This window comes from Aotus nancymaae, unplaced genomic scaffold (assembly GCF_030222135.1).
Source record: "Aotus nancymaae isolate 86718 unplaced genomic scaffold, 86718_ANA_hifiasm-v0.15.2.pri h1tg000076l, whole genome shotgun sequence".
NCBI lineage: Eukaryota > Metazoa > Chordata > Mammalia > Primates > Aotidae > Aotus > Aotus nancymaae.
This window is the reverse complement of record NW_026988491.1, coordinates 17,412,244-17,475,050: the sequence shown is the minus strand read 5'-3', so window position 1 is coordinate 17,475,050 and position 62,807 is coordinate 17,412,244. Positions and strand designations below refer to the sequence as shown.

The 62,807-nt window shown below is 53.3% G+C and overlaps 3 protein-coding genes, 1 non-coding gene and 1 pseudogene across 9 annotated transcripts; 3 read left to right on the top strand and 2 right to left on the bottom strand.

The window, feature by feature from the left end:
- Nucleotides 1-13,258: 13,258 nt before the first annotated feature.
- LOC135271270 (malonyl-CoA-acyl carrier protein transacylase, mitochondrial) lies at nucleotides 13,259-42,768 on the bottom strand. Of its 4 annotated transcripts, XR_010339392.1 has the most exons (7): nucleotides 42,346-42,768; nucleotides 38,500-38,587; nucleotides 35,952-36,169; nucleotides 32,263-32,855; nucleotides 20,355-20,729; nucleotides 17,327-17,427; nucleotides 13,259-13,672 (listed from the first exon to the last, which is right to left on the bottom strand). XR_010339392.1 is itself a non-coding variant. In XM_064368157.1 (4 exons), the coding sequence occupies exons 1-4, from the start codon at nucleotides 42,766-42,768 to the stop codon at nucleotides 32,412-32,414; spliced, it is 1,173 nt and encodes a 390-aa protein (XP_064224227.1). In that variant the 3' UTR covers nucleotides 22,982-32,411. The 4 variants fall into 4 exon arrangements, 1 of the variants encoding a protein (XP_064224227.1); XR_010339393.1 differs by lacking the exon at nucleotides 17,327-17,427 and having other exon boundaries at nucleotides 13,261-13,672; XR_010339394.1 differs by lacking the exon at nucleotides 20,355-20,729 and having other exon boundaries at nucleotides 13,267-13,672.
- LOC105734192 (bcl-2-interacting killer) lies at nucleotides 14,096-29,066 on the top strand. Of its 2 annotated transcripts, none has more exons than XM_064368159.1 (5): nucleotides 14,096-14,141; nucleotides 25,427-25,588; nucleotides 27,093-27,191; nucleotides 27,884-28,010; nucleotides 28,592-28,960. In XM_064368159.1, exons 2-5 carry the CDS (start codon nucleotides 25,434-25,436, stop codon nucleotides 28,676-28,678), a joined length of 468 nt encoding a protein of 155 aa, XP_064224229.1. In that variant the 5' UTR covers nucleotides 14,096-14,141; nucleotides 25,427-25,433; the 3' UTR covers nucleotides 28,679-28,960. The 2 variants fall into 2 exon arrangements, with proteins under 2 accessions (XP_064224229.1, XP_064224228.1); XM_064368158.1 differs by lacking the exon at nucleotides 14,096-14,141 and having other exon boundaries at nucleotides 25,387-25,588; nucleotides 28,592-28,674; nucleotides 28,868-29,066.
- On the top strand, nucleotides 41,083-41,515 carry LOC110567847 (small ribosomal subunit protein eS24-like; annotated as a pseudogene).
- A 7,540-nt stretch (nucleotides 42,769-50,308) lies between the features above and the next one.
- On the bottom strand, nucleotides 50,309-50,449 carry LOC135271345 (U4 spliceosomal RNA). Its single transcript, XR_010339448.1, has one exon. It is a non-coding gene; the product is annotated as a U4 spliceosomal RNA (small nuclear RNA).
- Nucleotides 50,450-51,908: 1,459 nt separating this feature from the next.
- TSPO (translocator protein) lies at nucleotides 51,909-61,898 on the top strand. Of its 2 annotated transcripts, XM_064368349.1 has the most exons (5): nucleotides 51,934-51,967; nucleotides 55,973-56,040; nucleotides 57,580-57,790; nucleotides 59,412-59,550; nucleotides 61,465-61,898. In XM_064368349.1, the coding sequence occupies exons 3-5, from the start codon at nucleotides 57,609-57,611 to the stop codon at nucleotides 61,651-61,653; spliced, it is 510 nt and encodes a 169-aa protein (XP_064224419.1). In that variant the 5' UTR covers nucleotides 51,934-51,967; nucleotides 55,973-56,040; nucleotides 57,580-57,608; the 3' UTR covers nucleotides 61,654-61,898. The 2 variants fall into 2 exon arrangements, with proteins under 2 accessions (XP_021524386.1, XP_064224419.1); XM_021668711.2 differs by lacking the exon at nucleotides 55,973-56,040 and having other exon boundaries at nucleotides 51,909-51,967.
- Nucleotides 61,899-62,807: the final 909 nt, after the last annotated feature.

Sequence of the window (62,807 nt, the reverse complement as noted above, 5' to 3'; positions counted from 1 at the left end):
TCCCCCTTGCAGCATGGAGGTGGGAAGGCTGCATTCTCTCCAGTAAGAGAAGCAGATGCTCTCGGGATCTCTCCTCAGTGGCCTTGCCCGTTTGCCTGACCACCTAGAACAATTAGGGAGGGGCTAGCTGAGCATCGTCACACGCGCGCTTGTAGTCCCAGTTACTCGGGAGGCTGAGGGAGGAGAATTGCTTGAATTCAGGAGGTGGAGGTTGCAGTGAGCAGAGATCACAGTACTGCACTCCAGCCTGGAGACAGAGTGAGACTTCATCTCAAAAAAAGAAAAGAGAGTGTGTGTGGTTTGTGTGGGGTGTGTGTATATGTGTGTGTGTGTGTGTATGTGTGTTCACCTCACGGCAGGACCCGAGGATGGTGGGGAGGGTTGGGACCAGGGGCTTGAAGCTGGAAGGGACTAGAGCTTCTCCCCTACCCCCTGTTAAGTGAACCCAGCACAGACAGCAGAGGCCCGGCTGAGGAAGATGGAGCTGCTCTTCCCAGGGGCTGGGGTCCTGCACACTCCCCCACGGCCCAGTGAGATTCAGGAACCAATCTTTTCTCCATCTTCCTCCATATGCCTGAGGTTGGAACCAGTGGCTTCCAGAGGGGATCTGAGCCCGGCTCTGGAGGCGTCTGTGTTTGGTGCTCTTTCTTCTGTATCAGCTAGATGGTGGAGGGAAAGGCAGGGGTGTGTGAATGGGGAGTTGTGGATAGGGGAGCCTAGGAGGTGGGGTGCAGGTAAGGGAGGCTCAGGGAGCCCAGGCGCCACGGATCCCGTCTTACAAGACTAACCAGTCACCGGTCTGCTGCCCTCACCTGCCTGGACTGGCTCTACCCTACCCCAGAGAGCTAGATGGGCCTTGGGAGCCGCAGTGGCCCAGGCCTGTTGTCCTGGTGCATAAGAAGGCGAGGCTAAGCGTTCGAGACCAGCCTGGGCAACATAGAGACCTCTCATCCATATAACCGAGACCTACATGGGCCTGGCCTTGAAAGGTGACCAGCAAGCCTGTGAAAGATGGAGGGAAGAACTGTGCCCTATAACAAGCAGGCAGCTAGGATGCCCAGACCTCTCAGCCCTGGGTCCTCCTGTGATGCAGCAAGACTGCCTCAGAAGAAGAGATGGGAATCCCTGATCTTCACTGGACCTGACCTCGGCCCTCCGGGTCCCTGGGCCTTGGCTTCTCCATCGAGAAGGAGCCGTGCACCCGGCCCTGCAATGCTGTTGAGGAGGCAGAACTGAAGAAAACAAACTGTGCCGGGAATGTGGGTCTTGACTTCAGTGAGCCTTCATCACTCCCTCATCCGGGTGCACTGCACTTCACCCCCAGATAGCGCCATAGGCAGCGCTCACAGCTGAGGGAGCCAGGGAAGGGCAGTGGGGCAACAGGAAGGCAGGGTGGTACTGGTGAGAGATGCTGGAAGAGTTCCTGCTGGGCTCATGCCTGGAGTCCCAACATTTTTAGAGGCTGGGGCAGGAGGATTGCTTAAGCCCAGTAGTTGGAGGCTGCAATGAGCTATGATGGCACCACTGCTCTCCAGCCTAAGTCACAGAGCGAGACTCTGTCTCTAAAAAAAAAAAAGGCCGGGCACGGTGGCTCACATCTGTAATCCCAGCACTTTGGGTGGCTGAGGTGGGCAGATCACAAGGTCAGGAGATCGAGACCATCCTGGCCAACATGGTGAAACCCTGTCTCTAATAAAAATACAAAAAATTAGCTGGGCATGGTGGCATGTGCCTGTAGTCCCAGCTACTCAGGAGGCTGAGGCAGGAGAAACGCTTGAACCCAGGAGGCAGAGGTTGCAGTGAGCGGAGATCACGCCACTGCACTTGGGCCTGGGCGACAGAGCGAGACTCCATCTCAACAACAACAAAAAAAGTTCCTGTCAATCAGTTAAGCTCCCAGCCCCAACAGGAAAGGCAGGAAAACGAGAACTAAGGTCTGGCTTACATCAGGACTTCCACTTGACCCCGCAACAGTCCTTTTTATGTTTTCCCTATTTAGCACAGAAGGAACTGGAGGCTCACAGGCAAGTAGAGGCTGGCCCGGGCCCATAGATTGTCTGGGGCCAACACAGCCCTGGTCCAGACCCCATAGAATATCTGCCTGGTCCAGCACTGACCAAGGCGCACGTCTGGTCCTGAATGAGCTACATCTGGGTTCGAGTCTTCCTTGGCCCCCAGTCCCACCCCACTAAAGAAAACCCTGGTCAGGGCGCATCGGTGGCTCATGCCTATAATCCCAGCACTTTGGGAAGCCACGGCAGGTGGATCACGAGGTCAAGAGATCGAGACCAGCCTGACCAACATAGTGAAACCCCATCTCTACTAAAAATACAAAAATTAGCTGGGCGTGGTGGCATGGGCCTGTAGTCCCAGCTATTTGGGAGGCTGAGGCTGAGGTAGGAGAATTGCTTGAACCCGGGAGGTGGAGGTCACAGTGAGCCAAGATCGTGCCATTGCACTCCAGCCTGGCGACAGAGCAAGACTCCATCTCAAAAACAAAAACAAAAATTAGCCAGGCATGGTGGCAGGTGCCTGTAATTCTAGCTGCTCCAGAGGCTGAGGCAGAGAATTGCTTGAACCCGGGAGGTGGAGGTTGCAGTGAGCCAAGATCATGCCACTGTACTCCAGCCTGGGCAACAGAGCGAGACTCTGTCTCAAAAAAATGAAAAGAAAAGAAAAAGAAGAAGACCCTGGCATAAAGGGAGAACTCAACCCTCTATACCATTTGCTAGAAACCGTTTTCACAATTCCAACCATCCCCTATATGGTGAGTTCCCTGATGGCAGGACTTCAGAAACTGTGTGCGTCCCCAGAGTCGGACACTCGGGAGGTTCCTGGGAAAGGTTTGGGAATAAAGGAATGAGTGATCTTGACTTTGGGACTAGGACACACCTGAGTTCAAATTGGGGTTCTGTAGGAGGCCTGACCCTGGCTGAAGTCAGCTTCCTTGGCTATGAAATGGGCTCATGATACATGCTTCACCAGATTAGAAGCAGAAATAATACTAACCCTGCAAATGCTTTGCAGGCAGCTGAGATGGGGCTTCCACCTGCCTCCAGGTTCCCACTGGGGCCTCCTGTCTGGAATTCTCTATCTTCTATCTCCTGCAGTTGCCGGCCTTACCCCCTGCAGCCACCTTGGCCGGTAGCTCCCTTCCTTCCTAGGCAAAGAGCCAGGCTAGCTTCTGCTGCCACGTTTCAACACTCAGACTCTCTCTTCCTCACCTTTCCTAGCTCACAGGAGTCCTTCTATCTAGAATGTCCTTAAATGAAATACATATCTGGGTCTTTTTTTTTTTTTTTTTTCAGACAGGGTCTCACTCTGTTGCCCAGGTTGGGCTGCAGTGGTGCAATCTCGGCTCACTGCAGCCTCCACCTCCTGGGTTCAAGGGATTCTCCTGCCTCAGCCTCCACCTCCTGGGTTCAAGGGGTTCTCCTGCCTCAGCCTCCACCTCCTGGGTTCAAGGGATTCTCCAGCCTCAGCCTCCCAAGTAGCTGGGAATACAGGTACCTGCCACCATGCCCAGCTAATTTTTGTATTTTTAGTGGAGATGAGGTTTTGCCATGTTGGTCAGGCTGGTGTTTTTTTTGAGACAGAGTTTCACCCTGTTGCCCAGGCTGGAGTGCAGTGGTGCAATCTCAGCTTACTGCAACCTCCACCTCCTGGGTTCAAATGATTCTTGTGTCTCAGCCTCCTGAGAAGCAGGGATTACAAGTGTGTGCCACCATGCCTGGCTAATTTTTGTATTTTTAGGGAAGACAGGGTTTCACCATGTTGGCCAGGCTGTTCTAGAACTCCTGACCTCAAGTGATGCACCTGCTTTGGCCTCCCAAAGTGCTGGGATTACAGGTGTGAGCTACTGCTCCCGGCCCAACCACGCACATTTTAAATGTTGTGAGATATTCACCTGACTACCCTCCTGACAGGGTTCATCTGTGTGTATTCCAGCACAGGCTGACAAGATGGTCCCTTCCTGCCTGCCTGGCATGCTATCAAAGGATGAAATGCTGAGGGCCCTGTTGCTGCTTTTTTTTGAATGGAGTTTCACTCGTTGCCCAGGCTGGAGTGCAAAGGTGTGATCTCGGCTCACCGCAACCTCCACCTCCTGGGTTCAAGAGATTCTCCTGCCTCAGCCTCCTGAGTAGCTGAGATTACAGGCATGTGCCACCATGCCTGGCTAATTTTGTATTTTTAGTAGAGATAGGGTTTCACCATGTTGGTCAGGCTGGTCTCCAACTCCCAACCTCAGGTGATCTACCCGCCTCAGCCTCCCAAAGTGTTGGGATTTCAGGTGTGAGCCACCGCGCCTGGCCCTCTTGCCGCTTTTCTTTGCATCTCTTTCATGATTCGTGAGGACACAGTAACATAAACCTTCCAGGGCAAAAAGGACCAGACTACTACAGAACTTTCAGAGAAATGATTTCCCATGAGAAGGGAAAACCTCACAATGCTGTAGTCCCCTGAGTCTCAGCCCACAAGACCGTCGGGCACCATTTTGCCTGTCTGGCCTCAGTTTCCTGTCTCTTAAGGTTGTTATGAAGATGAAAAGGGATGGAAAAATCCACTCATGCTGGGCGCGGTGGCTCACGCCTATAATCGCAGCACTGTGGGAGGCCAAGGCAGGCAGATCTCCTGAGGTCAGGAGTTGGAGACCAGCCTGACCAACATGGAGAAACCCTGTCTCTACTAAAAATACAAAATTAGCCGAGTGTGGTGGGGCATGCCTGTAGTCCCAGCTACTCGAGAGGCTGAGGCAGAAGAATCGTTTGAATCTGGGAGGCGGAGGTTTCGGTGAGCTGAGATCGTACCATTGCACTCCAGCCAGGGCAACAAGTGTGAAACTCTATCTAAAAACAAAAACTCCACTTATTTGTGAAATAGACATCTCTTGAGGGTCTGCTATTTGGTGTGCAGAGGAGCAAAAATGTACACAAGCCTGTGTCCATGGGCCCTGCTCTCTTGGGGCGGGCTGATAGACCAGGGGCGGCTTGGTTAGAAGACATCCTTCCCAGCCGGGAACAGTGGCTCATGCCTGTCATCCTAGCACTTTGGGAGGCCAAGTTGGGTGGGTCACCTGAGGTCAGGAATTCAAACCAGACTGGCCAACCTGGTAAAACCCCATTTCTACTAAAAATACAAAAAAATTAGCCGAATGTGGTGTCGGGCACCTATAATCCCAGCTACTCAGGAGCCTGAGGCAGGAGAATCGCTTGAACCCCGGAGGCGGAGGTTGCCCTGAGCTGAGATCGTGCCACTACACTCCAGCCTGTTCAACGAGAATGAAACTCCATCTCAAAAAAAAAAAAGAGGTTCTTCCCAGGGTGTCCTGAGAGCAGAGGTGTAGGTGGCAGCCACTGCCAAGTCCAAGGCCACCCCATCCTCGTTGATGGTGCAGGAGCAGCTAGGGCTGCTATTGTTTTGAAAATATCTGCCATCACTCTGATAAGCTCAGCTGTCAGAAAGGATGTTATTTCTGGGCAAAAGGAGAATTCGCAGGACTGGGGCTCCTTCCTGCTTATACCACGTGGGCCTAATCCCTCCCATCAGACCCGGCTTGAGTGATAACTTGGGGCCTTGAGCCTGCTCCTGGCAGGGACAGCAGTGGCCATCGCCACAGGACGTCCCTAGCCTGCTTGCTGTTCAAGGCCCCCGCGATGCTGCAGGAGCCGAGATCACCTCTTTTCTGAACCCGGATTCCTGGAATTGTCTTACAGAATGGAGGCCTGTTCTCCATCTCCCTGACAGGCCACGTGAGATTAGGTGATTTCGGTCACACTAGCCATTTGGGTTTCTGGCCCAAACGCATGTCTGTTACATGACTGTGGCACTGAGGTGAGAGGCCTGGTGGGCTGAGCCTATATAATCTGCTCTGAAGTGCACTGGTCCTATTTTCAGTGACATTATTCTTGTCACCAGCAAAACTGGCCTCTAACGTCTCACCATGGCCTTGGCTTACCAAGCACCCTGGCAGCCGTGAATCCAGATCTGGATTAAAATCCTTGATCTTGACTGGGCAAGGTGGCTCACGCCTATAGTCCCAGCACTTTGGGAGGCCGAGGCAGGTGAATCACCCGAGGTCAGGAGTTCGAGACCAGCCTGGCCAACATGGTGAAATCCTGTCTCTACTAAAAATACAAAAATTAGCCGGGTATGGTGGTGCATGCCTGTAATTTCAGCTACTCGGGAGGCTCAGGTAGGAGAATTGCTTGAACTCAGGAGGTGGAGGTTGCAGTCAGCTGAGATTGCACCACTGTACTCCAGCCTGGGTGACAGAGTGAGACTCTGTCTCAAAAAAAAAAAAAAAATTCTTGATCTTATTCTGATGCATTGTGATTTGCTTTGATTTTATTTTTTAGTATTGAGTTTTAATTGACAACCCCCAAAGCGCACAGATCCTAACCCTTCAGTTCAATTGTGTTTGCATACATACGCACCCCTGCAACCACCATCTGTGCCACCCCAGAAGTTCTGTCACGTCCCTTCCCAGCCAATACCCATCCCCACCCTGGAGAAGGAGCCACCAATCTCACCTCTAACACGATAGATTAGTTGTGTCTCATTATGAACATCACAGAAATGGAATTACTTAGAAATTACATAGAAATGGAATTATCTTGTGTCCAGCTTCTTTCTTTATTTTTCTGAGATGGAGTTTCACTCTTGCTGTCCAGGCTGGAGTACAATGGCACGATCTTGGCTCACTGCAACCTCTGCCTCCTGGGTTCCATCAATTCTCCTGCCTCAGCCTCCTGAGTAACGGGAGTTATAGGTGCACGTCGGCATACCCGGCTAATTTTTGTATTTTTAGTAGAGACGGGTTGGCCAGGCTGGTCTCAAACTCCTGGCCTCAGGTGATCTACCCACCTCAGCCTCCCAAAATGCTGGGATTACAAGCATGAGCCACCGTGCCTGGCCTAGTCTGCCAATTTTTATTGAACACCTACTCTCTGCCAGGTACTGCCCCAGGGCCAGGGATACAGCCACAGTCGGTCCATGTCCTTGTGGGGAAGTGGAGTACACTCCCAAGGAGGGAGGCCCAAGGTCACTTCCCATCTGCCTGCCCTCAGCTACCACGAGCCTTTGACATGTTTCCCATTGGATGAAAACGAACAGCTCATCAACATTTTTAATTACATTTCTGTAATTAAGCCTCAAGGTGAAGATGCTGTTATTCATTTTCCAAACCATTTGTACTTTATTACTGTCTTTAACGGCCTACTAGATGTCAGGCATTGTTCCAGGCTCTCGATATATAACAGTACAAAGAAAAAAGCAGACGAAAATCCCTGTGTTTGTGAAGCTGACATGCCAGTTGGCAGAGACAGAGTGTAAGCAAAATAAGCAGATGTACCGTGGAGTGTGTGAGCAGGGGATACGTGCAGAGGAGGCAGGGATTGCAGTGTCACGTGGGGATTGTAATATTATTATTAGTGGTAGTATTGTTTTATGTTCTTTTTTTGTTGTGTTTATTTTATTTTATTTTTTTATTTTTATAAAGATAGGGTTTCACCATGTTGGTCAGGCTGGTCTTGAACTCACGATCTCAGGTGATCCACCCACCTTGGCCATCAAAGTGCTTGGATTACAGGCGTGAGCCACCACGCCCGGCCTTGTTGTGTTTTTTTTTGAGATGGAGTCTGGTTCTGTTGCCCAGGCTGGAGTGCAGTGGCGCCATCTTGGCTCACTGCAACCTCTACCTCCCGGGTTCAAGTGATTCTCCTGCCTCAGCCTCCTGAGTAGCTGGCATTGCACGTGCACATCACCAAGCCCGGCTAATTTTGTATTTTTAGTAGAGACAGGGTTTCTCCATGTTGGTCAGACTGGTCTCAAACTCCTGACCTCAAGTGATCCACCCACTTCGGACTCCCAAAGTGATGGGATTATGGCAACAGCCACCTGGCCCGACCTTTAATTATTATTATTATTATTATTATTGAGACGAAGTTTCGCTGTTGTTACCCAGGCTGGAGTGCAATGGCGCCATCTCGGCTCACCGCAACCTCCGCCTCCTGGGTTCAGGCAACTCTCCTGCCTCAGCCTCCTGAGTAGCTGGGATTACAGGCACACGCCACCATGCCCAGCTAATTTTTGTATTTTTAGTAGAGATGGGGTTTCACCATGTTGACCAGGATGGTCTCAATCTCTTGACCTCGTGATCCACCCGCCTCGGCCTCCCGAAGTGCTGGGATTACAGGCTTGAGCCACCGCGCCCGGCCTATTATTATTTTTTTAAGAGACGGGGTTTCACCATGTTGGCCAGGCAGGTCTCCAACTCCTCACCTCAGGTGATCCATCTGCCTAGGCCTCCCAAAGTGCTGGGATTCCAGGCGTGAGCCACCACGCCCAGTCCCTTTAATTATTTTTTAAAGAGACAGGTCTTCCTCTGTTGCCCCGACTGGGGTGCAAGTGGCACAATCACGGCTTACTGCAGCCTCTACCTCCTGGGCTCAAGCGATTCTCCTGCCTCAGCCTCCTGAGCAGCTGGGACTACAGGTGTGCACCACCACACCCAGCTCATCTTTAAATTTATTTTTATTTTTTGTAGAGATGGGGTCTCGCTATGCTAGCCAGGTTGGTAACTCCTGGCCTCAAGTGATCCTCCTGCCTTGGCCTCCCAAAGTGCTGGAATTTAGCTCAAACCACCACTCTGGCTTGGTTTGCAGCAGCTGAAGGAGTCTCAGAGGCCAAAGGGCAGGAGGCCTGCACATCCATATCCACAGCTGCGAGGGGTTCTGGCCAGCAGTCTTGGGAGAGACTTGAGGGAAACAGAAGCCTGGGTGAGGAGCCCAGACTCTCTGGGTTTTGAAGATATTAAGGCCGGTGGGGTGGCTCAAACCTGTAATTCCAGCACTTTGGGAGGCCGAGGCAGGCGGCTCACTTGAGATCAGGAGTCCAGCCTGGCCCAACATGGTGAAACCCTGTCTCAACTAAAAATACAAAAACTAGCCAGGTGTGGTGGCAGGCACCTGTAATCCCAGCTACTTGGGAGGCTGAGGCAGGAGAGGCGCTTGAATCTGGGAGGCAGAGGTTGCAGTGAGCTGAGATTGCACCACTGCACTCTAGCCTGCGTGACAGAGCAAGACTCTGTCTCAAAAAAAAAAAAAAAAAATTAAAGAGAGAGAGAAGCGGCCGGGCGCGTCACGCCTGTAATCCCAGCACTTTGGGAGGCCGAGGCGGGTGGATCACGAGGTCAAGAGATCGAGACCATCCTGGTCAACATGGTGAAACCCCGTCTCTACTAAAAATACAAAAAATTAGCTGGGCGTGGTGGCGCGTGCCTGTAATCCCAGCTACTCGGGAGGCTGAGGCAGAAGAATTGCCTGAACCCAGTAGGCGGAGGTTGCGGTGAGCCGAGATCGCGCCATTGCACTCCAGCCTGGGTAACAAGAGCGAAACTCCGTTTCAAAAAAAAAAAAGAGAGAGAGAGAAGCTGTGAAGCCTCGGTGAAAGCTGTTCTTAAATATTGTTCAAGGGAAGTTTATCTGGGCGGAAGAACGAAGAGAGGGACAGAGGGAGGAAATCACCCAAAAATACATGTGTCTCTTTGGCTCTAATGCACAACATGCAGGCATTTATTTCTTCAACAGCTATTTGGCCGGGCACGGTGGCTCACGCCTGGTAATCTCAGCACTTTGGGAGGTCGAGGTGGACGGATCACCTGAAGACAGGAGTTCAAGACCAGTTTGGCCAACATGGCAAAACCCCGTTTCTTTTTTTATTTTTATTTATTTTTTTTTAAAGACGGGGTTTTACCATATTGGTCAGGCTGGTCTCGAACTTCTAACCTCAGGTGATCCACCCGCCTCAGCCTCCCAAAGTGCTGGGATTACAGGCGTGAGCCACCGCGCCCGGCTTCAAATCCCCGTTTCTACTAAAAGTACAACAATTAGCCAGGTGTGGTGGCAGCCTGGGCAACAGGAGCGAAACTCTGTTTCAAACAAACAAAGAAACAAACCAGCTATTTATTGAGCATCTACTACATGATGAGCAGTACAAGATGAGTCTCGTTTAGACTCTAGTGGGGGATGGGCACCAGATAATAAATAGACAAGTGAATAAATACGTAAGAGCAGAAGGTGCCGTGGAAGGAAGTAAACCAAGTGGGAGAAGAAGGGAAGCAGCCCCACCACCTGCCTCAGAAAATAGTGATCACGCGGCATTGGGTCTGACATCTCGTCAACATTCTTCTGAGTTGGGTATCCGCCTCAAAAAAAAAAAAGTTTCCAGAGGTTGCACAACAGTTGTGTCCACGGAGGGCCTCACAGATTCGCAGCTGAGTCCAGGCTGGATACGCAGGATGCCAGGTGATGGACATACTGCTGGCCAGCTGTGGGTCAGGGGGCAGCCCGGGCACTCCAATCAGTTGGACAGAGGCTGCACCACCTCTATTTAGGAGCCCTGGGCACTCTCAGAGACAATGGGCATAATTTTCCCTGCAGTACTCCTCCATATGGCTGCTAGATTCCAATTCCTTAACCTCTAGTCCCTTTCCAGCTCAGTGTCCTTCCACAGCTCCCCAGTACCCACAGGATAATTAGGCCACATTCACCTTTCTAATCTGGTTGAAATTCAGTCCCTTCTATGAATTCCCCTCAAATATCTCCTCCTCCGTGAAGCTTTCCCTGATATGTGTGTATCCTTTCTGGGAGCCTGGTGGTTAGTTTTCCCTCACTTGAGGTCACAGTCACTTTCTGTCTGTCTCTGCATTGCCACTGACTTGAAGGTAGGCATCTGCCATTGTCTGTGGCTCAGCTCTCGTGCGAGACAAGACCAAATATAGTTTTCTTCCCTTCTAAAGAAAAAAATGTTTTTTTCATGTCTATCTAGAAAATCCGGAAAATACACGAAAACACAAGGCAGAAAACTAAACCACAGCTGGGTGTGGTGGCTCACGCCTGTAATCCCAGCACTTTGCAGGCCCAGGTGGGCGGATTCCTGGAGCCCAGGAGTTCCAGACCAGCCTGGCCAACGTGGTGAAACCCTGTCTCTACTAAAAACACAAAAATTAGCTGGGCGTGGTGGTGCATGCCTATAATCCGAGCTACTCAGGAGGCTGAGGCATGAGAATCACTTGAGCCCAGGAGGCAAAGGTTGCTGTGAGCCAAGATCTAGGCACTGCACTGCACTCCAACTTGGATGACAGAGTGAGAAGCTGTCTCCAAAAAAAAAAAAAAAAACTAACAGGACTGCTCGTGGTGGCTCACGCCTGTAATCCCAGCACTTTGGGAAGCCAAGGTCAGGAGTTCAAGACCAGCCTGGCCAACACAGTGAAATCCTGTCTCTACTAAAAATACAAAAAATTATTCGGGTGAGGTGGCACATGCCTGTAGTCCAAGCTACTGGGGAAGATGGAGCAGGAGGAGAATCTTTTGAACACAGAGGGCAGAGATTGCAGTGAGCCGAGATCACACCACTGCACTGGAGCCTGGGTGACAAGAGTGAGACTCCATCTCAAAAACAAAACAAAACATAAACAAAGAACAACTCAATATACCTGTATTAAGTCTGACATACCGGAAAGTGCACTGATCTTGAGCATTCAGCTGTCTGCATACATATGCACCCCTGCAACCACCATCTGCATCACCCCAGAAAGATCCATTATGCCCCTTCCCAGTCAATACCCATCTCCACCCTGGAGAAGGAGCCGCCGATCTCACCTCTAGCGTCATCGGTTAGTTGTGCCGGGTTATGAACTTCATGATGCCCAAAGATGACTACTATTTCCATTTTACTGTGCGATATTTCCTTCCAGACTTTCAGACATAGATTCTTAAAGAATATAAGATTTTTTTTTTTTTTTTCTGAGATGAGAGTTTCGCTGTTGTTGCCCAGGCTGGAATGCAATGGTGCGATCTTTGCTCGCCGCAACCTCCGCTTCCCAGGTTAAAGCAATTCTCTGCCTCAGCCTCTCAAACAGCTGGGATTACAGGTCAGTGCCATCACATTGGCTTTTTTTTTTTATTTTTAGCAGAGACAGGGTTTTGCCTTGTTGGCCAGGCTGGTCTCAAACACCTGACTTCAGGTGATCCACCCGCCTTGGCCTCCCAAAGTGCTGGGGTTACAGCCACCACGCCCAGCCATCTCTTCCTTCTTTTGATCAGCATATTATCTTGTGATTTTGCAAAGTAAATAAGTACTGTATTTTCACCCACTTCGCCCTTGAATCATTCAAAGTGTCCCCAAACTGTCCTTCATTGTCCATCTGTTCTCCTAATGTTTACTGAATGTCTGCTACATGCCTGGCCCTGTGCCTCCAGCCTCAAGACCCCTCCGCAAATGTCTCACACATGCAAGGTCTTTTGGACCCAAGAGACGCAGTGTCATTGCTTTACCTCCCTGAGGCTCAATTTCTTCATGTGCAAAATGCACTCTGAGGGAAGCCCCATAATGAAGGGTTTCCCACTCCTGACTGTAAGGCACCCTGTGGCTGTTAGCCACAGTCAGGGTGAGCTGCTTTGTAGGGCTTGGAGTCGATGTAGTTTGGAAACCCTAGAAGAAGAGACTACAGAAGCAGAGAAGGTCCAAGGCCCAGCAGGAGGGAGAGACCCTGAAGACCTTATCATGCTTTACCTCCTCTGTTCCTCCCAACAGCCCAGCTCTTGGTAGGTGCTGTTGTCCATTTCACAGATGAGAACACTGAGGAGGAAGTAATGACCCTAGAGGTAGGAAGAACAGTGAGAGTGCCCAACAGGTAGCAACGACAGAGCTGGGGGAAGGGATGGCCGGGGGAGGAGATGGTCCGGTGAGGGGAGCCCCCCCTCCCCGCCCCCGGCCCCTGCCCCTCCCCTGATCTCTAAGAGGATCAGAACACACGTAAACAAGCTTTGTTGTGATCAGGACAATGGTTACTTTGTTATTCCAGGAGTGCTCTTCTTCTCCCACCCCCAATATGCCGCAGGGCGCAGTTAGGCACTACCCATCCCCGCAGGGCAGGCTACCGCCCCCCACCCCGCCCGGAACCTTTCTGATTTCTCTCTCCTGGGGTGGATCTCTGGGGTCCGTCTCAGCAGGTCTGCCCGTGGGCCCCCTGCCCCCAATTCTCTCCCGGTCCCGCCCCGCTCTTGCTGTCCAGGACCCCGCGACCGACCGAAGGGGGAAGGCAGTGGGTGTGTGGTGGGTGCAGCTGGAAGACTGCGGGGGGCAGGGAGTGGAGGGGCAGCCCCCCGGGGCGGGGAGTGGAGGGGCAGCCCCCTGGCTTCGAGTCTGGAGCACTGGCTGCTGCTGCTAACCCAAGTGTGAACGTCGGTTTTCGTATTCGTGAAAGAGGCTTAAAAACACCTAAATCCCTTGGCCCCGCGCGGTGGCTCACGCCTGTAATCCCAGCATTTGGGAGGCTGAGGCAGGCTGATCACCAGGTCAGGAGATTGAGACTATCCTGGCTAACGTGGTGAAACCCCATCGCTACTAAAACACAAAAAATTAGCCAGGTGTGGTGGCGCGCGCCTGCAGTCCCAGCTACTCCGGAGGTTGAGGCAAGGGAATCGCTTGAACCCGGGAGGCAGAGGTCGCGCCATTGCTCTCCAGAGTGGGTGACTGAGTGAGAGTCCGTCTCAAAGCAAAACAAAACCAAACACCAAAGTCCCAGAGCTGCCTAAGGAGCACACGTTTTCAAGCGTTGGGTTCACGCGGTCATTCAGCAAGTCATTTCGTCCTCTTGGAGCCTCGGTTCCTATGGGGATAAAATGATCGTGAAAAACAGCACCGAGCCCTTAGGAGTACTTTGAGCTCGAAGGGAAGCCATCCGTGTAAAGGGCTTGGATTATGTACCCAGATTCTGGCAATGGATAGATCCCGAGTATTCATGGAAACCCCTGAGTGCGCGCCCGTTTCGGGCGCAGGGAAAACAGCTACGCACGAGACAAAACAAGTTTGCAGAACAGCAGGGGGCAGAGAGGCCGTAAACAAGCCAACGGGCCGGACTTGTAGCGGTTCTGTTGCCAATGCCATTCAGACCCCAGTCCAGGATTCCGCGCTCGGGGTGCGAGAGGCAGCTCCCGGGGCGGGGCGGCACGGGGCGGGGCGGGACCCGGGCGGGGCGGGGTGCCCGGGCCTATTAGGTCCCGCGCGGGTCCCCGGGCCGCAGACACGACGCCTCCCGGCTGGGTCGCAGACGGTGCCACCATCACCGCCGCCGCCAGGTGAGTGCCCCCGACCCTGCTGCCGCCCCTCATCCCCGGCTCTAGCCCCGCGATTAGCGCCTAGGCCGCGGCCCCGGGTGCCGAGCGGCTGAAACTTCGGGGACCCATGCCAGGTCTTTCCGCTCCTGCAAGTCGTGGGCGAGTCCCTTGCGGGGCGACGTCCCGGGACTCCGGCTCCGACGCCTCCCGGCGATGGTGCCAGGCGCGGCCCTCAGTCTCCGCGTCTGTGCAATGGGTGGTCCTTCTGCGTCTCGCCCCGAAGGCCGGACGCCCCATCGGCCCCCTCACCGTCCTCGATCGCGGCGTTCGGGGACCGGGCTCCGACCTCTGTAGTCGTGCGGACCCGGCCAGAGCGCAGAGCGGCACCGCCAGCCCACGGTCGCGGTCGCACAGCCCTAGTGCCCTTAAAAGAGGGAAGATGGCGTCGGGCACCTGTCCCCGCCGGGACCGGGCTCCCCGGGGCACTGTGCACCTGAGGACGGGCCGAGGAAAGGCTTCGTAACGGGAGGCCCAGAAAGTCCGGAACAGGAACGTGCAGGCGGAGCGGCGCGCAGCCGCTCGCCCGCACCTGCGCCACGCGCCCTGCGCAGGTGCGCCCCGGGCGGGGCGGAGCCCGGCTGGGGCGTGGGACCTTGTTGGTAAACTGGAGGTGCGCCCCTGCGGGTGACCCGAGAGGGGTTCCTCCGCCTGCGGGGCGCGGTCATGACAAGGATTAGGGGTTCGGAGCTGGTTGTTGTCTGGGCTCTGGCCTAAATGCCATCACTTTCAAGCCGTTAACTGTTCTCAGTTTTGCTACAACGAGCCACTCAAGGGGCAGGACGTTGTTGCTGCTGCCTCTGCTCTTAATGTTGTAACATTTTTGTTGCTGTTTTTTTTTTTTTTTTTTTTTTTTTTTTTGAGGCGGAGTTTCGCTCTTGTTACCCAGGCTGGAGTGCAATGGCGCGATCTCAGCTCACCGCAACCTCCGCCTCCTGGGTTCAGGCAATTCTCCTGCCTCAGCCTCCTGAGTAGCTGGGATTACAGGCACGCACCACCATGCCCAGCTAATTTTTTGTATTAGCAGAGACGGGGTTTCACCATGTTGACCAGGATGGTCTCGATCTCTTGACCTTGTGATCCACCCGCCTCGGCCTCCCAAAGTGCTGGGATTACAGGCTTGAGCCACCGTGCCCGGCTTTGTTGCTGTTTTAATGCGGTGTTTACTATGGCCAGGGAGGGTTGGTGTCAGCCTCATCTTCCCACATTAGGGTGGGCAATGGCTTCAGGAAGGTCTTAACTTCTGTCTTCCCCTGGGAGCAGGAGGCCTCATTTTCCAGGTGGAGAAACACTTCAGTCCCAAGAGGCACAGAAATGCCAGAGTTCCAGCTAGAAGCCAAGGGCCCTTTATGGGAAGCCAAGCCAAAACCTTTTTCCACTGTCCGACAACCCTGTGGCCTCGGAAGGGTTACTCCATCTCTCCAAAACTCAGTTTGTTCTGTCCATTCTGCAGAAAGGTCTCCCTGAGGTTTCTGGCTAGGGGTGAAGAAAGCCCCAATCAAGTTAGTGGCCTCCCTGGGGTTACCTCGATTTCTACTTAGGGGATACCATTGGAATAAATTCTCAGGAAGTGGCACTGTTTGGGTGTTTAAATACTCCTGCTGGGTGGGCGCGGTGGCTCACGCCTGTAATCTCATCACTTTGGGAGGCCGAGGCAAGTGGATCACCTGAGGTTAGGAGTTCTAGACCAGCCTGGCTAACATGGTGAGACCCCGTTTCTATTAAAAATACAAAAAACTATCGGGTGTTGTGTCCAGCCTTCACACCTGGACATTTTTTGTTATCTTAAGGACATTAAGACAGATTCTGACACATTTGACTCAAGCCTGTAATCCTAGCACTTTGGGAGGCTGAGGCTGGAGGATTGCTTGAGCTCAGGAGTTTGAGACCAGACTGGTGAAGCCATGTGTCTACTAGAAATACAAAAAATTAGCTGGGCACGGTGGCATGTACCTCTGGTCCCAGCTACCCAGGAGGCTGAGTTTGGAGGATTATCTGAGCTTCGGGTTGAGGCTGCAGTGAGCCATGATCACGCCAGTTTAAGACCCTGTCTCAAAAAATGGAGCATCAGATTGGGTGCGGTGGCTCAGGTCTGTAATCCTAGCACTTTGGGAGGCCAAGGGAGATGGATCACCTGAGGTCAGGAGTTCCTAGCCTGGCCAACATGGCAAAACCCAATCTCTATAAAAATTACAAAATTTAGCCAGGTGTGGTGGTGGTGTGTGCCTGTAATCCCAGCTACTTGGGAGGCTGAGGCAGGAGAACTGCTTGAACCTGGGAGGTTGCAACTTAGATCACATCACTGCATTCAAGCCTGGGCAACAGAGCAAGATTTCATCTCAAAATAAAAGAGCATCAAATGGTAGATCCCTGGTGTCTGTTACAGCTTGGGTACTCTATGGCTAGATAGAGGGGCTGCATAAATTAAAATTAAAATGACATCTGGGGCTGGGTGGGGTGGCTTACGCCTATAGTCCCAGCACTTTGGGAGGATCACTTGAGGTCAGGAGTTTGAGATTAGCCTGGCCAACATGGTGAAACCCTGTCTCTATCAAAAAAAAAAGATTAGTTGAGCCTGGTGGCGTGCATGCCTGCAGTCCCGGTTCCTGGGATTATAGGCCTGAGTCTCCACACCCTGCCCTTTAAAATTGTGTTAAGATGTTAAGATAGTTTGAGATTCTTGCACATTTGATTCACGCCTATGATCCCAGCACTTTGTGAGGATTACTTGAACCCAAGAGGTGGAGATTACAGTGAGCAGAGATGGTGCCACTGCATTCCAGCCTGGGCTAACATGAGACTCCATCTAAAAAAAAAAGTGACAGCTGGAGTCATAGCTGCAAAGAAACCAGAGACTACTAATAACGGTGTACTTTTTTCCCCACTTCTGATCCCATCTCAAATAGACGGAAGGAGGTAATTGAGGAAGGGCTTGATTTGCCAGTGAGGCTTGAAACTGACACCGCTGCTGGTGGTATTTTCCCCTCTCCCTGGAAAGCATCCCGTTTTTAGTGAATCTATTAAATGTGTAGATAACGAATGGCTTTTTGCTTCCCTTGCTGCAGACTTAGTGGATCCCATGGGAGTTTGACTACGCTGTGCTCAGAACAGTTTCAGCAGTGTGGAGGAAGTCTTGGCATGAGTCTTACCGTTGGCGGTCACCAGGAAGCCAGCAGTGTATCTGAACAGGACATAGGTGGCCGCTGCCTTGCCTCTCTCTGTCCTGCCACTGGTTGGTTGAGGCCAGGCCCTGGGAGAAACATAGAATTTCAGCAAATCAGTCTGAGGCCCCAAGTTCCTTGTTGGCCCCGAGGCAGCCCGGAGAGGGGCGGGCACAGAGGGCAGCTGATTTTCCTAGTGTCAATATTAGGATATGACAATACAAAACACCGCTGGGCCTTGCCAGGCACTGCATAGTAAACCTGTTTTTCTGGGGGTGGGATAGAACTTGGCACCCAGTTACACAGACCGAGAAGCTGTGCAGCAAAGGGAGAAGCTTACTTGTTTGAGTGAGGGTCCCTGTCATTTTGGAAATTTAAGATCAAGCATTCTTCCCCCTCCCCACCCCGCACAGACAGTCTTGCTCTGTCGCCCAGGCTAGGGTACAGTGTCGTGATCTCGGCTCACTGCAACGTCCGCCACCTGGGTTCAGGTGATTCTCCTGCTTCAGCCTCTGAGTAGCAGGTGTGCGTCATCATGCCAGGCTAATTGTTTTTTTTTTTTTGAGATGGAGTCTCACTCTGTCAACCAGGCTGGAGTGTAGTGATCTCCACTCGCTGCAACCTCCACCTCCCGGGTTCAAGCGATTCTCCTGCCTCAGCCTTCTGAGTAGCTGGGACTACAGTCATGCGCCACCACGCCCGGCTAATTTTTGTATTTTTAGTAGAGATGATGTTTCTCCATGTTGGTCAGGCTGGTCTTGACTCCCAGCCTCAGGTGTTCCACCCGCTTCGGCCTCCCAAAGTGCCGGGATAACAGGTGTGAGCCTCTGTGCCCAGCTGAATTTTTGTATGTTTAATAGAGACAGGGTTTCGCCATGTAGGCAAGGCTGGTCTCTGCCTGCCTCAGCCTCTCAAAGTGCTGAGATTACAGGTGCGGCCAAGAGATGACATTGTGTCAGTAGCTTGTAGATTAGAGGCTCCCTCAATGTGAGGGCAAAGAGAGCTGCCTGATTCCAGGAAAAGCTGAAATTCCCTGGCGCATCATGAAGATAGATCTTGAGTTCGGAACAGGAGGTGGTTAGCATGGGTGTGCACCTTTGTAGAGCTCCAGACTCAGAATGAGAGCTGCCTCTACTGTATGCCCTGCATGCAGCACTTCACCTCCTTTTCAGGGCTACATCAGCCCCCATGGGGCTCTCCCTCCTGCCCTTTAACAAAAGGTGACACTGTCCAGTCCAGGGTCTCCCGGCCAGGAACAGCTTGCCATCCTGAGCCCAGCACCTGATTAACCCCTTCCCTCATCATCAGGATTTTACAGTGAACTCTCAGGACTTCCTCTGGCTGTCTGCCTCTCACCTGCTTTCACTGGGTCCCTGCTCTGTGCTGGGGCCACGCAGGTTCCCGGCTGGCTGGGGCCTACAGACAGGTAAACATTTAATGAGACCTTGATGGGCTGAGTGCCCAATCCAGGTATGTTTACCCAAGGTGCTGGACCAACACAAATGAGGAGCAGCTAATTCTGTCCCGGGGAGGGCAGGGAGGAAGTGACTAAGCCCCAAGGAAGAAGGAGTGAGTCCCCTGTGCCTGCCTGGGGGATGTTGGCAGCACAGCGGGGATGAAGGGGAGAGCTGGGGTGTGAAAGGGCTGGAGTGCAAGTTCATAGGGGAGACCCAAACACTGAAGCGGAGCCCAGGGGCAGTGCCTGCCTCTCAAGCCTCCGGGTTGGGGCTGGGGTGAGCAGTCTTCATATTCCTCAGCCTCAGCATTTCAGAACTTGTTTTATCTTTATTTATTTATTCGTTTATTTATTTATGAGATGGAGTCTCACTCTGTGTCCAGGCTGGAAAGCAGTGGCAGAATCTCTGCTCACTGCAACCTCCGCCTCCAGGGTTCAAGCAATTCTTCTGCCTCAGCCTCCCAAGTAGCTGGGATTACAGGTACACACCACCACACCCAGCTAATTTTTGTTTTAGTAGAGACAGGGTTTCACTATGTTGGCCAGGCTGGTCTGGAACTCCTGACCTCGTGAGCTGCCTACCTCGGCCTCTCCAAGTGCTGGGATTACAGGTGTGAGCCACTGTGCCCTGCCCATTTTTTATTTTTTAGTCAGTCTTGCTCTGTCACCCAGGTTGGAGTACAGTGGCGCGATCTGGCTCACTGCAACTTCTGCCTCTCGAGGTTCAAGTGACTCTCCTGCCTCAGCCCCCCAAGTAGCTGGGACTACAGGTGCCCATCATCACGCCCACCTAATTTTTGTATTTTTAGTAGAAACATTGTTTCACCATATTGGCCAGGCTGGTCTTGAACTCCTGACTTTAGGTAATCCATTTGCCTTGGCCTCCCAGAGTGCTGGGATTACAGGAGGGAGCCACTATGCCCAGCCCAGAACCTGTTTTAAACATGTACTTTTCAACAACTGTAGACGCAGGTGGTTGCTTGGCATTCTCTGCTTCCCTCATGGTGATAAAAAGGCACAGGCTTCCCCTTTTTGAGGTCATTTCAAAATCAGTCAAGAGAATTATTAGTCTGTTACACTTCCTCTACGGTTAGGATTATTTTTATAGGTGTTTAAACAGGAAAGGGCATAGAATAGAATCTCTCTCCCCTAATCTTTTGATACAGGGTCTTACTCTCATTGCTCAGGCTGGAGTGCAGTGGTGCAATCTTGGCTCACTGCAACCTTTGCCTCCTGGGTTCAACAAGTTCTCCTGCCTCAGCCTACCGAGTAGCTGGGATTACAGGCATGTACCACCTTGCCCAGCTAGTTTTTGTATTTTTAGTAGAGACGGGGTTTCACTGTGCTAGCCAGGATGGTCTCGATCTCCTGACCTCATGATCTGCCCGCCTCAGTCTCCCAAAGTGCTGGGATTACAGGCGTGAGTCACTGCGTCAGGGTTCTTACAACCTTACTGTATGGATGTCCCCCAACTTAGATTTGATTTGATTGAGGATTTTTCATTGTATGGTAGAGCAAAAGTGCAACACAATCAGTCGAAACCATACTTTGAATACCTACCTGCATGTCCATTCTGCTCTTCACTTTCAGAGGTGGAGATTGCAGTTTATTTTTAGGTAGGGGGTATCACCATATTGCTCGGGCTGGTCTTGAACTAGGCTTGTGCCGCCTGCCTGTCTCCTAAAGGGCTGTGATGACGGCGCAGCAGCACCTGCAGATCCGTGGCTTCATGTTTTGAGGGCTGCCAGGTCCCTGCAGGGGTGTATGGGATGCATCCTGAGAATCAAAGGTCATGTGCATATGTGACTTATGGATGCTGAATCTCCTCCAGAAAGGCAGCAGCTTGTGCATCCACTGTGGCATCCTGAGCTGTGAGCGGCCTCTGATGTCCTCTTCTGAGACTGTTGATTGAGTTAACCAGCTTTTATGGAGCCCCTGCGAGGTGGTGGAAAATGGACAATAGTGTATCGTTTCATCCTCTCAGCAGCCCTGGAGGCCTGGCTGTTTCTGTAAGGCTCAGAGGTTAGCAGATAGATCTGCCTCACACAGCAGGGGCCAAGCAGGGAGTGGAACTGAGGTCCAGCCTGGCTGCAAGGTCAGGGCATTTCCTGCTGGGTTGCACCTGAGTTGAGCCTGCTCCAAGGGCTTTGTGTCACCCCACCCTCATGGTCCAGGACCAGGCTGTGCCAATACAGAAGACTGGACCAGGTTTTTTTTTTTTTTTTTTGAGGCAGAGTTTTGTTCTCGTTGCCCAGGCTGGAGTGCAATGGCGTCATCTTGGCTCACTGTGCCCAGCCTCCACCTCCCCAGTTCAAGTGATTCTCCTGCCTCAGTCTGTCATGTAGCTGGGATTACAGGCATGCACCACCATGCCCAGCTAATTTTTTGTATTTTTAGTCGAGACAGAGTTTCTCCATGTTGGTCAGGCTGGTCTCAAACTCCTGACCAAAGGTGATCTACCTGCCTCCACCTCCCAAAGTGCTGGGATTACAGGCGGGAGCCACCGTCCCCAGCCTGGACTAGGGATTTCTAGCTGGGCCGACTCAGCTGACCGTCCCTGTGACCCCAGAGTGGCCCCTGGCCCTCTTGGTTTGCCTGCCTGTGAAACAGGAAGTGTCAGATCCCACTTGCTTAGACTGGACTGAGTGAGATCCTGAGAGTCTGAGGGTCCCTACCAGGAGCTCGACCCCACCCCCACGATCCTGCAGCCTCAGCCCTTGAACACCTGCTGAGGGCTGTGCAGGATGCATCTCTACCTGCTTGGGCTTTTGAATGACCTGGGAGGGGCCTGGGAGGTAGCTGGCATTTCCTCATCTCTCAGATGAGCCCTAGGCATGCTGTTGAGTGCAGAGCTGTTCACCAAATGCAGGCTGCTCTGTTCAGAACCTGCCCTCCTGCCCACTGTGAGCCCTGCAGGTGCCCTCAAGGCTGCGGGTGTGGCGCTTCTTCTGCACACGTTAGATTTGCATCCTAACCTCTTAGGGTAAAACAGGGCTTCCGACTGGCCGCTGGTGTTTCCACTGGTGAGTGTGTAGGAGGCCAAGTGTGGGCTGCAGCCTGGGTGGGGACACATGGTTAGGTGTGTCTTCCTTCACCAAAGAAGGGTTTTACCTACTCATTTGCAAGTTTGTTGGAAAAAAAAAAGATAATAAAACCAGTCCAGTTTCCTGGATCTGCAGCTGCAGTGACCTCATGGTGGGTCCACTGGGAATAGATTGCCTTCATGTCTTCAGTCAACAAACGTATGTCTGCTCTGTCAGGCCTTGGGCTGAGAAGCAGAAACTGTTAAGAGCAGCAGCTCCTCTCTCAGCGGTTTACTCTTGTGCTGGGTCATTTCATCCTCACAACGGTCTTGTGCAATAGGTGTTACTAGTAGAGCCATTTTTTTTTTTGAGACGGAGTTTCGCTCTTGTTACCCAGGCTGGAGTGCAATGGCGCGATCTCGGCTCACCGCAACCTCTGCCTCCTGGGTTCAGGCAATTCTCCTGCCTCAGCCTCCTGAGTAGCTGGGATTACAGGCACGTACTACCATGCCCAGCTAATTTTTTGTATTTTTAGTAGAGACGGGGTTTCACCTTGTTGACCAGGATGGTCTCGATCTCTCGACCTCGTGATCCACCCGCTTCGGCCTCCCAAAGTGCTGGGATTACAGGCATGAGCCACCACGCCCGGCTTAGTAGAGCCATTCTAATTTTTTTTCTCTGAGGCAGAGTTTTGCCCTATAGCACAGGCTGGAGTGCAGTGGTGCGATCTGGGCTCACTGCAGCCTCCACCTCCCAGGTTCAAGCAATTATCCTGCTTCAGTCTCCCAAGTAGCTGGGATTACAGGTGAGTGCCACCATGCCTGGCTGATTTTGTATTTTCAGTGGAGACGGGGTTTCACCATGTTGGCCAGGCTGGTCTCAAACTCCTGACCTCAGGTGATCCACCCGCCTCCACCTTCCAAAGTGCTTTGGGGGATGCTGGGACAGGGGATCAAGGCGAGGCTCAGTGCAGCTCACAGCTCAGCTCACAGTGAGCTGAGTTTCCACTGCGGCTCTCGCTTTGCGGGGTATGGAGGTAGTCTGGTTTCCACAGGAGCACAGAGCAGGAGAGAAGGGGTAGGGAATGCGGGACAAGCAAACGAGGGCTGGAGCTGCTTTCTTAGGGAAATGGCTATTTGCATAGACACCCACGGCAGCCAGCAGTTCTGGATGAAGTTCTTTTTAATGCCACCTTCACACACACACTGCTGGCAATCTATACAATGTAAAAACATCTCACCTGTGAAATTTTATTTTTTTTCCTTTTGAGTCAGAATCTAGCTGTGTCACCCCGGCTGGAATGTAGTTACACGATCAGAGCTCACTGTAGCCTCCGCCTCCCAGGTTCAAGCGATTCTCTTGCCTCAGCCTCCCAAGTAGCTGGGACTATGGGCGCGTACCACGACAGCTGGCTTTTAATTTTATTTTGAGACGGAGTTTTGCTCTTGTGCCCAGACTGGAGTGCAACGGCATGAGCTCACCACAACCTCCGCCTCCTGGGTTTAAGCGATTTTCCTGCCTCAGCCTTCTGAGTAGCTGGGATTAGAGGCAAGTACCATCACACCCGGCTAATTTTGTATTTTTTTTTCTCAACAGTCTTGCTCTGTCACCGAGACTGGAGTGCAGTGGCACTATCTCCGCTCACTGCAACCTCCTCCTCCTGCGTTCAAGTGATTCTCCTGCCCCAGCCTCCAGAGCAGCTGGGGTTACAGGCACGTGCCAACATGCCCAGCTAATTTTTTGTATTTTTAGTAGAGATGGGGTTTCACCATGTTGGCCAGGCTAATCTCGAACTCCTGACCTTGTGATCTGCCCACCTTGGCCTCCCAGGGTGCTGGGATTACAGGTATGAGCTACCGAGCCCGTCTTAATTTTCTATTTTTAGTAGAGACAGAGTTTCTCCATGTTGGTCAGGCTGGTCTTGAACTCCCGACCTCAGGTGATCCACCCGCCTCAGTCTCCCAAAGTGCTGGGATTACAGGCGTGACCATGCCCAGCCCATCCATTCCTTTTAATGCTGAAAGCAAGTTATGAGAACCCACTCGTGCCTAGGCCTGTGAGAGGGCTGCCCTGTGGGTCCTGCCTGCCATCAGTCCTCCCTGGCTTGGGGAATAGGGAGATTTGGAGCTCTGTCCCTTCTTGGCTCAATCATGAACTTCTCCAAGCCTCAGTGTCTTGTTTGAACAAACAAACAGTTCAGTGAGACAGTGGGAGAGCGGAGCGTTCTATCAGTAGGCATGGGGAATTAAAAATTCATAACACCCAGGGCATTATAGTAAGAAAATAATGAGTTGAAGCACAAAGGTGGTAATGGTTAGTGCCAGCTTCCTCCCAGTATGCCAGGCTCTGTTTAGACTAAGGAGTTCCTTGTTTCGTCTTCCCAATAGCCCAGGGAAGGGTACTCAGACCATCAAACCCATTTCACAGATGAAGAAACAGACACACTGCTGCTAACTGCCAGAGCTGGGCTTTCAACTAGGCCGTTAAGATTCTCATCCCACAGTCAGCATCATCATCATTTCCGAGATCTAAGGCTGTTTGGTACTCTGTGGGGTACATTATGGTGAATCAGGTCCCTTCTGCCATCATGATGAAACATTTATTGATCTGAGAATCTGCAGTGATCATACTTAGGAAGGCCTTTGGTGTCAAAGAACAGAAAACTCAGTGAATGGTGATGAGGACAGATTTGGGTTCATTTTTCTTAAACACAGCTGGAGGAGGTAGCTCAGGACACCCTCAGGCCTGGGCGCTCTCTGCCTCCCATCTCTGCTATTCCTGGCCACCTGCTGCAGCTCCATCTTTGGAGGAAGGAGAGCTGAGCTGCCCCAGCTATCTGTCTGCTCCCTGGCATCCAACCCCTGCCTCCAGCCTCTGAGCCCTCATTGACCAGAACTGGGTGACTTGGCTGTCACCAGCTGCAAGAGATGCTGGGAACCTGGGGGAGAGGAGAGCCATGGCTGCCTTAGATGGATGAGGATGCAGGGCCACCCTGAAGAAAAGGGGGGTTTGGGAGTTGAAGACGGATGTGTGATGCCCACACGAGTTTAGGAAAAACACTAGAAGAATTAGCGATGGTCTCTGGGAATAGGGATTGTGGTAACATCTTTCTCATTTTGCCAGACACCAAAGAACAGGTGTGGTCTTCTGCTAAGTGGTGCAGACCAGCCTGGCCAACATGGTGAAACTCCTTATCTACTAAAAATACAAAACATTAGCTGGGCATGGTGGCGCGCGTCTGTAGTCCGAGCTGCTTGGGAGGCTGAGGCAGAATAATTGCTTGAACCCAGGAGGCAGAGACTGCAGTGAGCCGAGATGGTGCCACTGCACTCCAGCCTGGCGACAGAGCAAGAATCCGTCTCAAAAAAGGAAGAAAGCAAGCAAGGGCCCTTCTGAATCAAGTCCCCAGATGCTGTGTGTCTTGCCTGGAGGCACACAGCCAGCATGTAGCAGGATTCATGCCTGTGGGAGCTGGGTTTGGGGGATGTTGATGGTGTTAGCGGATCAAGAGAGAGGGCAAGTAGGGCTATGCAATCCTGGGGGTCATCTTCTGAGTGAGCCCCAGATTGCTCAGTTCTGAGGGGTCCAGTTGTACTCTTTTTGCCCCAGAGGAGAAATGTCTGAAGTAAGACCCCTCTCCAGCGACATCTTGATGGAGACCCTCCTGTGTGAGCAGTTCGTGGATCCCCTGACCATGGAGGTTGTCGGTGGGAGTGACCCTGAAGAGGACCTGGACCCTGTGGAGGACCCTTTGGAATGCATGGAGAACAGGTAGGTCCCTGTGGCCTGCCTTGGGCCCCAGCTCTGCCCCATGCCTGGTATTGACTTCAGGGGTGGGCTGGATGAGCAGACCTTCTGAGAGGGAGGGAGTGTCTGCAGATGCCTCCCAGGCATGGCCCCCGAGGAACATGCCCCAGATGTGGGCATGGAGGCTTCTGCCCTGGGAGCAGCTTCACTTTGCTGCCCCCACCCCCACCCCGCACCCCTGACACCAGCTCAGATCCATGGACAGCCAGCATGTTCACAGTCCCAAGACGGACCTGCGGTCACTTCCCCACACCCCACCGCCCCAACACCAGCTCACAGACCCCTGGAGAGCCAGCATGTTCACAGTCCCAAGACGGACCTAGGGCCACTGGCTGTCCAAATGGCACAGTGCTGGGGCCTTGCTTGACAGGCCTTTAGCAACCTGCTGAGCACATCAAGGCCTCTCGAAGGTGGCTCTGTTGGCAGAAAGGGGACCAGATCCAGATCAAGAGAGGGTTCTTAGATCAAGCAAGAAAGAATTTGGGCCAGGCTCAGTGGCTCATACCTGTAATCCCAGCACTTTGGGAGGCCGAGGCAGACAGATCACCTGAGGTTGGGTTCAAGCAATTCTCCTGCCTCAGCCTCCTGAGTAGCTGGGATTACAGGCACACACCACACTCAGCTAATTTTTGTATTTTTAGTAGAGATGGGGTTTTATCATGTTTGCCAGGCTGGTCTCAATCCGCCTGCCTCAGCCTCCTGTGGGATGACAGGCGTGAGCCACTGCGACCGGCCATGTTTCAGTCTTTGTGTGGCAGCGGATGTGGTGAGGCGTAGGTGTGTGTGCCCCCGTTCTGAGAGGGGTGGTGCCAGCAGGGCTGGTTTCAGGATTGGGAACCAGGACACAGGTCTTATATAGCCTCACCTCCCACAAAGGAAGGTAAGCTGCAACCCATGTGGGAAGCCATCACAGCCATTGTAGGGGGGGCACAGCGCTCCCCAGACCTGCCCCAGGATTCTCCAGGGAAGCTCAGAGACCCCTGAGTTCTGCATGATTTGTCATCCCTGGGTGCTCAGGCGGGCTGCTTTGGGAGACTCACCTGTTCACTCGGTTGCCCCAGGCGCCAGTGCCCTCTCCCCCTCCCCGCCCAAGGTGGGGCTCAGCCTGTACCACAAGCCCTCTGCTCGCTATGCTAGTGGGTAGACGTGGGGCACAAGAGGGCCTAGGACAGGCACCCACTCACGCTGCTCCCTGCTGTCTCTGGCCAGCCCAGCAGGGATCATTTGAAATGGTTTGCATCTCTGGTGTCTGGGTCCCATGGATGGGACCTTGAGGGTGTCTCTGAGGCCAAGTGGGAACTGGAGGAGGGATGCAGGGAGCCCACTCGCCACCTGCCCCGAATCTGACACCATCTCTCACCCTCTGGGCCACTCTCAGCCGCACACAATCCATTGGCTGGGTGGGTCCAGGTGCGTTTGGCCTCCATGGCACAGCCACACCCCTGACTCCTGTGTGTGCTCCCCGCAGTGACGCACTGGTCCTGCAGCTGGCCTGCATCGCGGACCAGATGGATGTGAGCCTTAGGGCCCGGAGGCTGGCCCAGCTCTATGAGGTGGCCATGTACAGGTAACCGGCCTGTGCCCTGTTGGGGCCTCTACACCTGGGGAGAGACTCCGGGTGGTGGGTGGATGCCCTGAACGAAGCACAGGGCCCCAACGAAGTCCTGGCGGGGACGTGCCCCTGACACTCTGGGGCTGTACTGAAATCCTTTGCTGCTGCCTGCACTTTCCTTGGGAGCCCCCAGCTCCTGGCCCTGGCCCCTGCCACCTGGCCCTGGCATTCCTGGGCAATAGATAAAGCAGAGCCCAGGGCCCTTTTCCCTCTCACCTTCTTATCAAGCCCAGATGATCCATTTCCGCCACGGTCTTAAAAGGAGCTGCTACATGAGCTCGCATCCTAGACCCTGGGGGCCGGGGCTCTCAGCTAGTCTCGGGGGGTAGAACGCTGGGTAGTGACTTGCCAGGGCCCTGTAGAATGGGGGTTTATTTTCCATGTGGCCAGCTCCAGAAGACAGGGCCAGTGGGCTGGCGGGCAGCTGGGGGAGGAAGCAGGAAATCGGAATGAATTTGACCACAAACAGCCCATGCAGAGCGGCCTCTGTGGGTGGAGGCGCCCGGGGAAAGGGCCTAGGTGGCTGTGGGGTGGGAGGGCGCAGGCCCCCTGCTCCCTACATCTGTGATGATGTCATCTAAGTACAGGCTGTCGTTACCTGTTCCTGTGGTAACGGCTTTGCCCCCAATCCCCTTGATTGTCTGTAGCCCGGGTCTCGCTTTCATCCTCGACCGGACCGACATCGGGGATGTTCTTAGCGGTATCGTGGAAGTTTTCGCTAACTTCCAGGAGGACATAGTGAGGCTCTGGAGATCCCTGAGCTCCGGGTCCTGGGTAAGAGCCTTGAGATTTCTGTACCTGACTTGCGCTATGGCCAGAGAGGGCTGTCAGAGCCGCTCCTCAGGGCGCCGCAGTCCCCTCTGCTCCCTGTCATCTTCTGTGTCCCATTTCCACATCTGCCTGGCCCCACTGGCTTTTGGGTTTGAGATTCCTGGTTGTGAGTGCACAAACCAGTACAGGGTCCTGTTTCTCCCTCTGCCCCGAGAGCCTTCACCAACAGAGAGGACTCATCTCCTGGCCTGAGCAGGTGCCTCCCCGAGCAGCCTTCCTAGCCGCCTGGTCCCATGCTGCCCACTCCCCACCGCCCACCACCAGGGCAGCTGACCGCCCTCACCTGTGTCTACCAGGTGTCTTTGCCTGTGTCCCGCAGACTGGCAGCCCCAGGCCCCGCTGGCCTTTAGGGCGATATCCTCAGAGCCACTTTCCCCGTCTCCTGAACTCCTTCTCTGGACCCCCCCAGCTCCTTCCCAGTCCCCACCTCCCTGGGCTTCCCTTTGGCACTCCGCTGTCACCCCTGTTGGGCCTCATTGCTGGGGCCTGCTCCGAGCCCTGACTCTTCGGCTTTGCTCCCGCAGGTGTCCCGCAAACAGGCAGTGCTGCTGGCACTCCTGGCGCTGCTGCTGGCGATGTTCAGCGGGGGTCTGCACCTGCTGCTCAAGTGAGGCCCCCATGGCTCAGGGTGGGGCTGGCTCCACCCCTGCGACCACTGCCCTGGCACTGCCCTGGAGGTGGCGGCCTACTGGTGTTGTTGTTTTAACTGTTTTCTTATGATCCCTTTTTATATTTAAACTCTGACATAGTGCTGGAACACTGCTGAGGTTTTATACTCAGGTTTTTTTTTTTTCCTCCAGTTTTTTAAGAGATGAATTCCTATGGCTCGGAGCTTGTTACCGGTTAACTATGGCCTGTGCCCAGGAAGAGCCATTCACTCCTGTCCCTGCCCACAGGCAGGCAGCAGGGGGAGTGCTGGTCACACCCCTGTGTGATGCAATGCCCAGAATCCACTGGAATAGATTCTGAGGAGCCGGAGTGCGCAATAAAATGTTGGTTTCCAGCAGTCTCTGGTCCCCTCTAGGGGTTGGCAGCACCAGTGCGGGCTTCCTCTTGCCCCAGAGAGGGCGCACTGTGTTGGTGGGGAGGGCGGGGCCTGGTACTTCTAATCAGGCTCTTCTCAGCACCTGGGGACCACAAATGGTATCTTGGTTTGACCCGATGGTTTGCCTTCTCTCCTGTCCTGGTCTGTGGCCTGAAATCCACTGTTGGGGATTTTAGTTCCTCGTTAGGTGATGCCTGTCTCTCCCTGCACGTACTTCCTGCCAGAGGGATGCAGGCCTGGCTCCCTTACAGGGAGGGCATGGTGGGAAGGCTGGTGCAAGACAACGGGCACCAGGTGCAGGAGGGCAGCCCTGTACTTCGTGGGCTTGGTACCTGCCCTGGGCCTTGGCCTTGTGCCATTTCTGGACCCCACTAGGCCTCCCTCCCGGGACGTGGGCTCTGTCCGCCCTCCACCCTAAATGTCAAAGCTGGGCCGGGCCAGCCACCATCCTGCAGCCTCTAACCCTCCTGGACCCTCTGCAGCCTCATCTTCCCAGCCAGGCCCTTTCTGTTCCCTGCCTGTCCCCAGAGCTAGTCCAGGAGATGCAGCTGTTCCACACCCCCAGGCAGGCTGGGCAGACCCTGCATCCTGCTCCAGTGTCCTCCGGCCCTCCAGACCAAAGGGCAGCCTCGCTAGGCCTCCTTAGTTTTCTCTTTCTCTCCCCAAGGTCTGGCCCTTGGCAGCCTTTTTTTTTTGTTTTTTAAGACCACACTGCAGGTGGTCTTGGACATTCCACCCAGCCATGGACCCTTTTCCACCCCTGATTAGCCCACTGACCAAAGGCCACCAGAAACACATGCAGTGAAAACGGTGGGCTTAGGAGCTTCTGCAGACGAGCCGTGGGGCCGAGGTGTGGCCTAAGGGTGGCCTTGTTATATGCTGCCTGCACTCTGAGTGTGGGGTGTTCTCTCCCCACCTCTACATCTGCTGTTTCACCCAGGTCCCCTAGACCCACACTCAGGCTGTCCACCTCCCACCTGCCCCTGAGCCCACCCCACCATCTGGCAGTGCCTACTGGGTGAGCAGAGGTGCGAGAGGGTCTGCTCACCTCTACACCACCCTTTCCTCGCATCTGGGGTTCTCCTGACAAACTGAGGAGAGGCTGATCACTGGCCCATTTTATATTTTTGTAGAGATGGGATCTCACTATCCTGGTGAGGAAGGGCCCCACTGCCACGCAGGCCTAGAGAAACAGGCAAGGTTCTCCTAGGACGTGAGGCCCAGACATGTGGTGGCAGAGTCAGTTTTCACCAAGGGCTGGGCCAGTGTGCTGGGACCAAAGCCACCCATTGGCACTTCCTTAAAGGGCCAGGAACCTGCCAAGTTCCCACCAAGGAACAAGACGTAGGACTCTGCGTGGCTCACCCCAGGACTCTGGGCTCTGACTCCGACTCCCCTTGTCTGCCCATCCCTGCCCCTCTGTAGGGATTGTCCAAAGGAGCAGGGGTAGAGGAGCGGGGACTGCTGCCTGCCCTCACCTTTGGGTTACCTATGGGGCAGCCCCCGCACTACAGGTGATACTGACAGCTTTCCAGAGTCTTTGTTAAGGCAGCACCATACGCTCTTTACTGTCTCTTCCCCCTTCCTGGTCTTAGATCTGCTAGTGCCACCCCAGGACACGAGGACAAGGGCAGTGCCCAGAGAGCAAGCGGTAAGGCCTGCTGTTCCCGACTCCTCGGAAAGCAGACCCCCTCCCTCAGAGCTGAACATGACCCTACAATGCCATCCTGCCCGCAGCATTGCCAGAGAACCTGGACGTGGAGAGTCTGGGTCTCCTCAGGCTGCCACTGCTTGAAGCTCTCAGGGAAAGGGCTTCAAACAGGCTTAGTACTTAAAAGAAGCATTTCTTTGTGCAATAAAGATTTGAGACATAGTTCTTTCCAAAGAACTATCACGCTTCAAGGGACATGCATGCAGGCTACAGTGGGAATCAGTGTGTCTGCTTTTGTTGGTGTTTTAACCCAGGGCTTCATGGAGACGTGCAGGGTGTTTGGGGGTCAGAGGGTCACAATGCCTGGAAATGCTGCTGGCGTGTAATGGCCCAGCACCAGGACAGCTGGCCAACAATGGATAGTCCCATAGAACGAAACAGGGTTCTGCCCAAAGGCCGGCAGGGCGCTTCGGAGAAATGCCACAGAACTAACAGTGAGAAACCCTACAACTTTTGAGACAAGAGTCTTGCTCTGTTGCCCAGGCTAGAGTGCAGAGGCATGATCTTGGCTCACTGCAACCTCTGCTTCCTGGGTTCATGCAATTCCCCTGCCTCAGCCTCCCGAGTAGCTGGGACTACAGGTGCCTGCCACCGTGCCTGATTGATTTCTGTATATTTAGAAGAAACGGGGTTTCATCATATTGGCCAGGCTGGTCTCAAACTCCTGACCTTGTGATCCACCTGCCTTGTCCTCCCAAAGCGCTGGGATTACAGGCGTGAGCCACCGTGCCCGGCCACAAATGGTAACATTTAAGAGTTGATTCGCAATGTTTTCCCACTATCTGAATAATGAACCACCACCCAAGCAGCTTGGAATGTCTCATATTTGATATTCATGCAGGAGCTGCTCCGTCCAAGGACGGGACATGGAGCCGGGGGTCAGGTCCGAGGCAGCTATGTGCTGTGCTCCCTCCGGCACCCTGCAGACCTGCAGTAACCACAGTCCTATGGTCCCACCCCTAGGACCAGAGCCTCAGCTGCCCTTCCTTCCTGGCACTCCCCACACCCTGCACCTCACTCAAGTACGCTTCTACCACAACAGCCCACTCACTGGCACACAGCAGGCACTCAATATGTATGTCTTGGGTATGTCAACAAATGTAGGACTCTGTCTTCCAGCTGTCAAGTGAGGGGGTGAACAAAACTGCCAAGGCCAATTGGGTTCTAAAACCTTTTAGATTTGTGACAAAGGAGCCCTGGGGGGTGGTGAAGGGGCTCCCCTGGCACTGGCCAGACATGAGTCCCCACCAGCATGTTCCCAGTACCTGCAAGGCAGGGCAGGGGCTGGCATGAGGCTGCAGCACCCTACCCTCCCCATCCCGCTGAGTTGGCACACCCACCTATGGTGCAGAGCTGGCAGCCCTGTGGCGTCCTTCCTAATATCCAAAGATTTTTTCCAAGGGGGAGAAATGGACTGGGTCATGTAAAGAAATACTCACTTAGGGCTTTTTATGTGGCCTTCAAAGCACGTTGCAAACAATCCCTTTCACTCAGAAGAGGAGCTGTCAGGAAGGGAGGGTGTGGTGGGTGCGGCTCATAGCCTCTTCTCAGGAGGGCACAGGGGTTCATCCATTTGAGCCCCCCATGGTCATCTTGGGGACTCCTCGGGGTCCGGGTCCACGTGTTCGAGGGTCTGCAGCACGTCCACGGGGCTGTAGGACTTCCAGGCCTGCAAGTTACAGCTCTTCAGGATGGCTCCCAGCTGCTGCCCGGGGCCTACTTCGAAAGTTTTGGGGAACTCGCTGCCCTTTTTCCTTTCGTATATGGCATGCATCGTCTGCTCCCACTTCACTGGAGAGACCACCTGCTGGGCCAGCAGCTTCTGGATGTGCGTGGGATGCGTGTATCTGTGCCCGTGGACGTTGGAGTAGACGGAAACCAGAGGCTTCTTAACGTCGATTGCCTTTAAAACTTGCGTCAGGGGCTCCACGGCTCGCTCCATCAGGCGGGTGTGGAAGGCACCACTCACCGGCAGCATCCTGGTGCGTCTGAAATGATACTTAGAGGAATTCTTCCGGAGAAACTGCAGCGCCTGGGGAAAGAAGGAGGTTTCAGCTGCACAAATCTTAGGGAAGAAACACAGTGGCAGAAGTCACCACTGGCACTCTCCTGGCTCTGTGTATCTAACACACTTATCCCTCACAGCTGTACTTGGATTTAATCCTGCAAACCCTGAGCAGGGACCTTAACCCACTTTTAGTTCCCGTTAAAATTACTTGTACAGCCAGTGTCCCAGAAATCCGCCTTTGGGGATCTGACCATTCACATGGCCAAACTGGGAAGGTGACCACAGAGAGACCCACAGCTGTTAAACATGGAAATGTGACCTGTCTGTCCCAGCACTGTCCCCAGGCACTTCACTTAACACCCTTGAATCTCTTCTGTCCCATCCCTAAAATAAAGCACAGTTCCATCTACTTCACAACGTTGCCGGGAAGAGCAAACACCATAAGGCATGTGACAGTGTCTGATAAAGGAAGAGCACTAAGAAGTGTTAGCACTCAGTGAGAGTTCTACCACACCTTTCAGAATTTTTGACAAGACTGTTTGCTTTTTATTCCTTAATCTTCAAAATAAAAATTCAGAAGGTAAATTCAAGCCCCCATTTCATAATGCAGGGTCTGGCTTGTCACCTTCATCTGGGGTTTCTCTACAGAAGGAAAGAGCTCTCTTGTTGACGTCAAAAACCTTCTGATGGGCATCTGAGCTCAGAAGGGGCCTCGGGCTAGCCAGTAGCTGCAAACCCTTGCAGCAGTTAGCAAACAACTGAATTTGCAAAGGTCTTTAAAACAGAAGATGCTCTTTTAATTTCTACATTTTTCTTTTCTTTTTTTTTTTTTGAGAGCGAGCTCTGTCACCCAGGCTGGAGTGCAAAGGTGTGATCTTGGCTCACTGCAACCTCTGCCTCCCAGGTTCAAGCAATTCTCCTGTCTCAGTCTCCCCAGTAGCTGGGACTATAAGTGTGCAGCACCACTCCCGGCTAAGTTTTAGTAGAGATGGGGTTTCACCATGTTGACAGGCTGATCTTGAACTCCTGGCCTCAAGTGATCCACCCACTTTAGTCTGTCTGTTCCCTAGAAGCTGCCCCCATAGCTTGAGTCCTGGGCTAAAAACGCTCAGCAGAACCCTGCCTGGTGAGCACAGACTAGGAATGGGACCTGCACTTCTGTGCTGTGACCTCTGAGGTGTGGGCTGCTTGTCACTGCAGCAAAACAAAACCTGGCTCCTGTTGACTGGCCCGTGCTTCCCTTCCACCATCACCCTCAATGCAGCTCCATCCCACTGAGGGCTGCACCACAGGAGCTGGGAGCCTTTGGTCTGGGCCTTCTGGACTCTGCAGACCAAGCCCTTCCCTCCACACCCAGACTGTCTGAGTGACTGGCAGGTATGCAGATGGCTACTCCGTGGCACTTCTTGGGGCTCTCCATATAAGGTCTCTGGACTCTGGCTCAATAGTGAGCCCTCTCAAGTCCCAGGTTAGGGCCACAGGGGTCAAGGTCACCACTGCAGGGGCCAGCAGTCTCCAGTGCAGTGGCTGGTCCTTGGCCCAGGCACAGTGGGTCACGACTACAATCCCACGGTAAAACCCCATCTCTACTAAAAATACAAAAAATTAGCTGGGCGTGGTGGTGCACGTCTGTAGTTCCAGCTACTTGAGAGGCTGAGGCAGGAGAATCACTTGAACCCAGGAGGTGAAGGTTAGTGAGCCGAAATCGTGCCGCTGCACTCCAGCCTGGAAGACAACGTAAGACCGTCTCAAAAAAAAAAAAAAAAGGACCAAAAGGACAAGCTTAGCAGTTGTCACCCAGACTGAGTGCACCTGTGCGGGAACCTGTTGGGGAGACTCCTGCCCTGACTGCGAGGTCCTTCCTGAGCTTCCTTCCAAGGGCTTCCTTCCAAGACTGCTAAAGGGAATGCGTAACCAGCTCCAAGACTGAGCTGGTGCCACCGTACCTGACCTGCCCACCATCTCAGAACAGTCCCAAGAGGCTCCTGCCGGCTCTCACTGCTTCAGAGGAGGCAGATGAGGATGCCTGGCATTCGGCGAGTCCTCAAAGGGGAAGAGGAGCCAGGCATGGTCAAGCAGCAGAAACAGACTCTGGAGTGAGAGACTCAGGATCCAGTTCTGCCTCTACCATCTCCAAGCACTCTCCACTCTCCGCCTCAGCACCCTTGTGAGGAAAATGTGAGAAGAATGCCTTCCTTGGCCAGGTGTGGTGGCTCATGCCTGTAATCCCAGCTACTCAGGAGGCTGAGGCAGAGAACTGATGGAACCCAGGAGGCGGAGGTTGCAGTGACACTGTACTCCAGCAGCCTAGGTGACAGAGCAAGACTCTGTCTCAAAAAAAAAAAAAAAAAAAAAAGAAATATCTGACCCGGGCAGCAGCCCCTCATACAGGTTCCAATCTGCACGCACTCAGCACTCCCCAAGCCAGGCACTCAGTACCCACTGCTCTTTCCCTAGGGGCTCCTGCTGCTCTGCTCAGGATGCCCCCTGCTGGCGAATGCAAGCTCATCCTCCAGCTGCTGCCTCCTGGGTTGCTCCTAGGCCCATCATTGGTCAGCCAGACCCTCCCCTGCACCCCTCGGCCTGGACTCATACATTCATAGGGGCTCTTCCTTTGATGGCAGGAACCCTGACTAATCAGTCTGTGCGTCCCCAGTTCTTGATAAATGTTTGGGGAAGTAGCAAATGGAAGGAAAGACAGTGGAAAGGAAATGAACACCAGTGTAAAAACAGACACCTAAAAAAAGCAGGGCAGGCAGAGCGAGCCGGCAGAAAACAGCTCTCTTTTCCCTAAGGAAGCAACCAGATCAGAGGCTCCTCAGAAGCCCAGAATGTACTACAGGGAGGCCCTGGAGATCACCTGGCCCTGCCCCTTGACTTTAGACATGGGCTGGCTGGCTTGTTCCAGACCCCATCCTACACATGGTGGAGTGGGGCAGCATTCTGGGTCCTGCCTGCTTTGCGGCACTCACTCTACCTCACTGCTCTGGCCCCAAAATACTTCCTAAAGACCAGGCTGGACAGAGCACCTGCCACACTGCCAGGTCTCACGGGTGTGGAGCAGTTCCAACTCTCCATACTGGACTGGGGTCTATAAAGGCGGCTCCCATCAACACCCACCTCCAGGTGTCCTGAAATCACCCTGCAATCTGGAAAGAGGTAGTTGGACACTTCACAAACAGAGTCCTCTATGCCTAAAGACTTGCAGTGTTCCTGGGCTTCCAAACAGGCGAGGTTGAACTTGGACTGAGGCTGGCCGAGGACAGACAGCATCCCACTGGGGACAGCTTCTGAAGCTTCCTGCATGGCCTCAGCTCGGATTTTCACTGCATACAAACCTGTCCAGAGAGAAGCACATTTGGAAAAATGAGGACACAGAATGAAGGCAAAAAGGCCAGGCCTGAAAAACAAAGCCTGGGCTCCACTCACAATTCTATACATCTCTACCGACCACACAAGCATTCATCACCAAAAGCACACTGCTGTACTTGGCATGATACAAACGAACCCAAGGAGCTTCCTGCCGTAAAGCTGGTTTGGTGTAGGACAGCGGTGCTCAGCGGTGTCCAGAGGCGTTTTCTGGTTGTTACGACTAAAAGTACCACTGACGTCTAGTGGGTAGAGGCCAGGGAGGATGTCTGACACACTGCAATGCAGAGGACAGCCTCCTTTTCCCCCACAGAACAAATGACCTGGCCCAATAGCAACACTATTTTAAAAAAAATTGTGCCACTACTGAGAAACTCTGGTGAAAGGTAAAGAGGCACAGAGTGGGAACCATGTTGCCTTAGCCAAGTCACAACCTCCTTGAGGTTCTTTTTTTCTTTTTTTTTTTTTTTTGAGACAGAGTCTCGCTCTGATGCCCAGGCTGGAGTGTGGTGGCGTGCTCTCGGCTCACTGCAACCTCTGTCTCCTGTGTTCAAGCAATTCTCCTGCCTCAGCCTCCCGAGTAGCTGGGATAGGCACCTAGTGGTGAGCTACGACTGCACCAGTGCAGTGCAGCTGGGGTGACAGAGCAAGATATTGTCTCAAAAAAAAACCCCACAAAATTGTAAATATACTATAATCCACACTTTTTTCTTTTTGAGACAGAGTTTGACTCTGTTGCCCGGGCTAGAGTGCAGTGGCGCGATCTTGGCTCACTGCAACCTCTGCTGCCTTAGAGGTTCAAATGATTCTTGTGCCTCAGCCTCCTGAGTAGCTAAGATTACAAGCACCCGCCCGCCACTATGCCTGGGTAATTTTTGTATTTTTAGTAGAGCTGGGGTTTCACCATGTTGGCCAGGCTGGTCTCAAACTCCTGCCTTAGGTGATCTGCCCACCTCGGCCTCCCAAAGTGCTGGGCTGGGATAACAGGCGTGAGCCACCACACCAGGCCTAATTCTGCACGTTATGCACACGTAAGATGATACACGTAATAAAATCGTTTCATAAAATGTGAAAGTATGAAACTTTCTTTAATAATGATATAATGCTTTAAAAAAAAAAGCACTGTGGTGAAATTCACTTAAAATATAATTAACCACTTTAATGTGCAGAATTCAGTGGCATTTGGGGTATTCATAATGTTGTGCAACCGCCAACTCTGTCTAGTTTCAAACATTCCACGTCCACTATGGAAGCACTCTCCACTCCTCCCTCTCCAGTCCCAGTAACCTTGTGTTTCTATACTAGAGTTTTTTGTTTTTTTTTTTTCCCATTTTAGACAGGGTCTTGCTGTGTCACCCATGCTGCAGTGCAGTGGCACAATCACAGCTCATTGCAGCCTCAGACTTGGGCTCAAGTGATCTTCCGACCTCAGCCTCCTGAGTAGCTGGAGTTACAGGTGCATGCCACCAGGCCCAGCTAATTTCTTTTGTATGTGACAGGGTCTCACTCTGCTGCCCAGGCTGGAATGTAGTGGCAGGATCAGAGCTCACTGCAGCCTTGACCTCCTGGGTTCAGGTAATCCTCCCACCTCATCCTCCTAAGTACTTCAACTGGGACTACAGCTGCACACCACCATGCCTGGCTGATTTTTGTATTTTTGGTAGAGATGGAGTTTTTACCATGTTGCCCAGGCTGGTCTCAAACTCCTGGGCTCAAGCATCCATCTGCCTCTGCCTCTGCCTCTCAAAGCGCTGAGATTACAGGTGTGAACCACTGTACCCAACCTGATTTTTGTTTTTTGTGGGGGGGCAGAGATGAGGGTCTCACTATGTGGCCCAAGATGGTGTGGAACTCCTGGCCTCAAGTGATCCTCCTGCCTTGGCCTCCCAAAACACTGGGATTACAGACATGAGCCATGGTTCCTGGGCAGCAAAATTCTTAAGAAGTAAAACTAACATAGCTCCAGATCAAATACTTACTTACTCTTTAATTCAATGAAAATCTACTGAGCACATACTATCCACGGCAGGTGCTGAGGTAGGCGAGTGCACAGGATAGGGGGTGAGAGTCCAGCAAGCAGATTTCATGAGATTACAAAAATAAGGGAAATCCTTAATGAATTCTTCAAGCTTAAAATGGAATCACAGTGAAGTCCTGTCCTCATGAGCCAATGTCATCCCTATCCATGTGTTCCCTTCCCAACACCTGAGCAGGTCCAGTATCATTTTTGGCAGTGTCCCTTACCCGTAAAGTGCCTGAGACCACACCACTGTACAAAACCAAACGCCTTCCTGTGTACCTTCAGAAAATTCCATGGCTCCGGCAAAGACTAGGGCTGCAAATTCTCCCACACTGAATCCAGCAGCAGCAACACAGTTCTCAATCACCTGTGGTGACAGACACAGAATGTGAGGCCTCATTCTCCTGGGGAGCCCAGTTCCAGGGCTCTGCACCTGACTGCTGCCAGGGTGTTCAGCATCTCAGTGAGCCAGGTTCTATGGGCTTGGTGCACCAGCCGGAAGAGGACATGCAGAAGTGACCTTGACTATCACTGAATCCTGCCCTTTATTTAGGAGGAGTTTCCTGGTAAGTTACAGCCCAGTCAGCTCCGCCCATGGTCACACTGACACCAGCCCAGGGCTCTGGATTCCTTTGCCGTGGCCCTACAGCAGGCTCTCGGGCCATATGGTTGTGCAGAAGTTAAGAGCATGACTTTTTTTTTTATTGAGATGGAGTTTTGCTTGTTGCCCAGGCTAGAGCGCAGTGGCGCCATCTCTGCTCACTGCAACCTCCGCCTCCTGGGTTCAAACAATTCTCCTGCCTCAGCATCTGGAGTAGCTGGGATTACAGGCATCCACCACCACGCCTGTCTAATTTTTGTACTTTTAGTAGAGACCGGGTTTCACCATGCTGGCCAGGCTGCTCTCGAACTCCTGACCTCTAGTGATCCACCCACCTTGGCCTCCTGGAGTGCCGGGATTACAGGCGTGAGCCACCTCGCCTGGCCAACAGCATGACTTTTGAGTCAGAGACTAGATTTCTTAGCTCGGGAGTGTTCCCTAATCCCTCTGGACTTTTTATCTCATCTGTGCAATGAGGGAAGAACAGGACCTAAGGGCTGCTGAGAAAATTATGTGAATACAATGTCTATAAAGTGCTTAGCATAGACCTGGCCCAGGGTAAGCAGTGAATGAATATTATTATGACAATTCAAAAGAACCACTTAACTAATTCATTTTATTTTTTTGAGACAGAGTCTCACACTGACACCCAGCCTGGCGTGCAATGGCGTGATAGCTCACTGCAACCTCCACTTTTCTGGTTCAAGCAATTCCCCTGTCTCAGCCTCCCGAGCAGCTGGGATTCCAGGCGCACGCCGCCATGCCCAGCTTTTTTCATTTGTTTGTATTTTTAGTAGAGATGAGTTTCGCCATGTTGGCCAGACTGGTCTCGAACTCCTGCCCTCAGGCAATCCACCCACCTCCCAAAGTGCTGGGATTACAGGTTTGAGCCAAGGTGCCTGGCCAACTAATTCTTTTTAATATCTGAGTCTACATTCCTCAACCATCAAATAACAGTATTAACCTCACAAGGTGGTCGTGGAGGTGAAATAGGGTAAAGGATCTCAAGGGCTAAACATTTACCGTCTTATTAAATATTAATAGCAATCAATCCACCACCTTCGAGTGAAGTGACATTCTCAAGTCATCTCAACGTTCCTTCATTTATGCTGGTGCAGTGACTCATGCCTGTAATCCCAGCACTTTGGGAGGCCGAGGTGGATGAACCTGGGAGATGGAGGCTGCAGTGAGCCCACATCACACCACTGCACTCCAGCCTAGGCAACAAGAGCAAAACTCCATCTCAAAAAAAAAAAAAAAAAAAAAGATGTTAGGCTGGTATGGTGGCTCCCACATGTAATCCCAGCACTTTGGGAGGCTGAGGCAGGCAGATCACTTGAAGTCAGGAGTTTGAGATCAGCCTGGGCAACATGGAGAAATCCTAGCTCCACTAAAAATACAAAATTCGGGCCGGGCACGGTGGCTCATGCCTGTAATCCCAGCACTTTGGGAGGCTGAGGTGGGCGAATCACGAGGTCAAGAGATTGAGACCATCCTGGCCAACATGGTGAAACCCCATCTCTACTAAAAGTACAAAAAATTAGCCGGGCGTGGTGGTGTGTGCCTGTTGTCCCAGCTACTCGGGAGGCTGAGGCAGGAGAATTGCTTGAAACCGGAAAACGGAAGTGGAAGTTGCAGTGAGAAGGGATCACGCCACTGCACTCCAGCCTGGCGACAGAGCGAGACTGTGTCTCAAAAAAAAAAATAAAATATATATATATATATATATATATATATATATATGTATATATATATATATATATATATATATATATATATACGTATATATATATATATATATATATATATATATATATATATGTATATATATAAAATTAGGCCAGGCATGGTGGCTCCTGCCTGTAATCCCAGCACTTTGGGAGGCTGAGGTGGGCGGATCACCTGAGGTCAGGAGTTTGAGACCAGCCTGGGCAACATGGAGAAACCCTAGCTCTACTAAAAATAGAAAATTTGGCCAGGCATGGTGGCTCATGCCTGCAGTCCCAGCACTTTGGGAGGCTGAGGCAGGTGGATCACCTGAGGTCAGGAGTGCAAGAGCAGCCTGATCAACATGGTGAAACCCTGTCTCTACTAAAAATACAAAAATTGCTGGGCGTGGTGGCTCATGCCTATAATCCCAGCACTTTGGGAGGCTGAGGAGGGCGGATCACCTGAGGTCAGGAGTTCAAGACCAGCCTGACCAATATGGTGAAACCCTGTCTTTAAAAATAAATAAATAAAAATAGAGATAGGCCGCCATCATGAACGACACAGTAACTATCCGTACTAGAAAGTTCATGACCAACCAACTACTTTAGAGGAAACAAATGGTCATTGATGTCCTTCACCCTGGGAAGGCAACAGTGCCTAAGACAGAAATTCGGGAAAAACTAGCCAAAATGTACAAGACCACACCGGATGTCATCTTTGTATTTGGATTCAGAACTCATTTTGGTGGTGGCAAGACAACTGGCTTTGGCATGATTTATGATTCCCTGGATTATGCAAAGAAAAATGAACCCAAACATAGACTTGCAAGACATGGCCTGTATGAGAAGAAAAAGACCTCAAGAAAGCAACGAAAGGAACGCAAGAACAGAATGAAGAAAGTCAGGAGGACTGCAAAGGCCAATGTTGGTGCTGGCAAAAAGCCAAAGGAGTAAAGGTGCTGCAATGATGTTATCTATGGCCGCTGCAGACTTTTCACAAGAAGCTTAATAAACTAAAAACTTTCATGAAAAAAAAAATAAATAAATAAAAACAAAAAAAATCAGCCAGGCGTAGTGGCAGGCACCTGTAATCCCAGCTATTTGGGAGGCTGAGGCAAGAGAATCGCTTGAACCCAAGAGGCAGAGGTTGCAGCGAGCCGAGATTGAGCCATTGCACTCCAACCTGGGTGACAGAGTGAGACTGTCTCAAAAAAACACAAAAAAACAAAAAAACAAAATTCGCTGGGCATGGTGGCCCACACCTGTACGCTCAGCTACTCAGGAGGCTGAGGCACTATTATCACTTGGGCCCAGGAGGCAGAGTCTGCAGTGAGCCGAGAAGACTGTGTCACTACACACCAGCCTGGGTGACACAGCAAAACTCCCATCTCAAAAAAAAAAAAAAAGAAAAAAAAATTAATCCTTTAAAAATCATTTATTAATTCATTCAATGATTTAAAATCATTTAAAACCACAAACTGGCCCTCCACTCCCACATCCCCTTTACCTGCTCTGTATTCCTTTCTGCAACACTTACCATCTTTTATAGAGCATCTAATTTACCTAGTTACTGCATTTGGTGCTTATTATCTGTATCCCTAAGATGTAACCTCCCCTAGGGCAGGGATCCTTGTTTTGCTGACGGCGCCTCGAACACTGCCTGGCATAAATGGGAACTCTATAAAACTCAATCGAATGAGTGTGATGTGGGAGCCTCCCGGGCTGGCAGGCGGAAGGCCCCGGCGGGTCCAACCTGGTGGTAAGGGCTCAGGCAGAGCCCACCTTCCCCTCCTGCCACGGGGGCTCGGGCCTCACCGAGGGCTGCAGGTGATGTAGTTTCTCGACCGCGGCCAGTGATGCCACGAAGATCGCGGGCTGGCAGTGCACAGTGCGGTCTAAGTCCTCCTGCGGCCCGTGAAGGCTCAGCTCCAGCAGGTCGTAGCCCAGCACGCGGTGGGCGGCGGCGTAGAGTTCGCGGACGCGCGGGTAGCTGAGCAGACCGCGGCCCATGCCCACCACCTGGCTGCCCTGGCCCGGGAAGAGCAGCACGGAGTACTGGCCCGGCATTCGGCGCTCCGTGGCCGCCGAGGGCGCCTCCTCTTCCGCCCCTGTCGCATCTCGCAGCAGCTCCGCTACACCCTGGGCGCCCGGCGGAGGCACCGGGAAGCTGGAGGCGCCGCGGCAGCAACTGAGGCTCAAGCCCCGGGCCCATGCGGCCCGCACGAACCGGACGCTCATGGTCAGACACTAACCAGCGCACGTTACCGTGGCGACCGAGGCCCGACTGCGCCGGCGCGGCGCGGCGGGGTCCCTGACGTATTTCTTGCCGGGGCACTCGGGGCACCGAGAGCGGAAAGAAAGGTTCCGCAGGGGTGGTTCCACCCCGGCTTGGAGGGCCTTTAGGCTGCGCTCTGGGGACCTGGAGGGACCCTTGTGTTTACTTTAACATCGACAGCCAAGAACGGAGCACGATGCCACACCACAATGGGTCTTCAACATATATTTATGGAATAAATAACGCAACGCAATGTAATATTTACGCTTTCCACCTGGCACAGGAAGAGCACTTGAAACCTCCACTTTTTTTTTTGAGACGGACTCTCACTCTTGTCTCCCAGGCTGGAATGCAGTGGTTGCTCGGCTCACTGCAACCGCTACCTCCGAGGTTCAAGCGATTCTGCTGCCTCAGACTCTCGAGTAGCTGGGATTACAGGCGCCCGCCACCACGCCTAGCTAATTTTTGTATTCTTAGTGGAGATGGGTTTCACCATGTTGGCCAGACTGGTCTTGAACTCTTGACCTCAGGTGTTCCACCTGCCCGCGGCCTCCCAAAGTGCTGGGATTACAGGCGTGAGCCACTGTGCCCGGCCGGAAACGACATTTCTTGCATATGATTCTCTGAACGGCCGGAGTTGGTGTGGCCAATCCAATCATCAGTTGCCAGCTCCCAACTATGCAAGATTACAGCTCTCTTTTATAATGTTTCCTATAAACCACGCAGTGCCTGGCACATAATAAGCATCCAGTAGATCTTTATGCCATTGAACAAAGCCCTGAGTATGTTTCAAATATTAGCTTATGTAATTCCTCACAGCAACGCTGTGATGGATAGTTGCTATTATTATTCCTAGAGTGACAAAGGCTCAGAGATTGAGTGACAGGTGGTTAGGGACAGAATGGGGGTTGGAAATTGGGGTTATCTAATTTTAACCTAAAAGCAACTCAAGAGACACAGGCTTGGGCAGGCGCGGTGGCTCATGGCTGTAGTTCCAGCACTTTGGGAGGCTGAGGCAGACGGATCATTTGAGGTCAGAAGTTTAAGACCAGCCTGGCCAACATGGAGAAACCCTGTCTCTACTAAAAATACAAAAATTAGTTGGATGTGATGGTGGGTGCCTATAGTCCCAGCTACTCGGGAGGCTGAGGCAGGAGAATCACTTGAACTCAGGCAGCAGAGGTTGCAGGAAGCCGAGGTCATGCCACTGCACTCCAGCCTGGGCAACAGAGTGACACTCCGTCTCAAAAAAAAGGTCAGGCATGGTGGTTCACATCTGTAATCTCAGCACTTTGAGGCCGAGGCGGGTGCATCCTGAGGTCAGGAGTTCAAGATCAGCCTAGCCAACGTGGTGAAACCCCATCCCTGCTAAAAAATACAAAAATTTGGCCAGGCGCAGTGGCTCACACCTGTATTCTCAGCACTTTGGGAGGCTGAGGCAGGTGGATCACAAGGTGAGGAGTTCAAGACCAGCCTGGCCAAGATGGTGAAACCCCGTCTCTACTAAAAATACAAAAATTAGCCAGGCGTGGTGGCACACGCCTGCAATCCCAACTACTTGGGAGGCTGAGGGAGAGAATCACTTGAACTCGGGAGGCAGAGGTTTCAGTGAGCCGAGACAGCACCTTTGCACTCTAGCCTGGGCAACAAAGTGAGACTCTGTCTCAAAAAAACAAATACAACAAACAAAAAAAACCCCACAAAAATTAGCTGGGCACAGTGGTGGGCACCTGTGACCAGCTACTAGGGAGGTTGAGGCAGGAGAATTACTTGAACCCAGGAGGTGGAGGTTGCAGTGCTTGAACCCAGGAGGCAGAGGTTTCAGTGAGCCGAGACCACGCCATTGCACTCCAGCCTGGGCAGCAAGAATGAAACTCTGTCTCAAAAAAAAAAAAAAAATATATATATATATATAAAAGGAGGAGACTTTCAGGTTAAGACGCATAGAGAGAGTACTGCCTCTGGAAGCCCATAAATCCACAACAAAGAGACATTTATAGATATAAATCCACAAGGACAGGAAGAACCGGAAAGCGGACCCCCAGCAGCAGAATCTCTGGAAGCTGGAAAGCAGATAGGCTGGTATTACCTGATTGAGCTGATCTCAGACCGCTAAATCTCTCCCAGGACTGGGGAAGGCTGTGAGCCAATCCTTATACATACAACAGAATCCTGAAAAACAAGAACTGGCAGCAGCAGCTGCTGCTTCTAGATCTAAGGGTGAAAGGAGGCTAAAACAAAGAGGATTATTTGGAGGTGCCTTTGAAAAACAGATCTTTAGGTCCCTCCTGCTCCCTAGCCACTAGGTGATGTCCCTTCCCAGCTTTGGGACCCATCTGGGGTTTCACTGGAAAGGGACAAAGGATCTCTGGACTGGGCGTGGTGGCATGTGCCTGTAATCCCAGCTACTCTGGAGGCTGAGGCAGGAGAATCACTTGAACCCAGGAGGCAGAGGTTGCAGTGAGCTGAGATCATGCCATTGCACTCCAGCCTGGGCAACAAGAGTGAAACCCTCTTTAAAAAAAAATATATATATATATATTGGCTGGGCTCAGGGGCTCACGCCTGTAATCCCAGCACTTTGGGAGGCTGAGGCAGGTGGATCACAAGGTCAGGTGTTCAAGACCAGCCCGGCCAAATTGTTGAAAACCCATCTTTACTAAAAATACAAAATATTAGCTGGGCATGGTGGCATGTGCCTGTAATCCCAGCTACTTGGGAGGCTGAGGCAGAGAATCGCTTGAACTCAGGAGGCAGAGGCTGTAGTGAGCTGAGATTGTGCCACTGCAGTCCAGCCTGGTGACAAAGTGAGACCCCGTCTCAAAAAAAAAAAAAAAAAGAAAGAAAATTATTGGCCACAGTGGCTCATACCTGTAATCCCAGGGATTTGGGAGGCCGACACAGGAGGAACACTTGAGACCAGGAGGTCAAGAGCAGCCTGGGCAACATAGTCAGACTGTTTCCTTTTTTCTTCACCAAAAGCAGATGCTTGAAGGACCATGTTTCTACAAAAGGAAAAAAATATATAGCTGGGTATTGTGGCTCGTGCCTGTAGTTCCATTTACGTGGGAGGCTATGTCGAGAGAATTGCTTGAGCCATGACTGAATTACTGCACTCCAGCCTGGGTGACAGAGGGAGAACTTGTCTAAAAAAAAAAAAAAAAAAAAAAGTCGCCAAGAAAAGGAAGCTACATACATGGATGTAGCTAGAGGCCCTTATCCTAAGCAAATTAATGCAGAAACAAAAAATCAAACGCCACATGTTCTCACTTATAAGTGAGAGCTAAACATCGATAGGCATGGACATAAAGATGAGAACAATGGGTCGGGCGTGGTGGCTCACGCCCGTAATCCCAGCTACTTGGAAGGCTGAGGCAGGAGAATTGCTTGAACCCAGGAGGTGGAGGTTGCGGTGAGCCCAGATGGAGCCACTGCACTCCAGCTTGGGCAACAAGAGCAAAACTACATCTCAAAAAAAAAAAAAAAAAAAAAAAAGATGAGAACAATGGACACTGGGAACTACCAGAGGTGGGAGGGAGGGAGTAAGGCAAGGGCTGAAAAACTGCCATTACTGCTATGCTCACTCTCTGGGTGACAGAATCAATTGTGTCCCAAACCTCAGCATCACACAGTATACCCATGTAACAAACCTGCACATGTACCCCCTGAATCTAAAATAAAAGGTGATAATGGAAAAAAAAAAAAAAAGACAGCCAGGCACAGTGACTCACACCTGTAATCCCAGCACTTTGGGAGGCTAAGGTGGGCAGATCACTTGAGGTCAGGAGTTCAAGACCAGCCTGACCAACATGGAGAAACCCTGTCTCTACTAAAATTACAAAAATTAGCCAGGCGTGGTGGTGGGTGCCTGTAATCCCAGCTATTCAGGAGGCTGAGGCAGGAGAATTGCTTGAACCTGGGAGGCAGAGGTTGTAGTGAGCTGAGATCACGCCACTGCACTCCAGCCTGGGCAACAGAGCAAGATTCCTTCTCAAAAAAAAAAAAAAAATGGCTGTACACGGTGGTTTACACCTGTAATCCCAGCACTTTGAGAGGCCCAGGTGAGAAGATCATGAGGTCAGGAGTTCAAGACCAGCCTGGCCAAGATGGTGGAACCGTCTCTATTAAAAATACAAAAATTAGCCAGATGTGGTGGCACACACCTGTAGTCCCAGCTACTTGGGAGGCTGAGGCAGAAGAATCGTTTGAACTGGGGAGGCAGAGGTTGTAGTGAGCCGAGGTCGCACTACTGCACACTCCAGCCTGGGTGACAGACTGAGACTCCATCTCAAAAAAAAAAAAAAGAGAGAAAAAGAAAAGAAAAGTAAAGGAAGTTAGAAAACCAGCCCTAGAGGCCCTCCATTCTGAGTAATAGGAGTTCCAGAAAGAGAAGTGATTGTTGCATAACACAAATTTGGAAAGAAAGAGAAGTGAGAAAATAGAGGGAAGGAAATCAAAGAAATAATCCAACTTCTGAAAAGTAAAGAATGAGCTTTCAGAGAGAAAGGGTCTTCTTTTTTTTTTTTTTTTTTTGAGATGGAGCTTCACTCTTGTTGCCCAGGCTGGAGTGCAATGGCACCACAATCTTGGCTCAGTGCAACCTCTGCCTCCAAGGTTCAACCGATTCTCTTGCCTCAGCCTCCCGAGTAGCTGGGATTATAGGCATGCGCCACCACACCCGTCTAATTTTGTATTTTTAGTAGAGACGAGGTTTCTCCGTGTTGGTCAGGCTGTTTTTGAACTCCTGACCTTAAGTGATCCGACCGCCTCGGCCTCCCAGTGTTGGGATTACAGGCGTGAGCCACCACGCCCAGCCAGAAAGGGCCTCTTGAGCGCTGGCGCTCTGGAGGAAGTCAGGCTCACATAATCAGCTGGGTGTGTTGGCGCTCACCCGTAATCCCAGCTACTCGGGAGGCTGAGGCAGAAGAATTGCTCGAGCCTGGGAGGCAAAGGTTGCAGTCAGTCAGGATCATACCACTGCACTCCCACCTGGGTTACAGAGTGAGACTCTGTCTCAAGAAAGAGAAATTAGGCCCACATAGAGGAATATCAGTGTGAAATTTCAGAACTCTGGTGCCCAAAATCTTAAAAATCTTCCAGGAAGAACAAAACTGATTACATATAAAGGATACACAGTGTGGCCGAAGCAGGAGGATTGCTTGAGCCCAGGAGTTGAAACAGGTCTGAGCAACACAGCGCCACCCCGTGTCTACAAAAAAAATAAAATATAAGTATAAACACAGGCCGGGCACGGTGGCTCACACCTGTAATCCCAGCACTTTGGGAGGCTGAGGCGGGTGAATCACGAGGTTAAGAGTTCAAGATCAAGGCCGGGCGCGGTGGCTCACGCCTGTAATCCCAGCACTTTGGGAGGCCGAGGCGGGTGGATCACGAGGTCAAGAGATCGAGACCATCCTGGTCAACATGGTGAAACCGCGTCTCTACGAGAAATACAAAAAATTAGCTGGACATGGTGGCGTGTGCCTGTAATCCCAGCTACTCAGGAGGCTGAGGCAGGAGAATTGCCTGAACCCAGGAGGCGGAGGTTGCGGTGAGCCGAGATCGCGCCATTGCACTCCAGCCTGGGTAACAAGAGCGAAACTCCGTCTCAAAAAAAAAAAAAAAAGAGTTCAAGATCAGCCTGACCAACGTGGTGAAACCCCATCTTTATTTAAAAAAATACAAAAATTAGCCAGGCATGGTAGTGCACGCCTGTAATCCCAGCTATTCAGGAGGCTGAGGCAGGAGAATTGCTTAAACCCGGCAGGCAGAGGTTGCAGTGAGCAGACATTGCACCACTGCATTCCAGTCTGGGTGACAGAGCAAGACTCCATCTCAAAAAAAAAAAAAAAATTAGGCCATGGTTGCACATGCCTATAGTCCCAGCTACTAGGGGACTGAGGTAGGAGAATTGCTTGAACTCAGGCTGCAGTGAGCCGTGATTGTGTCACTATACTACAACCTGGGAGACAGAATGAAATCCTGTCTCAAAAAAAAAAAAAAAAAAAAAAAAAAGCCTGGACATGGTGGCTCATGCCTGTAATCCCAGCACTTCAGGAGGCCAAGACGGGCAGATCATCTGAGGTCAGGAGTTCAAGACCAGCTTGGCCAACATGGTGAAACCCTGTCTCTACTAAAAGTACAAAAGTTAGCCAGGAGTGGTGGCGCATGCCTGTAGTCCCAGCTACTTGGGAGGCTGAGGCAGGAGAACTGCTTGAACCTGGGAGGCAGAGGTTGCAGTGAGCTGAGATCAAGCCACTGCACTCCAGCCTGGGTGACAGTGCAAGACTCCATCTCAAAAATTTAAAAAAAGAAAAAAAAAGGCCAGGCGTGGTGGCTCACGCCTGTAATCCAAGCACTTTGGAGGCCAAGGCGAGCGGATCACCTGAGGTCGGGAGTTCAAGACCAGCCTGACCAACATGGTGAAACCCCGTCTTTAAAAAAAAAAAAGAAAAGAAAAAAAAGGGACAGAGGTAGGACTGGGAACAGTCAGCTTGACTTCAGCTTGGCGGGGCCTCTAGTGTCAGGCTAAATCTTTGATTGGATTTCAAGGCCATGGGAGCCACAGCGTGTCCTGAGCAGAGGAGAGGTGTGGAGCAGCAGGAAGGGACAAGACGGGAACTGGGGGCCAGCTGGAGGCCAGCTGGGGACCAACTAGGGGCTGTGGGTGCTGCCCAGGGAAAAGACAAAGCCCCAGGCTCAGATGGGGTCCATAGGGATGGAGAAATAATGGAGAGGCTGCCAGTACAGCAGGACAGGGCGCCTTTACCCGGATCCAGGCCTGCAGCATGAATCCCTGTGGTGGGGGGGTACCTCCCTCTGACCTGCAGTGTTCTCATCTGTGAATGGGGAGTGAACTTCATCGGGGCAGAGGCCTTGTGTGTTTCTTTCAGCTCCTCCCTTTGGCCTTGGAATGCAGCTGGTATTTGGGGACAGAAAACCCTGCCCCCCAGGGTTCCCCCATGGGCCTGGAGTCCTGTGGGCAGGAGGAGCAAGGCTGGGAGGAAGCCACTTGGCCTGCTCCCCAGGGGGCTTCTAGGGAAGGAGAGTTTGCTGCTCCAGCCACACCTGTGGCAGCTCCTTACTGGAAGCCAGGAGGGCTGGCTGCTTTCACCTCCCAGGGGGAGGCGTGGCCAGGCCCTCCTTTGGGAGCAGCAGGTGCAGTGTGTAGGGCCATAATCATAATCATCTAGGGCACATGAAATGTTTTCATTTCTTTTAAATCAGAGGAAATTAAACATATGGGAAAAGGCATAAGAAAATTTTTAAATGTTATGAAATTTAATAAAAAACGAGAAGCACACACACACAAAAAAAGGAATTTTTGTTTTCTGAGACAGAGTCTCGCTCTTGTTGCCCTGGAGTGCAGTGGCATGATCTCAGTCCTCTGCAACCACTGCCTCCCGGATTCAAGTGATTCTCCTGCCTTAGTCTCCCTAGTAGCTGGGATTACAGGTGCCCACCACCATGCCTGGCTGATTTTTGTATTTTTTTAAAATTCAGTCTCCGTAGAGACTGTTGAAAATTGCCAATGCCGACTATATTTCAAGTCATCAAGGCGGGGTGTTGGGAAAAGTTTACAATTAGCAATAATTGCGCCTTGGATAAACCTCATTGGCTACAATACTGCCACTGCGCAAAGCTGATTTTTGTATTTTTAGTAGAGACGGAGTTTCACCAATTTGACCAGGCTGGTCTCGAACTCCTGACCTCAGGTGATCCACCCACCTCAGCCTCCCAAAGTGCTGGTATTGCAGGCGTGAGCCACTGCACCCTGCTAAAAAGGAATTTTAAAAAAGAAAAAAAAAAAAACAGAAAACAAAAAAAAAGAAAGATAAAAAGAAACCCAGAAGAAAAAGATTAATAGAACTGAGCCTGGGTTATCCTTGTCTTTAGGCCAACACATTGAAAAATAGAATATATATGTTTGTTTTTTAATGGAGGAAGAGGCCCACAAAGGCAAAAACGCCAGGTCCTGGGAAAGCCATACTGCAGCCTGGTGTTCACCAAGGAGGCTCCTGGCCTCTGGGGAGAAGTAGCCTCATTTCTCCCTGGCCCCTGCATGATCAGTTTGGGCCAATGTGGCTGGTGCAGGCTGAGGGGTGCTGCCAGGGCGAGTTGGCCAGAGCGGGCAGGGACAGCCTTGAGCTGCAGCAAGACAGCCACAGTGCTAAGGGTCTGCGACTGGAAATGCCCTGCATGGGAGCAGACCTGGGCAGTCGGAGGCTACCTCTGGGCTGTGATGATGGCAGCCTCCCCTCACTGAGCACCGAGCATCTGAGGGGTGTCCTGCCTTCATCACCGCGTTGCAGCCTCATCAGTGCCTCGACTTTGTGCCCATTTTACAGATGAGGAGATGGAGGCCCAGAGAGCCAGCCAGAAAGTGGCCGGGCCAGGACTAAGACTGCAGCGCGCTGCCTCCCGTGTCCTGGGTCAACAGCTCTAGGAACTGGGGTGCTCCGGAAATGGGGCCAGGGCTGCTGGGCAGGAGAACGCTCAGGGTCTTGCCCTCAGGAGAGTTAATTGCTCACTCGGAGATAGGTCTTGTTGCCGCATCTTAGAGATGGGAAAAGTGAGGCTAGAAGAGATGAGAAGCAACCTGCTGGCGGACACACAGCAACGTTTTAGGTGCTGACTCTGGCCCGGGCGGCGGTCCCCGGTCACCGTGGGGACGAGAAGGAGCCGAGAGACTCGCTCGCGGCCCGGGGGAGGCAGAAGCGCGTCCCGCGGGAGAAGTGGCTTTCAGTGAGCTCCCGGTCCCGCGGGGAAGCAAGTGTTCTCAGGGCCCCGCTGACAGGCGGGGCGGGGCGGGGCGGAGGCCTGGCGGCGAAGCGGGGCCTGATGGGCAGTGGCTGTGAGGGGCGGAGCCTTGAGGCTCTGGAAGGCGGGGCCTGGCGGCTGGGGGCGGGGCCTGACGGCTGGGGGGCGTTCCTGGCGGCTGTGAGGGGCGGGGCCTGGAGGCTGGGGGGCGGGCCTGGCGGATGGTAGGGGGGAGGGCCTGGTGGCGGGGAGGGCCTGGTGGCGGGGAGGGCCTGGTGGCGGGGAGGGGCGGGGAGGGCCTGGTGGCGGGGAGGGGCGGGGCGGGGCGGGGCGGGCCCCGGGACAGCGGCCTGGCTAACTTCTGCCCGGCAGTGCCCTTCCCGGAGCGTGCCCTCGCCGCCGGTGAGTGAGGACGGGACCCAGAGTGGGCAGCGGGAAGTGGGGCCCGCACGGGTGCGTCTCCGACAGCGCCGCGGGACACAGGGAAACTGAGGCCGGAGCCGTGGACCGGATACCCGAAGGGGGGGCCCGGGGCAGCACTTGGGACTCGGTTACCGGGTCAGGGGCGGGAGCGGCGGGCAGCCGAGTCCGGGCCGCAGCCGGGGTTCCCGCGCCGGCGGCCTCCAGTCCGGGGCTCGGGAGGGGAAACTTGGACAACCCCGCCCCGTCCCGCTCCTGGCAGCGCGGCTTCTCCTGCAGGAAGCGCGGTCCCAGGACTGGCAGATGCTCCCTTTCCCGCCCATTCCGCACATAGGCAATGCCACGCGGAGCTCCCTTGAGGGTCTCAGAATGTCTGGGAGACCTCGGGCTCCTGATTCCCCGAGACATCCCGTTTCATAGAGGAGGAGAATAGCTCAGATCGGGGAAGTTTTTGTTTGCCCACGGCCGGTTAGATGCCCCCTGTCCCTGGATTCCCAGTGCGGGGCCGAGGTGCGCTGCAGCTTGGACTGAGCTTCCTGTGAGCCGAGCAGCCTCTAGGACCTGTCTGTTCCCCTTGGCCCTTGCAAAGAAACGGGAGCCCAGGTGGGAGAAGCGGGCACTTCCTGATGTGAACACGCTGCTCGTGGGGGCAGCTTCCAGAGGCCATGGCCTGGCGTGGGCTTGGAGCCCCTCTGGCCAACCTGCCATGGCCTGGCCATACCCGATACCAGCCATGTGCCCTGGGCTGGATGGCAGGAGAGACAGGACTTGAGGCTGTCCCAGCATGAGCTCAGGCAGGGCGAGGACATCAAGGGTGGTGGTGTACAGGAAGCAACCGCTCAGCTCGCCTGGCACACAGCAGGCCCTGCCCCTAAAGGCCTGCTGCCAGAACACGGGCGAGGCCTGGCGTTTGTGGAGTCAATGGGGCCTGGGACAGGGCAGCGTGAGGCAGGTTTCCACTGGCGGTGAAAGGGGCCGTGTAACAAGGGCAGGAGAGCCAGTCTCAGCCCAGCAGGGGCAGGCGGCCCCTGAGTCTCCACCTGACTGCTGGCAGCCCCACGGGGAGGCTCTTCGGGAATCCTGGGCCCCCAGGGGAGTGCTGGAAACTGGGGGAAACTGAGGTTTACCAAGGAAGTCATTGTCTAGAGTTACGAAGCTGGCATGGTGGAGCCACGGCCTGGACCAGTGCAGTCTGATCCCAGCCTGCCTCCTCCACCGTGCCCCGAAGGCCACTTTCTTTCCTGGGAGTGTGTGTGTTTGTGTGTGTGTGTGTGTGTCCTGTCATGTATACACACCTGTGCCTGGCATGAGGCACCATGTCTGGCTGGATTTACCAGAAACTATTGACAGTGGGTTCTCCAGGTGGGGTGAGGGGCTTGGGCTGACAGGGAGAGAGCCTACTTTTCACTTTAGCTTTTTCATTATTTCATTTTTGAATCTCTGTTTTGTTTTGTTTCGTTTCATTTCATTTCTTTTCTTTTTTTTTTTTTTTTGAGACAGGGTCTCACTCTGGTACGCAGGCTGGAGTGCAGCAATGCAATCATAGCTCACTGCAGTCCCCTGCAGAACCCCTGGGCTCAAGTGATCCTCCACCTTGGCCTCCCAAAGCGCTGGGATTACAGGCATGAGCCACCATTCCTGGCTTATCTACGTTTTCTTTACTTTCAATTGGGCAAACAATGCCTGGATGTGCGCTCTTTGTTTAAAATAGTAGGCTTTTTAATTTTTTAACCATTAGACTACTAAGGAAGTCATTCTTCATTTCTTCTTTATTTTTATTTATATATATTTTTGAGACAGTGTCTCGCTCCATCGCCCAGGCTGGAGTGCAGTGGTGCCATCTGGGCTCACTGCAACCTCCGCCTCCTGAGTTGAAGTGATTCTCCTGCCTCAGCCCGGCTAATTTTTGTCTTTTTAGTAGAGATGGGGTTTCACCCTGTTGGCCAGGCTGGTTCTTTATTTTTTACTAAAAAAAAACCTTAACCCCTGAACCTTGAAGGAAAGGGAAGCAGTCTTTCTTAACAAAACCAATTCCCCCTGGATGCCCCACCCTCATTCCACCCTCTCCCAGGCCACCCGATGGCCGGGTTGGCTGTGAAGTTTTCCAGACCTGTGGGCTGTTGCACTGGTTACTTTTGTAATGAAAAATTCGCACAAAGGTTATGATGAGGACGGTTAGCCATGAGTCATTGAAAAAAAGCCTGAAAACACGTCCCTGGGACAGTGGTGGCTTCGCTGGAAAGACAGGGCTCAGGGGAGCTGGGTGTAGCTAGGGCAGGGGGATCAAAGAAGGGGCACATTCCTTGTTCTGTTTCTGGGTTGCCTTCTTTTTATTTTTGAGATTGGAGTCTCATTCTGTCGCCCAGGCTGGAGTGCAGTGGTGCAATCTCGGCTCACTGCAGCCTCCGCCTCCTGGGTTCAAGCGATTCTTCTGCCTCAGCCTCCTGAGTCGCTGGGATTACAGGTGTGTGCCACCACACTGGGCTAATTTTTGTATTTTTAGTAGAGATGGAGTTTCACCATGTTGGCCAGCCTGGTCTCAAACTCCTGACCTGAAGTGATCCACCTGCCTCAGCCACCCAAAGTGCTGGGATTACAGGCGGGAGCCACCGTGCCCGGTCTTCTGGGTCACCTTCTATAGGGAGGTCTCTGAGAACAGAAAGACACCTTGAAACCCACTGGCTCGACTACCACCTCACAGATGGGGACACGGAGGCCCTGGAGATGAGATCCCTTGGGGCAGTGATGGGTCTGGTCCAAAGCCCCAGTACAACCACGGGAAAACCTGGAGGGGACCGTTCTCCACAATGAGTGCCCCCCCAAGCACGCTCCAAAAGCACCAAGGTCACGACAGGCGAGGAACTATGAGGAAAACGTTGGCGCCTGCGGGAGAGGAAGGTGAAGAACCACCAAGCTCCACGTGGGATCCTGGGTGGGATCCCGGGGCAGGCAGAGCTCACCAGTGGGAACCTGGTGGATTTCAGGAAAGGTCCCTAGGCCGTGTCCTGCCAATGCTCACTTCCTGGTTTGGACAACCGCACTCTTAGGGGAGGCTGGGTGAAGGGCATGTGGGGACTGTGTACTACTTTTGTCACTTTTCTCCAAATCTAAAATTAGTTAAGTCCAGGCGCAGAGGCTCCCACCTGTAATTCCAGCCCTTTGGGAGGCCTTGATGGGAGGATCTCGAGCCCAGGAGTGAAAAACCAGCCTGGACAACAGAGCGAGACCCCGTCTGTACTGTGTCGTAGCAAGGGGTTCTGGATGTCCACGTGTCTCATGCTGGTGGCATTATCCTTGCTCACCTGGACAGGGACACGTGTGAGAGTGAGAATGGGCCATCAGTTTGGGGCAAGTGGGCCTCAACTGGGCACGTCCTGGGAAAAGGCACGTACGGGCACCCTGGCTCGGCACGTTTCCAGTGAAGGCTGAACGTGGCTCCTTATGGTTCCCACACAATGTCACTCAGCTGTGGACTCACGCAGACTCCAGCAGAGCAGTGGTTATGTCTCGGTTGCCCAGATGAGCAGCAGGCTGAGCCGGCCCGGGCTTGCCTGAGAGGATGTAGTGGGAGGCTGAGCTGGGAGGTGCTCCCAGCGCTGCAGTCCAGAGCTCCACACCCACTTAGCGCTGGTGCAGGGCCAGTGCTCAGCGGTACCTCCCACCGCGGGGAAGGAGGCCTTTCCTGTGTGTGGTGACATCAGACCCCACCCCCACCTCATGAGCACATGTGCCCTGGAAGCTGGAGGGCAGGGCAGGAGGGAGAGGGAGGGAGAAAACAGGAACATTTCTTGCCCGGACCTAGGTCACATGCTCAGCCCCCAAGAATGTCTATCCTTACTGCTCATCTGTACAGTGACCTTGGGGGATGGGGTAACTGCCCATTCAACAGGTGGGAAAACTGAGGTCCAAGGAAGGGAGTGAGTCACAGTAAGTGGCAGCACCGGAATCTGCTGGATGCCTGACACTTTGATTGTTCCTTTAAAATAGGTCGGGCGCAGTGGCTAACGCCTGTCATCCCAGCACTTTGGGAGGCTGAGGAGGGTGGATCACTTGAGGTGAGGAGTTTGAGACCAGCCTGGCCAACATGGTGAAACCCCGTCTCTACTAAAAATACAAAAATTAGCTGGGTGTGGTTGCACGTGTCTGTAGTCCCAGCTGCTCGGGAGGCTGAGATGGGAGAATCAATTGAACCTGGGAGGCGGAGGTTACAGTGAGCTGAGATGGCACCATTGCACTCCAGCCTGGGCAACAGAGCAAGACTACATCTCAAAAAAAAAAAAAAATGCATACCTATGTTATCCATTTTTTGCCCAAATTGGGGTCATTCTGTAGTCAATGTTATATTCTGCTTTCTTCATGTTATGTTGAGAACAACTTTCTCATCACTAAAAAGCCTTCAAAAGCTCGTTTTGTGGGGCAGCCAGTCTTTAACAGTCCCCAGCTGCTGGGCGCTGAGGTTGCTTCTGTGCTCACACAGCTCCATGGATCCCAGGCCAGCAGCTGCCCCTTCTCCCTGGGGCTGGCTTTGCCCTTTGCCCTTTTTGCCGCTGCTGCCCGACTTGCCCCAGCACAGTCTCTGCTGACCCCCACCTCCCCTCAGCTCGGCTGCCTCCGTGTCCTCTGGACTGCTTGTCTCTTGCGCTCCTCTGGGGTGAAAGTGCTTACTGTCCTTCCCGTGGCATCTCCTCCTGGTCAGGGTGACCCTTTCTGAGGTCCAGGCTCCCTCAGCCCCAGTCTGTGACCTCGCAGGGCCTCCCCGACCCTGTGCCGCCTGGGTCCTGGCCCTCGCCCCAACAGGCCTTGCTGCAAGTTGGCTGAGCTGAATCGGGTTGTGTGGCTTCTTGTCTCAGACGAGCAGACAACACCTGATTCTCCACCTAGAATCAGAGTGAGTGGGAGCTTAGCCCTTAGTTTTTGATGAGGTCAGGGTGGGAGCCGCGTTGCCGCCAGGGCAGTGCACTGTGGCCCCAGGCGGGCTGCTCTGTCTCTGGTGCATGGGGAAGGGGCAATGGTTTTAGTGGGGTCCCCTCCTTGCTGTTGTGCACTGAGCTGTGCTCAAGGTAGGTAAGCATTGATATCCTCCCTACCGAGGGGGAAACGGAGGCCCCAAGTTGGTGTGATTTGCCTGAGGTCACAGTGAGGCAGTGAGGAAAGGGATTTGAGTCAAACTCTGATACCAGTCACCGAATGAATGAGTGAATGAATGAATGATGAACCTGAAGTGCTGGAATGTAAACCACTGGCTTGGCAGGGCCCCCAGGGCTGAGACTTGGCCCAGGGAGGTAGGCTGGGAAGGCTTCTTGGCAGAGGGGACCCAAACTGGCCTTGAAGGAGGCAGCAGAGAGGAGGGGTCATGCCAGGAGACCCAAGGTTGAGGTAGGGTGGGCACAGGTGAGGCCAGGCAGCTGGGGCAGGGAGCAGGGCTGGAAATTCGTTCACTCAGCCACGCCTGCCCTGCCCATCTCTGTGCCTCCTGATCAGCTGACTGTTTGGTTGATCTGTGGGTGACAGGCCTTTTGGGGATGCTGGAGGAGACACAGGCCTGACCCTGTGGCCTCAGGAATGTCCTCACCCAGCCCTGTCTTCTCTTTCAGAGCTCCCTGGAACAGCAGCTGCAACAGCCATGGCCCCTCCCTGGGTGCCTGCCGTGGGCTTCACACTGGCACCCAGCCTAGGGTGCTTCGTGGGCTCCCACTTTGTCCATGGCGAGGGTCTCCGCTGGTATGGCACTCTGCAGACGCCCTCGTGGCACCCGCCCCACTGGATGCTGGGCCCTGTCTGGGGCACGCTTTACTCGGCCATGGGGTAGGTGGGCATGGGTGCCAGCCTGGGGATGAGCCTGGCCCTTTGCAAAGAGAGGCTTGCCCAGGACAGAGGGTCTCCTCCAGGCAGGCCCCAGGCCACAGCATGGTTTCCCCAGCCACATTTGGCAAGCCAGGGTGGGGAAGCTGCAGGCCGGCAGATTGCACAACTGAACTTTCTCCTCCTGGGCCCCTGGGAGGGGCAGGTCGGATGCTCACCCCACCCGGGCATCCCTGCCGTGGTCATAGCTCCAGGCGGAGGCCCGTAGTGTGTAAAGGTTGGGCATGGGCAGTGGCATGGAGCTTTCCAAGATTAACAACGGCAGCGACAGCCCCTGGAACAGCTCCTTTGTTGAACTCCTGCCCAGAGCCCGGCTCATCTCATTCCTATTCAATGCCGCCATGATAAGGGGCCTCCCAAGGACACAGGGCTTGCAAGTGTGGACTTCCCACAGCCCGCTTCAGGCTCAGTCTGGCCTGAGGCCCTGGGACTAGACCAGGGGAATTCCAACAGGGAAGGATGTGCTGGGAGGGGTAGGGCGCCCCTTGGTGGCTGTAGCTGAGAACTGCATCCAGGAGGCGTGGTCAGCTTCCCACCCTCCTTCTGGAATGTTCCCTGCATTCTGGTTCTGTGCCAGCCCAGTGCAGGGTGGGGAGGCAGGTGCCAGGCACTCCAGGGGGTGGATAGAAGAAGCCAGGCCAGGTGCCCGGCTCTGATGGGAATAAGGCCCTGGAATCTGGGTGTCACCTGGGCCCTACCCCTCCCGGCCCAGGCCCTGCCCAGACTGGCTCCCCACACCCACTTGGCCTTTCTACTCCACCAGCCTCTCTTCGGGGGAACTTTTGGGGGCTCCCTGTGGCTCTGGATAAGGTAAACCCCTCCTTAGTGGGTGAGCACCTGGGCTCTGGCCCTGGCTGTCCTGACTTTATTCACTGAGGACCTGCCAAGAGATCTCAGTCACCTCACCGCCCCGTGCCTCAGTTTCCTGTGTAAAGGGGGTGCTGACACTGCTTGCCTTATGGCATTGTCATGAGGATGAAATGAGTGAACGCTTGGGAAGCGGTAGGGCTGGCTCCTGTGAGTGCTGGAGGGCATCGGCTGCTATTCCTGGCATTATCATTGCCCTGTGTTAATACCTCCTGTGACCAGGACTCCCCCACACCCCTGGACCTTACTCTGCAGTCACGAAGACTGACTCAGCATCTCACATCTGCCTCAAAGCCTTTGCATGTCTGGTTTTCTCCCTTAGAAAACTCCTATTCATCCTCTAAGGCCCAGCCCAAATGTCCCAACTTCCATGCAGTGCCCTGGCTAGGTTAAGAGCCTCCCCTCTACCTGCTCACACCATGTGCTTCCCCTTCACAGCAGTGACAGTGATAAAAATGACAGGTATTTATTGAGTGTCCTGTATGCCGGGTACCCCACGAAGCACTGCCAATGTGCTAACTACAATCCCTAGAGCAACCCTATGAAAAACGAAGGGCCAGAGAGGTCAAGCAACTTCCCTGAGATCACACAGCAGTCAGTGTCAGGTCACGCCGGAGCCATCACTGTGCCACTTAAAGGTGGGCAAGGCTCCTGGTTTTTTTCCTAATGGTGCTCTGAACTGCGGCCTCTGTTTCAGGTATGGCTCCTACCTGGTATGGAAAGAGCTGGGCGGCTTCACAGAGGAGGCAGTGGTTCCCCTGGGCCTCTACACCGGGCAGCTGGCCCTGAACTGGGCGTGGCCCCCCATCTTCTTTGGTGCCCGACAAATGGGCTGGGTAAGTGTGGCCACGGCATGTGTCCCTGATCCCCGGATCTGACACTTGGACGACGTGCGGCATCACACATGACACAGGGTCAGTGTCTCTTGGCAGGGCCGGGGAGGCGAGAGCCATGTCCTGGAGCCTCCCTTCCACTGACTCTCCTCTAGTGAGGGACGCTATGAAGGCAGAAGGGGTTGCAGGCGTGGGTTTAGGGGCCACTGTGTAGGAAAACCCACGTGATGCCTGGTACTGTGTAGGTGACCCTCAGAGGCAGCAGGCTGGAAACTGGCTCCTCTATATGACAGCTCTTTGTTTTTTTGAGACAGAGTCTCCACTCTGTCACCCAGGCTGGAGTGCAGTGGCATGATCTTGGCTCACTGGAACCTCCGCCTCCCAGGTTCAAGCCATTCTCCTGTCTCAGCCTCCTGAGTAGCTGGGACTACAGGTAGACGCCACCATGCGTGGTTAATTTTTGCAGCCTGGCCTTGAACTCCTGACCTCAGGTGATCCACCCACTTTGGTCTCCCAAAGTGCTGGGATTACAAGTGTGAGCCACCTCGTCCGGCCAACTCTTTCTTTTTTTAAGTTTTAAACTTCTTTAAGAGATGAGGACTCACTATGTTGCCCAGGGCAGACTCGACCTCCTGGGCTCAAGCGATACTCCTGTCTTCACCTCTTGAGTAGCTGGGACTCCAGGCCATGCCACTGTGTCTGGCAGCCTCTTTTTTTTTGAGACAGAATCTTATTTTGTTACCCAGGCTGGAGAACAGTGGCATGATCTCGGCTCACTGAAACCTCCGCCTCCCAGGTTCAGGTGATTCTCCTGCCTCAGCCTCATGAGTAGCTGGGATTACAGGCGTGCACCACCACACCCAGCTAATTGTATTTTTAGTAGAGACCAGGTCTCACCATGCTGGCCAGCCCGGTCATGAACTCCTGACTTCAGATGATTCGCCCGCCTCAGGCTCCCAAAGTGCTGGGATTACAGGCTCACGCCACCATGCCTGGCTTTGTATTTTAATAGAGACGGTGTTTCACTATGTTGGTCAGGCTGGTCTTGAACTCCTGAACTCGTGATCTGCCCACATCGGCCTCCCAAAGTGCTAGGATTACAAGCGTGTGCCACTGCGCCCGGCCTTGGCAACCCCTTTTTAAAGAGAGATCTGCTGAGTCCGTGGTGTGGAGTTAACCACAGGACGTGTGGCCCCACTGTCACCTCTTAGGGACAGTACTTGATGGTTTACAGCGAGTATTTATTTTTGAGGCAGGGTCTCTCACTCTGTCACCAAGGCTGGAGTGCAGTGGTGTGATCCCAGCTCACTGCAGCCTCAACCTCCTGGGCTCAAGCAATCTTCCCGCCTCAGCCTCCCAAGTAGCTGGGACTATAGGTGTGCACCATGGTGCTGGACTAATTTTTAAACTTTTTGTAGAGACAGGGGTCTCAGTTTGTTGTCCAGGCTAGTCTTGAACTCCTGGCCTCAAAGGATCCTCCTGCCTCAGCCTCCCAGAGTGCTGGGATTACAGGCGTGAGCCACGGCGCCCGGCCAGTAGCAAGTTTTTGTTCGGGCCCTGTAGTAGTAACGCTGGGAGGTCGGGGCTGCCCTCAGCGAAGGCTCTGAGCTCAGAGAGGGGAAGGAACGTGCAAGGCCTCCTAAGCCACCAGCGCACCCTTGAAGGAGCCGAGTTCACTTCAGGCATGTCATGTGCACTCCACACATGGCCTGAGTCAGGTGGGATGAGTGTTCCCATTTTACAGATGAGGAAACTGAGGCTGAGACGAGAAAGGGGCTTGGCCGGGTCTCTCAAGGGTGGAGTGGGGGTGAATGAGGCTCCTGACTCCCTAATCCAGCGGGGGTTGGCTGTGGGACACGCACTTGGGTGGATGTAGTGCCTCACGCCTCCCTGTCCTTCCTCCCCCAATCTCTGCAGGCCCTGGTAGACCTCCTGCTGGTTAGTGGCGCGGCCGCAGCCACCACCGTGTCCTGGTACCGGGTGAGCCCACTGGCTGCCCGCCTGCTCTACCCCTACCTGGCCTGGCTGGCCTTTGCGACTACACTCAACTACTGCATATGGCGGGACAACCGCGGCCGGCGTGGGGGCCGGCGGCTGCCAGAGTGAGTGTCCAGCCCGCCAGGGACTGCAGCAGCACCAGCAGACCCCATCAGAGGTGGTGGCCATCACGCTCTCACCACCACTGGGCCTGGTACTCTGTCCCGGTCTGAGCCCACGGGGTCAGCAGCAGCTTCAGAGGTGGCCCGGCCTCAGCCCTCACCCGGGAGCAGCATCCTGCGCTTTCTGCACGCTCAGAGCATGTTCTCAGAACATGGAATTTTATAAGCCAAATAAAGTTTTAACCTCCTCTACCATGGCCTTTTTGCTTGGGTGGGACCCTGGCCATGGGGAAGAGGAGCTGCTGGGGCTGTGCTGGAGTTCATCTCAGAGGGACCTGCCTGTGCTGCCTTCTCCAGACAGGGCTGGATCCAGGGGGCGCTGCCCCACGCTTCCCCGGACGCTCCTGGAGCCCTGCAGAAGATGAACGGAGCAGTCTTGGGTGCCATCCTGGAGCCCACACGGGCTCAGACCCAGCTGGGGCTGTGGGCGTCGGTGGAGGGAGGGGTCCTGTCTGCTTCCCATGGCTTCCGGGATGCTCAGCCCGGGCCCTTGAATGGCCAGGTCCATAACCAGCGTCCGATGCCTGGTCCTGCCCAGTACGTGGCCCTCGGCTAGTTTTGTCCAGGACAGAGCTCGGGGTGCTGACTGCCCCATCCTCCAGGTACCCAGGCTTATGCCAGCCTCGCTGCACCAGGGGCAGCCCCAGGGGCAGCCCCACAGGCACCCAGTTGGCTCAAGGGGGTGTCAGAGGCAGGAAAGATTAGGTCCCAATTCAAGCAGTCAGGGCCTCCTTGCTGGCCCAGAGCGGCCAGGATTGGGTGGGTCACCGCCAGTCTCTCCCTCACCCCGGCTTCCAACTGGGCGACCCATGGCCTCTCCAGGCAGCTGTTTGGGGTAAATGAGTCCCACACGCAGCACTCCTGTCCTGCTACTGGCACCACACCTGCGCAGCACTCAGCTGTGTGGGTGACTAGTACTGTCTGGATGACCTGTTTGGGAGCCTGAGGCTCCCTCCCCTCCACCAGGCCTGACCTGCTGGGCTTTTTCTTTGTTTTTGGTGGCTAAGTTCATTCAAATTGGCAAAATGTCCATAGACAGCTGTCATCACCCAGCAGCCCGAGGCTGCTCCTTTCTCCCCCTGCTCTTATGTCCTCCCCTGA

What these genes read in the sequence shown, in the direction of transcription:
- LOC105734192 (XM_064368158.1), top strand. Translation starts at nt 25,434, where the DNA reads ATGTCTGAAGTAAGACCCCTCTCCAGCGACATCTTGATGGAGACCCTC. An exon ending in TATGAGGTGGCCATGTACAG is followed by an intron (nt 27,192 to 27,883) that starts GTAACCGGCCTG and finishes GATTGTCTGTAG; the next exon opens with CCCGGGTCTCGCTTTCATCC. An exon ending in CCCTGAGCTCCGGGTCCTGG is followed by an intron (nt 28,011 to 28,591) that starts GTAAGAGCCTTG and finishes TTGCTCCCGCAG; the next exon opens with GTGTCCCGCAAACAGGCAGT.
- LOC135271270 (XM_064368157.1), bottom strand. Translation starts at nt 42,768, where the DNA reads ATGAGCGTCCGGTTCGTGCGGGCCGCATGGGCCCGGGGCTTGAGCCTC. An exon ending in TACATCACCTGCAGCCCTCG is followed by an intron (nt 38,588 to 42,345) that starts GTGAGGCCCGAG and finishes CTGTCACCACAG; the next exon opens with GTGATTGAGAACTGTGTTGC. An exon ending in AGCCATGGAATTTTCTGAAG is followed by an intron (nt 36,170 to 38,499) that starts GTACACAGGAAG and finishes CTCTCTGGACAG; the next exon opens with GTTTGTATGCAGTGAAAATC.
- TSPO (XM_021668711.2), top strand. Translation starts at nt 57,609, where the DNA reads ATGGCCCCTCCCTGGGTGCCTGCCGTGGGCTTCACACTGGCACCCAGC. An exon ending in ACGCTTTACTCGGCCATGGG is followed by an intron (nt 57,791 to 59,411) that starts GTAGGTGGGCAT and finishes CCTCTGTTTCAG; the next exon opens with GTATGGCTCCTACCTGGTAT. An exon ending in GTGCCCGACAAATGGGCTGG is followed by an intron (nt 59,551 to 61,464) that starts GTAAGTGTGGCC and finishes CAATCTCTGCAG; the next exon opens with GCCCTGGTAGACCTCCTGCT.